The following is a 72089-nucleotide window of genomic DNA, read 5'->3' on the forward strand; positions in this document are numbered from 1 at the left end:
CATTCCTATCAGACTTCAGCGTTTTGTAGTCGCGGTCCCTAGACCGTTTAGGAGATTTTTGCGTAAGGTAGCCCGCGCAGTGGTGTCATACAGAGAGCACCACCAGTGATTGACTAGTCACTTTTGTAGTCACATGTGACATTTTGACTTTTTGTACTATCATTTTGCCGATCATAAGGTGTTTTCAACCTATGATCGAAGACGATGTATATATTTTTTGACACACTTCTATCTATATATATCACTATTACCGGCTTATCTTGTTTAACATATGTGATGAAATGTTTTTAAATTTACTTGCATGATTATCGTAAATGTCTGTCCAACATTCGAGAAGCAATTGCATCTGCTAATGTATTCAAAGACCTTGGAATATGTTGATATTCAATGTAATCAAATTCACGTTCCAAGAGACGCACTCTCAAAAACAACCTTAATAACACAGGATTCCTAATGGCATAAACTCTATTAAGCTGTAATACAACAAGTTCAGAATCTAACCTCACTGTCAAACGTCGAATCCCAAATGAAATAGATTCGGATAATAATTCAATCACTGCACTGTATTCTGCAATGTTGTTCGTTGTTTGACCGAGGCTTACCCCATGTATAGAAACTAACTCGTCAGAGGGCGAATAGATAACCCAAGCTGCGGAAGAGATGTTCCGTGTACTACGACAAGCACCATCAGCAAATCCAATATATGTTTGGAGAGGCGTCGACATCTGCAATATCAAGAGTAAAACCAAGATAAGCCAGAATAACGACGAAAAACCACACTCTCTAAGCTAAGCACACTGAATAAACTAACACACTCGCTAGCTAGAAAGAAAATCTAACCTATCTAAAAATTTCTCCATTCCCATCATTTAAGCATAATACCTCTTTAAGTAAAGTCCATTTCTGGGTTTACCCAAAGAGTCCCCATCAAAGTCAACTAACTCATAAGCCCCTTTTGCTAGCTTTCGCTTTACAATGTAGGGCCCATGCCACATGGGAACGAATTTTCCGGCACCTAGCTTATCGTTAGCTTGATCATATAATAGTACTAGGTCTCCTTTCGAAAAACTTCGAGGGGTTACATTTCTATCATACTGAGCTTTCATTCGTTTCGCGTGAGTCTCGATTGCCAATGTAGCGTCACGTCGAGTCTCATCTAATTTAGCCAAGTACAATAAACGTGTCTCCTCTTCGGAAGTAGCTGGAAGTAATTCGACAGCCATTTGAAGTGATGGGATTTCGCATTCAATGGGTAACACAGCTTCTAAGCCATAAACTAGCTGGAAAGGAGTGAACCCTGTTGAATTTTTCACTGAGGTTCGGTATGCCCATAGTGCTGAAAATAACATGTTGTGCCAATTCGACCGATGAACACCAATGGTTCGTCGGATCATGGTAACTAGAACTTTGTTGATAGACTCAACCAAACCGTTGGCTTGCGGATAATAAGGAGTAGAGCTATCGTGGCGCAAACCAAGCTGGCTTGTAAGCTCAGTCATCATGACATTTCGAAAATGGCTCCCATGGTCAGTAATGATTGCTTGTGGGACACCAAACCTAGTTATGATATGATTGAATACGAAAACTGCAGCTGTTTTGCCGCTTGCGTCGAATGTAGGCATCGCCTCGGCCCACTTAGTAAAATAATCAACCGCAAGGATGATATACGCATGCCCCCCGGCCGAGTGAGGGTTACAAGTAATAAAGTCGATACCCCATTTGGCGAATGGACCAACGACAATTATAGGGTGGAGAGGAGCAGGTGGAGCGCGCATCTTGCGATCAAACACTTGACAGTTGTGGCACTTCCTGACTGCAATGATACAATCTTTAAACATAGACGGCCAGAAATAACCAGCGCGCAACACCTTCTGAGCTGTGGCATACCCAGACATATGACCGCCACATGCTCCAGAGTGACAATCATTCAAAACTCTCTCAGCCTCTTCGTGAGTTAAACAACGTCGAAAAACTAAGTCTGCCCCCCGGCGATAAAGTGTATCTCCAATAATTTTGTATGGCTGGGATTGAAACCGAATTTTTCGACGTTCCGCTTTGGAAGCTTCAGGCCGAAAGGTTTGGGTTTGGAGATAAATGATTATATCCCCGTACCACGGATCTACAGTACTGATAAGAAACAAAGATTCGTCCGCAATGGACTCCTCTGCCACAGTCTCTGTGTCAGCACTCGGGAAATCACACATCAATTCCGCAAAAACTAAGGATTTCTTAGACTTGGACTTCTCGAACTCCAAGTCGAACTCTTGCAGGATAACAATCCATTTAGAGTACTTGCCCCCTAGCAATTGTTTTGTCAAAATATAAATCATAGGGTTGCAATCCGAAATAACTGTAGTTTTGCGGAGAAGAATGTAGTGACGGAAACGCTGGACAGCTTGAACGGCTGCCAGGGCCAATTTCTCCACATGCGAATATTTTAGCTCAGTTGGATTCAAGGTCCTACTAAGATAATATATCACATGCTTTGCTCCGAATTCATCTTCTTGAACTAACACCATTCCAATGGTGGAATGCGAAGCTGCGAGGTATAAGAAGTAGTCTTAGTTGTAGTTGGGAGGATGCAATAACGGTGCATGGGTCAACGCGTGTTTAAGTGCATCAAAAGATTGTTGGGCAATCTCGTCCCAAAAGAATTGTGCGTTCTGTTTCAACAACCGTGTAAAACCTTTAGTGACCTCGGCGTAGTTTGGGATGAATCGGCGTAAAAAGTTCGCTTTCCCTTGCAAACTTTGGAGTTGGCGCAAACTCGAAGGAGAAGGCAATTTGATGATAGCCTCGACTTTCGAGGGATCGACGCGAATGCCGGCTTTTGAAACAACAAATCCCAGCAATCGACCTGTTTCTATACAGAAAACACACTTGTGGGGATTCAACCGAATTCGATAATGCCTACACCTCATAAAGATTGCTCGTAGGTGGACAAGGTGATCAGCTCGATGTAAAGAATGAGCAGGCAAATCATCGAGATAGGGTTGCACAATGTGCTTGATATCATGAAATGCATAAGACATCGCCCGTTGAAAAGTGGCCCCGGCATTCTTAAGCCCAAAAGGTAACTTGCAATAAGCAAATTTCCCCCATGGACAAATGAATGCCGTTTTTGGTTGGTCGGCAGGTAGAATATTGATTTGATTATAGCCCGAAAAACCATCCATGAAGGAAAACATTTCACTTCCGGCACAATCATCAATAATTTGATCGATATAAGGCGTAGGATAGTTGTCTTTTGGACAAGCTCGATTTATATCCCTATAGTCGATACAGATTCTTATTGTTCCTTGTTTCTTGTTGACCGAAACAATATTCGATACCCAATCCGTTAACGGGATCGGATAAATGAAACCTGCTTTCAACAGCTTTTCGACTTCTGCTTTAATCGCAGCCGCTTTTCGAGGGTGAATTTGACGCAACCGTTGCCGGACGGGTTTAGCATCCGGGTAGGTCTTTATTTCATGAATAACAATGGCAGGATCAATTCCCGACATTTCCTCGTAAGACTAGGCAAACACGTCGCGGAATTCTTGGAATAGGGCCTTGTAAGTTCGGATTTCTTCTTCAGTACATGCGGCACCTATATGAATGTTTTCCTCGATTTCGGGCTTCACTGAAATGTCAATGGGAATAGTACGAGAAATATTCCCTAAATTCAACTCTGAATCAGAATGTTTCGTTGGATCCTGAGCGTCTTTGACATATTCAGCGGTAAAGATAGATGAAAAATCATTTTCAAATGTATCATCCTTAGGACGCGCTGTTGCCGTTTGCACAGAGCGGGCCCGCACCTGTTGTAACGGGTTGCCTGCGTCTTCCTGTAAAATTTAGGAAAATTCCACTTTTTGCTTTAATTGCTTTTAGATTTTGATTTTTCTTAGTATTTTCTACCCAGATCCTTTAGTACCCTGTCAAGAATTTTCACCTGAACTTGTTTTGTGAGCTTTGAGTGTTTTAGTGGATTTCAACGAAGTTTAGGCCTAGGGTTTGATTTTTCAATAGGTCCTGTAGTGACTTTGACGGTAGAAAGTTGTCCAGCCTTAGATCTCTCTGGTTAGTCAGCCTTCTTAGAAGTCGGGCCTGTCGTAAAGTCTCCTTGTGTGAGCAGCTTTCCATTTAAGTTGTTTTGGGTCAAATTTCGAATTACTTGTTTATAAAGTGTTGATTTCCATTTTACAAAAGAACAAAAAGATTAGAGTTTTGTTTTGACTAGTTTTTGGTTCTGCAATAAGCTAGTCCTTGATTTGATTGTGATCAAGTAAAACACCTTAGAATAATCATTGTTGGTTTTGACCTCGTTAAGATTGCTTAGAGTAAATTTACCTTTTAGTTTGCTTATGAGTGCATTTTCATAGATTTTAATAGTTGTTAAGATTGATTTTAGGTTATATTAGATTTATTTGCTTTATTAAAAGAAAAATACAAAAACATCTTCTTTAAAAGTCTTGTTTCAAGTAGCTTTTTGTTTTTGAAAGAGAAAAAGAGTTTTTTCGTGCATGTAAAGAGCGGTCATGTTTTTTATGCTTGGAAAAGACAAACGAATTGTTTCTTTGATTGTCTTCAATTAAGAAGTTGCTTTTATAAAGATTGCATTCTCTCAACTTTTTAGTTAAGCAATTCATCGAAAAAGTAAAGTAGTGGGTAAATCATCCTAGGTGCATTTTGTAGTGGTTTCGAGTCGAGTCAACACACCACTGGTTTCACTTCCATCACCTTTTGACTTAAGAAACAACCTTAAAAGTAACGCTTAAATTAAAATCAATCTAGTAATTTTTATTTTTCTAGGGCTCTGAAACACCAACATAGCTTAGGCTAGGGTCTTGGAGTAGGTGAGTACTTAACTCTCCAAGACTACAAAACCAAACAGATAGTTTATCTTGAGTAGATTAAATCCAATTGTTTCAGTTATACTCTGGGAAAGCTCCTCTTAAAGGAGAAGCATGAGCTCGTGTCTGAACCAGTGAGGGGATCATTCCTCCCTCATTGGGAATGACGCCAGACAGTACGTATTACAAACGGTAAACCTCGGATTAACCATTGTCGAGGAGCCAGGGGTCACTTATCGGTAAACCTTGGATTGTTGTCAAGGAGCCGGTAAGGGGATTGGAGCTTGCTACTCTGCCCTTGCGTGGTGTCGGAGTTTAGACTGTTCCCCCAGGTGTAATTGTTGTGATTGGTAACTTTAGTGACCATAATCTTTAGGGTTCTACCGAGGTGACGGTGGAGGGAAGGTCCCACTGTACCTGGAGCAGACGTCGGTTATACTCACTTGGATTTTCCGGGGGGTTCACTTCACTTCGAGACGGTTAAAGTGGAGGAACTTGTGCCGGTCTATTCATTAAGCAGGTTGCCGGGTAACTGTTCCACCCGCCATTTCTGTACTGAATCCTGCGAGGTTGGGCCTAATCACCAACTAGCGCTTTTGGTCCGGAAGACTACTGTTTGTGTGTGGTTTGACGCTCTAGATTATTTAGGCGTGTGCTTCAAATTTGTTTGCTTCTTTAGAAGACTTTAGGTGGTTTGATTTGAAATTTTTACTTTGTTTTCGTGTGTTGTAGTTAAAAATCTTTAATTGTGGCGGAATTACCGAGACAGTCCCGTAGACTTCGGGGCCAGTCTCCTGAAGTTGTTTCTGTGGCCGAATTGTTGAGAAGATCCCGTAGACTTAGGGGATCCCCTCCTCGAGACGACCCGGGTAATTTAGAAGGGTTAAAGGTCCTTGTAACTCCTCCTAGTGACAGTAGAGTAGGTTCACCTGAAGAAGGAGAATCTTCCTTGGTAGTCCATCCAGATTACCAAAGTTTAGAAACAGGTTACAATACCGAAACTGTTACAGTTTCCGAGCTTGCTGGTAGTTTTTCATCTGCCAGTGAAACAGGCGAAGAACCTGAAATTTCTGAACCTGTTACTCCAACTTCTAGTGTCCTTGATTCACCGAGAATAGAAAGAATTATCACCGAAAATCTACCTTCTGGTTTGATTGCTATAGAAGAACTTGCTCCAGAAGAAGATATAGGTGTCTCTCACCTTGAAGGTCAACTTACTATTGATCTAAGGGAGCGTGAATCCATCTTTTACAGTCCTCCTAGAAGTACTTCTTGGTACCTTGCGTTAACCAATTTTTTAGACAACTCAGTCGGTTTTTCCACACCTCGTACTCCTTTTCCACCCGGAGGTATTCATACTCCTATAAATATGTCTGGTCAGTCGTCCGTGTTTACACAAAGTCCTGAATCGTTTTTACACGGCGGTCCTTCTGTCCCCACTGGGTATCAGTCACTTTCTGGTACCTTTGCGGGGGCATCTCCTCAACCCATTGATCATGGGTTATTTGCTGGAAACAGTGGTAATATACCATTGGGTGTAGGAGACATTTACATGATGTCAGGTTCAGTTCCCGTTTCCCAACCTCAAGGTGGCCAATTATCGCCTGGGGGGCAACCGCAGTTAATGCCTGGGGGGCAACCTCAAGGTACACAAATTGTGTCTGGGGGGCAACCTCAAAGTCAGTATGTACCTATGGTGCAATACTTACCTCAAGGTCAACCTCAGCCTCAATATGTACCCCAAGGTCAACCTCAGTATCAATATCAACCTCAAGGATGGCAACCTCAAGGATGGCAACCTCAAGGGTATCAACCCCAAAGTTATCAACCTCAAGGATACCAACCTCAAGGTCAAGGTCAACCCCAGTATCAGTATTTACCTCAGGGTTATCAACCTCAAGGTCAATACTCAAGTCAAGGTTATCAACCGCCTCAAGGTCAGTCATATGTTCCAAGTATGGGAACTGCACCTTACAATTATCAATCCTACCCTCAATCTGGTTATGGATCTCAGTACCCTCAACCTGTTATGGGTCAGTACCCTGGAATGTTAGTGTGGGATCCCTCACAGGGTCAACAGGTGTTGCAGCCAAGTGTACAGATGCTTCCTCAAGCTGGACAACCCGTAGTTTCTGGTCCAACCCAGCAACCGCAACCTGTCCAGCCCAATGTTCAAGCTTCTGTAGCTTCGGTAGTTACTCAGCCGGCAATTGCACCTAGTACTCCATCTCAAACGGCTGCTGTAACTACCGCTACATCTACCATACTTACTTCTGGAGTATCGACGGCTCCAGTTTCTACTGTCCCTGTTACCGCACCTCAGACATCTTTACCGTTGTCTGGATCTACGATTCAAACCACGGTCCAGATGCCTGTAGGTCAGCCTGGTATAAGTACGGTTGTGACTACTCAACCTCAATTTGTTCAACCTCAGTACCAGGGACAGTACCAACCTGGGCAAGCTGTCCAACAACCGGTTTACCAGTATCAACCGTATCCTGGGTACACTTATCAACAACCTCAACAACCCCAGTACAGTCCGGTTAATCCTGGTTTTCCAGGAGGATATAGTATCCCAAATGTGACTCCTGTTCCTAGTTATCCTGGATATCCTCCTCCTGGGGCTGGTATTGTGACCCAGAGTTTTAGAGATCCTAACCGGCAGTTACCGTTTATTGCAACTTTAGATTTACCCGACTTGACGCGCCTAACGAACGATCCAATTCAATATCTTCAGTTCTGGCCGCCAATGCCAAATAAGTTGCCCAGTGATATACCCAAGTTCGAAGGTAAGTCTGGAGAGGATCCGTCCAATCATGTGATGACTTACCACCTCTGGTGTGCTTCGAATTCTATCTCAGATGATTCCATCCGCTTACGTCTTTTCCAGCGTACACTCATTGGTCTCGCGGCCAAGTGGTACATTGAGTTACCACGGGCCTCTTTTTACAACTTTAGCCAGTTAGCTACCTCGTTCTTAACTCACTTTCAGTTGCCGGTCAGATACGATAACGGCACAGAGTTATTAACTTCACTAAAACAATCGACGTCCACGTATATTTCTGATCACATCCATGAGTGGAGACGTCGAAGGCGATTAGTGAAAGTTTTTATCCCGGACCAAATCTTAGCTGAATGGTTTGTCAAATCATTATTACCGAAGATTACTGAAGATGTCGCTAAGGCCGGAGTAGTTACTGAGGAGCAAGTCATTGCTCAGGCACAATACCTTGACTTAGTTTACACTCAGTCGGGTACGTTACACGAGAAGATTCCGGATCTTCCAAAGTCGAATCAAATCGCTGCTGCTCCTTCGGGATCTCATGCCGCTGATGGTATGATTGGTATCGTGACTACGAAGAGTAAGAAGAAGTCTTCCAAGGCCTCCAATACTCCAATTATCACTTTGCCTGATTCTCCGACAGGAGAGTCTTCTCCTCCTGAACTTACCGCCAACATTCACGATGTAGAGTCATCTACGGCCAAATCAAAAAACGGTGGAAAGAAGAAAGGAAAGAAGAAGGCTAAAGCAGACAAGGCTCCAAAGGAGAAAACTGAAAAGTCAGAAACCAATGACGAAAAATGCAAACCTCGATATCCTTGTCTTATTTGTGAAGAGGATCATTTTACGAGAGATTGCCCTCATCGGGCCGAGGTTGTAAAAATAGTCAAAGGTTCTCCCACTCCTGCTGTGTTAAAGAATCCATTTCCAGAGCAGGAGAATAAGATGATAGGTTCTTCTTCGAATGCCAGTGAAGAACCCATTTTGATGATGTCTCATGTGAGGATTGCGACTCGATCGCAAGATTACAGTAGTAAGGCTCCTGTTGATGGCAAGGAAGCAGAATCTTCTCACTCTAACCCATCAACCTTAGCTCCTGGTTCCGATCCACTACAGATCGAAAAACCTAACCCAGACTTAGTGATTAAGCCGCCCGCCAAGGGTGTACTTCGAAGGTCTGCTTTCAATCCACATGCGAGAGCAGCCCAGAATTACAACATTGTTGAGGACTTAGCTGTTTCACCTTCAGCAATGTCGGCACTCGAAGTGCTGCAATCATGTCCAGCACAAAGGAAATTGCTTTTGTCGGCTATCGGAGCTGTCGATGTTCAGGACCCGAACCTAATGATCTTTGATCTAGAAAATAGTACACCACGTCTCCCCCATCAAATGGCTTTCCAAATTCCAGTGATAGTCAAAAACAGGCCTATTCATCGGACTGTGATTGATGAGGGAGCTTCTACGTGTATTATGTCGATTCAATGTTGGAGATCGCTTGGTTCTCCTTCGTTGAACCAATCCCCCACCATCCTTAAGGCCTTTGATGGCCGTGGGTTCCGTCCGTTTGGTATTCTACAAGAATTGCCTATAGGGGTTGAAGGTAAAACCGTTAGTCTGGATGTGGAAGTGGTTGATGCCCCTCTAGACTACAACCTTCTTTTGGGTCGAAGTTGGTCATATGCTATGACTGCGGTCGTTTCATCGGTCTTCAGAGTAATTAAATTTCCACATAACGGTAAGATCGTGACTATTGATCAGCTGACATACTTTTCATCCGATCCAGCCTCTTCAGAGAGTATCCAGCATGTTGGTAAAATGACAATCCCTTATAGGGATGTTGGTGTAGGTTTAGTTAAGGATTCCGGTTTACTGGGAACTTTTCCTCTCCCTCCACTCAGCGCAGATCCTTTGTTTGCAACCATTCATATGATTACATCAAAAAACATTATTTATGACGATCCTTGGTTCGTCCCATCTGACTCTGAGATAGACTCACTCGGTGATGTTATGCCTTTGAGTCCATATGAAATTGCTTATGAAGCTCTCATGTCTTTTACTGACTTTCATTCAACCGAAGTCGACCAAATGAATGTGGTCAGTGAAGAGTCACTTTTCACCTCACCCTTAGAACGGATAACGTTTCCCGAAGTCGTGTCATCTGACGAACAACTTCGCGAAATCCTAAGTGTAGACGATCTACCATGGGAAGATCTCCATCACAGCCCCAAAGAACCCCCTGCAAAAAATGTGTCCAATCCTCGCACCCAAAATTGCCTTTCCCCGATTTTCCACCAAAATCCCAAAAATCTCAAATCAAACCTTTTATCAGTTTACTAGCCTAAAATCAGTGTTCTTTATTGGTTATCTCCGCCCTTTGAAGATCTTTGCTGAGATATACCGGAGAGAGCCCTCTCTTGTCCCGTAGGGCTAGCTACGAGGCTAAGTGGTTTGATGTTGCCTTGGAGTTTGCCTTTCTCAGCCTGAGGTGAAATTTCAAGCACTAACAACCTCAACCTTAGAGGGGTCGATCTTCATCTCACCTCCTCCAACAATGTGTCCCAAATACACTATAGAAGTCTTGCCAAATTCACATTTCGACATATTTAAAAACAATTGTTCTTTTCTAAATACATCAAGTACTTTTTTTACATGCATGACATGTTCATCTCTTGACTTGCTGAATATGAGATTATCATCTAAGTAGACAATGAAAAAATAATCTAAAAATGGTCTCAATACATTATTCATTACCCTCATGAAATTATCTGGAGCATTTGTAAGAATGAAAGGCATAACAAGCCACTCAAACAATCCTTGTTTAGTTTTAAAGGTGGTTTTCCAAATGTCTTCTTCAGCTATCCTAACTTGATGATAACCACTTTGTAAGTCTAACTTAGTGAAATACTTTTCATACCTCATCTGATCAAGAAAATAGTCAATTCTTGGAAGTGGATACCGATTCTTTACCGTGATTTTGTTTAGTGCATGGAAATGCACACACATGCACCAAGTTCCATCTTTCTTTGGCACCAAGATAATGGGCGAACCATATGGCGAAGTAGATGGGCATATGATACCTTTTTTCAACAATTATTGAATTTTATTTTTTAATTTTCATGCCCTCCATAATAAACATGTGATACATGCTAATGTTTGGAAGTGTAACATCCTATTGCAACTGAATCTCATGCTGAATTCCCCTCATGGGAGGTAACCCCTTTGGTTTATGAAACATCTTGCCATGCTTGCTTACCACATCAAACAAATTAGATTTCAATTTATCATCACAACCTTCAAAATATTCATAATCAATATCATTCCTTTTCTTGATCATGAGAAGCACAAAAATTTTACTTGCATTTACTAGTCGATTTATTTGCCCTACATTAACCAAAGAAATGTTCAGTTTTTTGCAATGGGCTCTCACAATGTACTCCACCCCATTCTTGAACAATGTGTATTTGTTGTCATGGAAATAAAATACTAATTTCCTATCATACAAATAAGGACTACCCAAAATGATTCCTGAGATGTCAAGTGGAACTACATCTAACTCAACTTCATCAATGAACTTTTCAGTAATGGCGAACTTGAATAAACACTTCCTTGTAACCTTTAAGTTTACATTGTTAACTATCAAACCCAATGGATATGGATTATGATGAGGTACAGTTTCAAGGTTTGGTTTTTTAACCAAGTATTCTGAAATCAAGTTTTATTGTGACCCACTATCAAATAATGCATCAATATTTGTATGATTTGAAATCACTCTTAAATGAAAGAACTCTATTCTTGACTCTTCATTTGGAATGGTGTTTTGACTATGTGAGGAACTAGTTCTTGCAAGAGTTTCTTTCCCTTTTGTGACCATGGCTGAAATCTTGGTCTTATCACTAGAGTTTGAGCCAAGGTCATGTTGTGTGGTAGTGGTCGTGTTTTGTTTTCCCTTATTGTTTTGTTTCTTAGGCCTTGATTTGGGATGCAATTTCCAATAGTGGGCTTCATCATGCCCATCTTTGTAACAATGTTTACATGTGATTTTCTCCCCTTCTTTCTTCACACTTGGATTCAGGTTTCGCTTCCATTTTCCACCATTCTCTTTCTCCTTTCCCTTGAATGGCTTCCTCTTACTACCCTCTTCCTGAATGTTCTTTCCTCTAGACTCAAGGTGTGTGGCTTGCACACATACCTCATCTATTTTTTTTGGATTGAACCTAATAATAGTATGCCTCAAATAGGAATGTAAACCCCCAATATGTTTCAGCTCTGTATCTTAGGAATTAAAATTTACTCCTAACAACAAAGCCCTTTTCCTAAACTCCTATCTATAACCTTGGACTGTTTAGCCTTTAAGCTGCCTAAAATTATGCCAACTCATAATGGATTTTTGCATATAGGATAAAGGATAAAACTGTCTTTTAAGTGCAGAAACAAATTCAACCCAACTAATGGATATCTTACCATGGATTCACATTTCCTCTTGATTATTTGCTTCCCACCAGACTAATGTTGCTCCGTCTAACCTCAATGAAGCCAACTAGATCTTTATGTCATCTTCTTGAAGGCTTTGAATTCTACTGTGTACCTCCAACTATCAAATCCAATTGTCCAACTTTTCTACATTCACCTCTCCATTCTACATGGGAAGTTCAAACTTAATGTCCAATTTAAGTAAGGGAGTCTTTCCTTTTGGGGTTTTTTAATGAGTATGGGAAGTTTCAGTGGTGGTAGTGGAAGATGATGCTGTGTGAGATGATGAAGATCATGAGGTAGGTGACGAAGATGGTGGAGATGGAGGTGGCTTTCCACCATTCCCTTTTGAATCCTTCTTATCATCTTTTTTATCCTCTGAGATTCCTTCTCCATGTGAACGTTTAAAACCCTCTCCAACCATTCTAGTGTTCCTCTCTTCATAGACGACTTTATCCATCGCATTTAAAGTGAAGAAAGATTTCTTGAATTCTTCCTCTTCTGAATAAGGACCTTTAGGCTCTCTTTCTCCAGACATAATGGCTATGGATTCATCCTCAGAATCTAGTACTGCTTGTACCTCTTTAATCTCAATTGAAGGAAAAACTTGAGGATTTTCAAGTGTATCTAGAATTGGAACTTTGGGTGGTGGAGATTGTGGCCTTGTGGCTCTCCTTCTTCTGGGAATTACCTCAAGAGTTGCTGACAATATCTTCCCTTCTCTTTTCTACAACTTTAATCTTGCAAGCATCACAATTTTGCAATCATTAAAACCCCACTTACAGAAACTCAAGAAATCAAGCAATTCAAACTTTCTTTGATAACAACTTGATATCTTTTTTAATGTTAGTATTTGTTTTGATAATATCAATTATAGATTTATAAACATGTGCTTTCTTATTGCTTCTTGTACTGAGTTTTCATTAGTTGTTTGTGTATGTAAACAGGTAAATTTCCTTAAGTTTAATATGACATTTATGAGAAAAATAGCTTCAAAAACAAGTACTAAACAACAGACATTAAAAGTACAACAAACCATCAAAGAGACACTTTAACACAGTGTTTTGATGAAGGAGTTCACCCCTCCTGGGCTACATCTCCTTGGTCGAGCTTCCATGGCTTGGGCCTATGTATAAGCTTAATATGGAAAATTGTTATTTTACAAAACCCTATGGCTCTTGCTACCTCCACCAATGTGTTTAGAATGTCCAAATTAGCCAAGAACACCTCTTCTTGAGCTCAATTTGGTCGAAAATTGCCTTCTCTATGACTCAAACAGTCTTTTCCTGGAAAAGCTCCCCTAAATATGTATTAAATCTAGTTAGGGCCATTAAAATTGGGGATGGTGCCAAATTTGTTGGATTCTGCTAAACCACCGCCAGTTTAAACTTGAAGTTAATTAATTGTTAAGAGGTTTTAGCAGAGGTGATTAGTGCTTAATTATGTAGATAACCCTGAAATGTTAATGAAGTTGTTGGCAATTTCTACGGAGAGGTCACATGCTACGGTTGGTGTCACATTTCTCCATTAGGTTAGCTGACCGTAGCATTAACCGCATCCCCACTGCTCACATATGGATAGAATTAACTGTCATAAGTTTGTTTGGATAGCTGTTAACATAACCATTGTGTGTACTATCAATTGCATTCACATGGGTTGTAACAACAAACGTTAACGTTTTTTTGGAACTGTCCATCAAGGTTAACGTAACCGTGACTGCATTGTTTATGGGTTGGTGTTCACATGCGGAGGGCTGGTCTACATTCGAGCCCTCCTAATGCCAACATCAACAACTTTAAACTTTAAATACATGCGAAGAACCTATGGGGTAAGCAACACGGTCTAGTGGAGGTGGTTAAGACTTGCGGATGGTGTGCGAGAGGTCGCAGGTTCGACCCCGACCTCCACCCAAAAATTTTGTTCCACTACCGAGCCCTACCGAGGCCTTTAGGAGGTGCCACCAAGTAGCCTCCAAGCTTTCCACATGTCATTCTTTCATTGGCCCAAAAACAAACTAATCACACTGTGCCGCATCACCAACTGTGTAATCCAATAACAAGCTGACACTTGGCAAACTCTAATTCGATGCTTACCACCTTTGACCCTACCTAGTCACTTGCCATGTCAGTAGTACGGAATGATGACTGTGTAGTGAGTGGGCATTTTTTTTTCAAATTTTTCCTGTTTAGAAAAGTGATCAGAACAAAATAAATTTCTCATACGAACTTGGTTTTCGGCGAAACGCGTTGCGTTACAATTGTTTTTTTGAGATGGACACAGTCATTCAAGTTTCAAACCATTTTGAGAACTTTGATTTTTGAGCTAAATACTAAGTGCCTGATCAATGTCATTATCAATTTCATGGAGGAAAGATTATCGAGTCAGTGGCTGATGGTATAGATGGAGTCGATTCCCATTGGCAAGGAACGAAATACCAGAATTATCAATTGTGGTAAGGCATATCGTTCCATTGTCATAAACCTTGGTAATTTATCAAGGGCCAAGCCATCATGCTTGAATTTTACCTGGAAAGTCTTGAACTTTGGAGTCATATAAAAACCCCCAATCTCATATCTGAAATTTTTTCTTTCTAATCAACTGATCATTCCATTTATCTCTTTGTTGGTATATTATGACATTACGTTGTAAAGCAAGAACATGAATTTCATCCATATCATTGAGTTGTTGTGAGCATTGTTTCTATGCTGCTGTAAAATCCAATTTGACTTCATTGGTAGTTATGAGAGTCTTAACTTCAAAATCAATTGGAAAACTGGGATCCTTACCAAAAACAAGTTGATTAGTATAATATCTAGTGGTATTGTGTCAGGTTGTCTGATAGTCCCGTGTTGGGACGAGATCCCCTAGGGTCAAATTTGTAAAAGTTTTGTTAATACTGTAAAGTCTTTACATTTTGAGGAGCGGAGCGTGAGTACTACAGGTTGATAAGGGCCAAAAGGGGTTTAGGAAGGTCAAATCCCCTTATTTTTTGAAGATTCAAGTTGTTTTGTGACCCGCCCATGGTCCACAGACCATGGTATTGCAATGAAGAAAGATATAAAAAGGATTCATAGAAGAGTTATAGGAATCAATCAATGATATAAGTAAGAAGTGAAAGATCTAGGTTTATTTTCTATACTTAGGTGAAGGGGAAGGCTCCTGGAACTGTGTGCACATAGGCCTTGGTAAGTTCGTAGCTCAGTGCGTAGGCCCCTGTAGCTATGTGCGCAAGGTTGGAAGACTCTGGAATTGAAGATATAAGCATAATAAAGGTTGTTTTGAAGAGTTATTTGCAAATCTGCGTATTTTTTCTATCTCTGAATTTATTGTATTTCTGATATGATTGAATGCAATTAATATAAAAAAATTCTTAATAGATGCACGAAGAAGTATATCTACTTATTTATATGATGTTATGAATGTTTAGTGCAATCAGCAAAGGGGTTAGATATTTTAACTATTAGTTGCAGTAATTTCTGGGTTTTAAGGGTTAGGGTTCACGAAGGTTGGGAGAAAGGCCTAAGTTTAACAGAAACACCTCACATAGTCCTATGGATGCAAAAATTTGGTTCTAGCATCCCCCAATACTACCTCGCATGAGACTATAGCCTGTGCTATGTGGGTTGTTTCCGAAAGGGCTAGTAGTGTAGGGTTTTGTTGGTTAGCCCAACTAACTTTGAACCTGGGGCCAAGCCACCTCAAGCCAACAAATGGTTCTATTTCCACGACTTGAATCTATCTGAGGAATGTGTGATGTGGCATAAGTGGATACATACTAAGAAGGAGATTGAAAAGTGGATAGATTGGAAGTTGCACAAGTTTGCAGCTCAAGAAAATAGGAATTTACGTCTGTCGAAAGAAGAGTGGTTGAATAGATACCTGTATACAAAAGAACACAATTCTAGTGTTCTCCAATTGGAAGAAATAATTCCATGTACATGTAGATGTGTCCTGCATAGTGTTAGGAGAAGTGTTAATCCAACTGGGCATAGGGAATATCAACCATTTGATTTCATTCGCGAGATGGAAGTTTTCTAAGGCCAAGAAGAATTATTCAACCATAGAGCATGAAGGGCTTGCAATGGTGTATGTGCTCCAAAAGTTTGGGAATTATTTGTTGGGTGCTCACTTCAAAATGTACACAAACCATTCAAATTTGAAATACCTAGTCAACAAGCCTGTGTTGGGGGGGGGGGGATTTGTAGATGGTTGCTGCTATTTTAGGAATATGAATTTGAAGTAGTTGTGAAGATAGGGAGATTAAATGTTGGACCAGATCACCTTTCACAGATTGAGAATGGTGACACACCTACAAGTCTAGATGAAGGATTGCCTGAAGCATAGCTCTTTGCTATGCACGTTGCAGATGAACATTTTGCAAACATAATCCAATTTTTGTCTACGAGCACAGCTCCTGAAGGGTATACGACACAAAAGAAGAAAGAATTGATGGTTAGGGTTGAAGATTTTTCTGTCATTGTAGGACATTTGTATAAAATGGGATCGGATGAAGTTCTGCGTAGGTATGTAATGGATTACGAAAGACAAAGTATCCTCACTAAAGCACATGGAGGAGTTTCAGAAGGACATTATGCTAGAAGAGCGACTGCAATGAAGATCCTATGAGCTAGGCTATGGTGGCCAACTGTGCACAAGGATTCCAAGGAATATTGCAGGGAGTGTGATGTTTATCAGAGAATGGGGAGGTCGTTGCTAAGGGATGAATTTCCTATGAACCCGTAAGTGTCGTTACAGGCATTTGATAAATGGGCAATAGAATTTGTGGGACTGATTCAGCCACCAAGAAAGAAGACAAGAGCATGATACATCATTACAACAACTAAATACTTGACCAGGTGGGCTGAGGTGTAGCTCGTGAAGGATTGAAGCGCGACTACAACTGCGAATTTCATATTTGAATACATTTTGTCTAGGTTTGGTTGTCCTAAGATTTTGATGAGTGACAGGGGTTCACACTTCCTGAATGAAAGTATTGTTTCTATGCTTGAATAATTCTAGATGTATCATCAGAAAATCACGCTGTATCATCCTCAAGAAAATGGTATAGTGGAAGCCTTAAATAAAATCCTAGAAAGTTCTTTGAGGAAGATTTGTAATGCAAATAGAAATGATTGGGATGTGCACATAGGAGCTATTCTTTGGGAATATAGAACTACCTGTAAGAAATTGACTCGATAGAAACCATTTAGGTTGGTTTATGGATAAGAGGCAGTGATGCCAATGGAGTATATCATGCCTAGTTTGAGGATTGTTTCAATCACAAAGATGGCAGATTGGGATACCATGGAAGAATGCCTCGTGCAAATACTTGAGTTAGAAGAAGGTCGCCTCTTGGTAGGATTTCATTAGTAGGTGTAAAAGGCTTGAGAACAGGTGTGGCATGGTTGCCACATTAAGCAATGCACCTTTAAAATTAGAGATTTAGTGCTACTATATGATAGCAAGTTTAATGATGTTTCCAAGAAAATTTCAAACGAATTGGCTAGGGCCATACATCATCAAGGAGATTATGGATGGAGGTTCAGTTCAGCTCTTGAAGTTGAATGGGGGAGCTATTTCCAGGTAGAATCAATGGGAACTGGTTAAAGTTGTATAAGGGTGATCCCACCCCTACGCAATGACTATATGGAAGCTAGACAGTACATCAGGTAGTTACAAGGAAGTACAAGACTCTAAACTATACTGCCAGAAGGATAGTTTGGCGAAGTGAAGGGGTTGCATGATGATTAGGAGAAGGGTGTAGAAGAGAGTTGCGACAAAGCAGTTGCACTAACAGAGTGGGTCCCATGTAGCATAGCTAAAAAGTGACCTTTGGAAGCATTGTAGATGATTGTATGGCTATTTTTCTATTAAAAGGAGCAGGGGGAGAGAATTTAAGGAGAATATATTTCGAAATCTACCGTGAAAACATAATTAATGACAAATATATGGAGGGAACGGATGGATTTGAATTCAAACTGGGCTATAAATATAGAATCACGCTGCATATCTGAACACTTTTCTTCTAGAGAAATTTCTTTGAGATTTTATGCCTTAGTTTGCACCAAGACACTTGCTGCATGTATGGAGGGGATTGGAAAGAGATTCGAGAGAGGTTTTTGCTGCAAGTATTTGGGTGGGAGGCGAATTTACTTGAGTGGCAGAGGGAAATATTTTGGGAGGGAATGAGTGCAACACAACCCGTACCTACCACAGGGCTTAGGTCACCAAGGCCTAAACCCTTTACGTCTGTGGAAGGAGAGAAGAAGCAAAAGAAGCCCCAACAAGCATTAGTGTAGCAATGTTCACGCAAGAATCCAAAAGAGGTAAGACAGAAGGGTTGGATCGATAAGAGTAAGTAGCCAATGGAACCCTTGGAATTATATGAGGAAGAGTTAGATATGGGGGTTGAAGAGATTGATTCCCATGAAGCAGTGTCGATTACTCGGCTACCACCTTATGTACCCCCAAGGAAATCCATAGAAAAATTTAATAAGGACCTAGATTCAGCGAAGTTCCAAGTCTCCACACCATTGTTGCCGAAGGAGGTTCCTTCTGACGGAAAATTGTTGGCCAAGATACCATTTTTGAAGATGAAGGGCTGGGACCTGGGTGATCACATGAAGTTTCCATAGTTGTAACCGAGAAAATATCTGAAGAAAGTTTACTATGAGGAGTCGGATGTTACATGACTTCAGCCAATAAAGTGGGCGACCGAAATTGAGTGCACAATTTTTCTTAACATGTTGTGGGTGCCACATTTTAGCCATATCATCATTAACACTTTCTATTTGAATCAATTATTGACGTTGGTTCATGATGGGTGCCTTTGGTTAGGAGGGCCCATTTCCATTACGAATATGTTGATCCACCAAATAACCTTATTTCCTTATCAAGGCATGAACCCTACATATGCTTTTGTGGGGAAATCATATGAAAATAATCTGGCGGACCATATGAAGAGTGACTTCGAGTTGGTGAAGAAGTCGTGCGGCTATGTGATTAGCTCCATATCGAATGATGTTGTGCAATTTTATGCACAAATATTTTCTAAAAAGATAATGAGGAAGTGTCGCACTAATGAAGTGCCAACGCCAGTAATATTTTTGGCTGCAAAATGCACCAAAAGAGTCCAGTATAACTAGGCCAAGTGTCTGTGTCACAATTTCTTGGAAGGTTTCCATGAATCCCATGACGATATCGAGGAATTCCACTGCGCGTGGTTACTTCTGTTGATTGTGCTAGTAGCATGGAGGATACTTGAGGAGAGCCAGTTCCCACAACATGATTCAGACTTAAGCGAGGCTACGGAATTCGCCTCACTGTGGGTGACAAAGGATCCTGAACATATCATGGAGACAAATATATTATGGGCCCTGTTCGATTCTGAGTTGTGGATGATGATAAACCAATGACCATTTTTAACACGAAGCTTACATGCGTAGTATGTTAACATTGTAGACTTCAAGGAAATTTTTCATAATCTGTCTATCCATGCAAAGAAGGATGCCATGGGCTATTGGCATAAGCTACCATACTTAGTTACCAAGGATGATATTATGGGGATCATCAATAAATGGGTGAGAAAATGGCTCACACCATCTGACACAGGCGCAGGAACTAGTAAGGTTTTCAAAGGCGAAACGGGGAAAACCAAAACTGCGATAGTAGTAGAGAAATATAAGAAGAAAGAAGCACAAAAGGCTTCCGCGAAAGAAAAGGTTTCATAGAAAGAAAATGTACCATAGTAGAAAGAGGCCTCTACAATGGAGAAAGAAGCACCGAAAGAAAAATTCTTTGTAAAAGAGACAGAAGATCTAGAGGAGAAAGTTGCAACCACATCACAGGCCATTATTGACCTCGATGAACCTGAAATGGGGTGCATTAGTGTGGAGGTAAAAACTTACGATGAAGAGGAAGAGAGCACAAACTTGGATTACCCCTTCATACTCAAGAAGAGAAGAAAGCAAAGTTCCATGGGACCTCTCAAGAAACAAAAGTCCGACAAGTCTGCGAGCATGATACCATTGGTCATCATGGAGGGGGAATTGGATGAGATCAGTGATGTGGTCTGTAATGCCACAAAAACTATTTGGGAAAATATCGAGCACTAGTACCATCAGGCATTGGGCAAGGTAGAATAAGGCCTAAGGGAATTGCAAGTCTAGACAGGGGTAATTCAAGCGAGCTTGGTACAAGTGAGCCTGAGGAAAGTGAGCCTGAATCAAGAGAGTCGGACAACCTCAATAGTAGAGATCACCACAAACCTCTACATAGTGTAGTTAATAGAGGGATCCTTGCACCCTGCAGCACTCCCCATCCAGTCATTGCATGAGCTGCATCAAGGAGTATCATATGAGCTCAGGGTCTAGGGGCAATGGGCATTACTGGTTATCAATGAATGTTATAGACATTTTTGTGCCTTACAGAATTGAGCATGAAATGTCCATAATCTAAAGGGATCCAAAGTCCCTAAACATGTTGTTCCTACCCCTAGAGGAACAAGGCTAACAAACCACAGCAATTCACAGAAGTTCTCCACCTGAAACTGCTCAAAAACAAGTCAATTCAGGATCATGTCAACTGCTCCATTGACCATCTGCACTAAATGTCAGTGGCTCCACTATCTACCTGCGTTGAATGTCAACTCCAACACTAGCTACCTGCGCTGAGCGAGTTTGGACATGTGGCAGACTCATTCCTCAAGGTGTCAGAAGCCAGGAAGCTTCCAAAATGACACTTGCCTCAGGGAATTCGACTGGTGATGAGTAAGAGGTTCCAAATCTCCAAGTGGAAGCAAGAACCTCCAAGTGGACTCAAGAACTGATAGAGGGAGAGGACACTAGTCAGATCTCAAGCTGACTCATCCTCTCTCCAAACATCTATATATGGATCTCTCCTCCATGAGATCTGGAGGCTGGAATTTTGTGAATGCAAAGAATTGCTGTTGGTTTGAGACTGGAATCATTGGGTGCTTAATGCTTTGAAGGGGCTGAAGATAGGAATTCCATTTGCTGGGAAGGAGATGCTGGATTGGAGCCCTCTGGGTTGTATCTCTTCCTGAACCTTGTTATTCATCAATAAAGCTATCTTGGTTTCTCCTATATGCTGATGTCTTCTTGATGTATGATTGCATTAGTGTATTTGATTTGTTTCTAATCCTGAATCATTTATGAATATGTACATTTTCCTTTGTGTTGTGTTCTTCTCTTGTTGCAAGTAGTTGTTCTCTTGTGATCTCGCAGGAATCAAGTAGCTGTTCTCTTGGACGAGCGAGGAGGCAAGTAGCTGTGAACACCCAAAGGGAAGAGGATCTGGATCGAGGGACAAACGGAAGACACCGGTAAGTCTATTGATCTCTCTTCTTTCACATTTCATAAAGGAAGAAACCAGTATAGCTGTACTCGTTTGTTGCTAAGGCACTGTCACACCTTAGGTGGATAGGATCGTCCTGCGTAGGCATTTTTCCCCACAACAAATTGGCGACCATACTGGGGAAATTTGTTTAATAATTTTATTTGTGTTTCTATCATTGTTTGCATCATAGACTTGACAGCAACAGTCGAACTGCATCTTTCTCGGATGCAAAGTAGAAAGTTGTTGCTTTGATCCAATTGCTGGACTTGTCTATGATCTAAACAATGGATCCACAAATGATTTGATGATCCTTGTGATAGATCTTAGTAGCTTTCAAAGCATCCCTTTGATTATACCTTGCTTGTGTTTCTGATTTGGCCTGAAACTGTTGATTTTTGAGCAATTTGTGACCCAGAACCTAGGAGAAACGAGAGTTTCTCCTTCAGCGCAACTGCTGTGAAGGCAGTCTGCATTTCAACGCAGGTCCCGTGAGGGCTACCTGCGCTGAATGTCAAATCCTCAGTGTTGAGGTTGCGCTGAACCAGTTTGGCCTTGTGTAGCTGGGGTTCTCTGCTCTCTGTTGCCCTGTTTTGATCTCTGTTTTTTGCAGCCTTTAACCAGCATAGGTACCAGTCAGATAACTCCTTTTCTTTGCTTAGATTCCGCCTCCTTTTGTACAAAAAGACTGTGAGTGTTTTTATGTTTTTGTGGCGTCATTTACAGTTTTCCTTTGCATGAGTAAAATAGTCATCCTGTAGCCTTTGATTCAGATCTGATTGATTGTGATCTTAGAAGAGAGTTCATTGGTTGTTTGCAGATTGATTATAGATTTACTTTTGCTTATTGGTTTGAATTTGTCTCTTTTAAGTGTCAAAACAAGTCTTTATTTCGAAAATCGTTAAGTGTTGTAATCTCTTCTATCTTCTTTGATTTCGAGAAAGTGAACTTGTTTGTATTGATCATTTAAAAGCGAATTCAAAATTGTACAAAAAGCTTTCTTTGTAGGCATCAATACTGAGAAAGTGGAAAACAAACACCTGCATTGTGCATTTTCATTTGATAGTTTGCATGTTGGATTTAGGAAAAGTGCATTAGAGTGTGATGATTGCTCTTTGAGAAAAGATGGTGTCTTTCTTTTCCCTTAGTAGCTAGGATTTTCAAAGTTGAAAAGATATAAAGATTGCTTATCATCTTTAGACTGCATTTAGGAATTTGTATCATACATCTCGTGGTGAACCTTGAAAGGAAAACTTTAAAAAGATCAACCTAAAATAAACTGAATGAACTTAACAACACTTTGTAACATAACGCACAACATAGAGGTCTAGGCTAGAGACGTGTTCCGGCGTTGTTAAGCCTAGTGACTGTCGATCTCGTGGAAGGTGGGTGATTCCTCCTGAGGGACGATAGCGCTAGTACGGATTGTGCTCCCACGTACCGTCACGTATATATTGGGAGACCCCTATAGGCATATATCCTTTATCCTTAGGAAGCCGTGTCGGCCGCCCTACTGATCGCAATGCAGTGAACACAGCATTCACGAAAATCGACCGCCCGTACCCTAAAAAGTATTATGCGGTTTTGCGAAAAGTTTGGCACCCCTCTGCCTAGAACTCCAGAGCAGTTCCTTTTGGCCTTTTTCAGACTCTATAACAGAAAAAGTCCATCCGAGCATTTGTCACTTCGGGCTCGTTAAAACATCGAAGGAGACTAGAGTCATCTTTAGCTTTTTCTCGACTCTTTAAAAGTGAAAAAGCAAGTTGTGTCTAAAGCGTCTAATAAAATTCATTCAATTCGGAAACACCAACTTCCCTTTTTGTATTTTGGTTGATCGAGTAATCCGTAATCGTGGAAGAAAGTTAATTGAAACCCTGTTGTTCGCAGAGGCTTACGAGTCAACCGTCTTTGTCTCCGGAATCGAAAACAGTACGGACAAAGCGAACTCGTTTAACCGGTTCGAAATCTCCCATCAAAGTTAGAACGAGTGTTCCGACAACATCTGAGATTCCGGTTACTCCAAACATTTCTGGAAACCCTACCTCTATTGAGGAAGTTCAACAGCCATAGAGGGACAATAACACTGATCCTGGTCTGGGGGCAAATACTTGTGTTACTGAACCAGTTCCATCTGTAACCGGTTCAGAGAGTCTTGCTCATCAAACAACTTTCGTTGTCGATTCAACCCTTTCTTCGGCACCAAAAATATTTTATGGACCTGATAGTCTCCCTCTTCCACCTGGTTTGATTGCGATAGAGGAAATTGCAGAGGATCCGCAAGCAAGTACTCCAACCCATTTTGGAGTCAGGGTCACTCTATTTCCTTCATCAAAAGTTAATCCACCATGAGTAAAAGTTCCTGTAGAACCGCTAGGCAATCTATTGGATAGACTCAAAATGTCTGAACAACAGTCAACATCTAGGACTGTGTCGAATGACACAGCGACAGCAGAAGCCCCTGCCGTCACTCCGACAATGTTTGCCGGCATACCATCTGTCCCGACTAGCTCGCAACAGCTAGAAGGAGTCCACCAAGGGACTATTTCGACAGTATGGTCTGTTCCACTTTGTTCATCCGGAATAATATCCGGAAACTCTTATGTTGAGACTCGCCAGATTGATCCATTTGGAGGTCAATTTGGGCAATCCAATCCCCAAGGACAAACAATCCCCTTGAGTTCTGGATTGCTACCGTATGGGGGGCAGTATGCCCTTTCATTACCCCCTCCGGGAGGGTACCCATATGGGAGTTCACAACAGTATTCAGGTTATACTGGAATTACATCAAGTGGTTGGGTACCTATGCTACCTCAACAACCAAGGGTTGTATATTCTATGCAACAGTGTGTACCCGTGACAAACATCCCGACCACACCGGCTATTGTGACAGTGTCACAAGTTCAAGCGATGCCTGTTGTATGTCAACCTCAGATTTCTCAGGTTGTAATGCAACAGCCCCTTGACCCTGGGACACAACCACAATCACCAACTGGTGAGGTGACAGAGGTCCAAACGGGTACAATTACCCCACACCTTGGTCCAACAGTTAGTATAGCACAACAGAACATGGCTTCACAACCGTGGCTGGTGCAATACCAACAACCACAATTCCAGCAAGTGTACCAAGGTTATGAGCAGCAGATCTTTGCGAACAGTGGACAACCGTACATTCAAAACAGTCAAAACCAACCACTTTACAGTGGTCAAGTCCACCAACCGTATCAGTCATACCAACATCAATTACATTATGCTGGTATGCAAAGGCCCACTGCTCAGGCAATTCCATCGTACCCCGGGTATGCTTCGCCTACCCTGAATCAACAGTTACCATTTGTGGCAACTTTAGAGTTACCCGATTTACACTGGTTAACCAATGATCCGATTGCTTACGCCCCTTGGTGGCCAGCAATTCCTCACAAACTTCCATCTGACATTCCTAAATTCAATGGAAAACCAGGTGAAGACCCATCGAATCACGTGATGACTTTTCATCTGTGGTGTTCATCAAACACCCTGAACGATGATTCGATAAGGCTTCGCCTTTTCCAGAGGATGTTAACGGGTCCAGCAGAAAAATGGTATATTGAGTTACCTTGAGCCTCATTCGACAATTTTAGCTCCCTAGCCACGACTTTCTTAACCCATTTTCAATTACCGATAAGGTATGAAAGAGGAACAAAAATATTAAACAACTTCAAGCAAACAACTGCCACTGATATATCCGATCATATACATGAGTGGCGTCGTCGTCGTAGGATGGTGAAAACATACGTTCCTGATCAGCTGTTAGCTGAATGGTTTATAAAGTCTTTACTTCCTGCTATAACAGAAGATGTGGCAAAGGGGGGAGTCGTAACGGAGGAGCAAGTTATTGCTCGTGCACAATATCTAGACTTAGTTTATACTCAGTCTGGCACGCTCTATGACAAAATACCTGACCCCCCTAGACCAGAATTCTCAATTCCTCCTCCTCCTAAATCAAATAGTGACTCTCATGCCGGCGATGGCGTGATTGGCACGACAAACACGAAATCGACAAAGGATTCGTCTAAGAAAGCCCGTAAGAATTCAGATCAAAATGAAAAAGAAGAAATTCTTGCTTCGGAAGTAAATGCCGTATCAGCAGATAAAGGCAAAGAAACCAAACAACCAGGGAGCAAGAAGAAGCAAAACAAAGGGAAGAAGAAGAAACAGGGTGAGTCATCCCCTGAAAAAACTTCTTCAAACCCTCCTGGAAATAGGAAATATCCATGTCAAATATGTGATGAGGAGGATCACCGGACAGGAAATTTCCCATACAAAGTTGAGCTTAGAAGATTCTTCAAAAGTTCGCAAACCTCAGCTGTGTTAACTGATCCCTTTCCTAATCCAGGTCAAAATCTGGTTGATAGTGGAAATGCTTCCCCGTCGCAAGTACTTATGTTGTTGGTTTCAAAACAGCATAATGATGCTTTGATTTCGACAAGGAACAAAGATTACGGGAATCCACAGCTGTCGAACGACAAAGGTAAAAATCAACCAAGTAGTTCGACAACAACTTCAACAGAAGTTGTACCACCCATCATTCCTGAATTAACAATAAAACCGCGAGAGGGAGTCATACACAAGTCGACATTTAATCCTCGCGCCAGAGCGGCGCAGCATTATAACATAGTGGAAGATTTGGCTCAATCGCCATCCGCTATGTCGACTCTTGAAGTACTACAGAATTGCCCGTCCCAAAGGCAGGCTTTGTTATCGGCTATTGGTGGGGTTGATCCTAAGGATTCCAATCTTGTATCTTTTGATCACAAAGGATACGATCCTCAGTTACCAGCTCAACTAGCTTTCCTTATTCAAGTGAAAGCCGTCAACAAAACTGTTCACCGAACAATTATTGATGAGGGGGCATCTACATGTATTATGTCGATGAGTTGCTGGAAAACTCTAGGATCTCCAAACTTGTCGCGATCTTCGACGACATTAAAAGCTTTCGACGGAAGGACTTATACCCCGTACGGTATCCTTAATAACTTGAAGGTTGAACTGGGAGGAAAAACAGTAGAAATAGATGTTGAAGTCATCGATGGGAATCTTGACTACAACATCCTACTGGGAAGACCATGGATCTATGCCATGGCAGCTGTTGTATCTACTTATTTTAGGAAGATCGCATTCCCATTTGAAGGAGGGATTACGATCGTCGACCAACAAAACTTCCTCCCTAATGGTTCACAAGTTACAGGAAGCATTCCCATGATCCATGGAAGCAACCATTCGCTTCAAGACATCGGAGTAGGCCTACTGAAAGACCCCACATTAATGGGAACTTTCGTACTTCCACCTCCATTCTATATAGGGGAAGTAGCATTAGTAAAAGCCTGCAACATGATATCTTCCACGAAGGTCTCAGAAGACGATGTCGACATGGATCATGCAATGGTTTTGCCCCCAAGCCCTATAGAAATATTGTAGCAATCAATGTTTCGGGCATGGGAGGCAAACCCAAATCAACGCTCATCAAGCGTTTGGGTAGATAGGTCTAGAGAGTATGGTACCCCATTAGATCCTTGGTCAAAGGTACATGGGATTGACGAAGGAATTCTACAATCAATGTTGATTGAGGGGGCATCATGGAATGATTGCCACCATCGTTCCCTTCTTCAAGAATATGAAGAAGATACTCAACAAGACCTTTATCACCCTTCAGTTTTTGAATTTCTATCAAATACTGTAAACACGGTGGATTCCGAGCGAAACTTATCCAATATTGAAGAGACTATAACCATAAATATCTCGACTAAAACAAATGTTGTAGATAATATTTATGTCGGCAAAGGTTGTTCCCCTTCAGAACTAGAAATATATAACGCTCTTTTTCGCGAGTTCAGAGATGTCTTTGCTTGGTCATATGATGAAATGCCAGGCATTGACTCGAGTATCGTTGAACATGAGATTAAAATGTATCCTGATGTCAAACCAGTAAGACAACGGCTTCGGCAGGTGCACCCCAAGAAAGTCGCTGCCATTAAGGCAGAAGTTGAAAAACTTCTCCATGCTGGATTCATCTACCCAGTTCCTCTAACCGATTGGGTATCGAATATTGTCCCTGTCATGAAGAAACAAGGGACGATTAGAGTGTGTGTCGACTATAGGGATGTAAACCAAGCTTGTCCAAAGGACAACTACCCTACACCCTTCATCGACCAGATAATTGATGAATGCGCCGAATGTGAAATCTTTTCATTTATGGATGGATTTTCCGGGTATAATCAAATAAATATCCGCCCACAGGACCAGTCAAAGACTGCATTCATCTATCCGTGGGGCACATTCGCTTATCGAAAATTACCCTTTGGTTTAAAGAACATAGGGGCGACGTTTCAGAGGGCAATGAATTATGCCTTCCATGACATCAAGAACATAGTTCAACCATATCTCGACGACCTTCCGGCTCATTCGCGAAAGCGGACTGATCATCCGCAGCATTTAAGAGCGATATTTCTACGTTGCCGACACTACAAGATAAGACTCAATCCGCACAAATGTGTATTTTGCGTCGGTTCTGGTCGTTTACTTGGCTTTGTAGTCTCTAAGGATGGGATTCGTCTCGACCCTTGTAAGGTTCAGGCAATCATCAATTTGCCTCCACCTTCAAATTTGCTTCAGATTCAGAAACTCCGAGGGAAAGCAAACTTTCTGAGGAGGTTCATTCCAAATTACGCAGAACTTGCTAAAGGTTATACTCGTCTTTTGAAAAAGGATGTACCTTTTTTTTGGGATCATGTGGCGCAAGCTTCCTTTGATGCTCTGAAAGATTCTCTAGTAAAAGCATCATTAATGTATGCCCCAGACTATCAAAGAGATTTTAACCTGTATCTGGCTGCAGGGGATACGACCATTGCGATGGTTTTAGTTCAAGAAGTCGATGGAATTGAACATCCTATATATTATTTAAGTAAAAACTTAAATGATACAGAAAGTAAATATTCTTATGTTGAAAAACTAGCGCTTGCAGCTGTTCAAGTGATTCAAAGGTTTCGACATTATGTCCTCTTTCGGAAAACTACCATTTTATCAGATTGCAACCCCATGACTTATATACTGTCGTGACAGTTGCTGGGAGGCAAATATTCAAAATGGATAGCGATCCTTCAAGAGTTTGATCTGGAATTTGTAAAATCCAAATCAAAGAAAGCCCTAGTTTTCGCAGAATTATTGTGCGATCTCCCATCATCGTCCAACGATGAAACATCAGAAGAGTCAATCGTGGACGAAAGTTTGTTTCTGATATCTGCAAGCGATGAGTGGTATGGAGATATAATAATATATCTCCAAACCCAAAAATTCAGGCCTGACACCACTCACTCAGAACAGAAACGTATACGATACCAAGCTAAAGACTACATGATCGTCGGTGATACGCTTTACCGTCGTGGTATCGATACAGTCCTGAGGAGGTGCCTTACCCATGAGGAGGCCGAAAAGACCCTGAATGAGTGTCATTCAGGCGCGTGTGGGGGGCATCAATCTGGATATGCAACAGCACAAAAAATCTTACGAGCAGGATACTTCTGGCCAACCATGTTCAAAGATTGCATAATTGCAGTCAGACGTTGCCATGCTTGTCAAATTTTTGATAGCAAAACCAGAAGACCACCCGCACCTTTACAGCCAATAGTTGCTGTTGGGCCTTTCGCCAAATGGGGCATCGATTTCATGCAATGTAACCCCACCTCGACCGGGGGGCATGGGTATATTATAGTCGCTGTTGACTATTTTACCAAATGGGCCGAGGCGATGCCTACATTGGATAACACTGGTGAAACAGCTGCCCTTTTCTTTTTCAATCATGTAGTCGCCAGGTTCGGTGTACCACAGGCTATAGTGACAGATCATGGATCGCATTTTCACAATCACATGATGGTTGAATTAGCTGCCAAACTAGGGCTATCTCACGACAGCTCTACCCCATATTATTCGCAAGCCAACGGACAAGTTGAAGCAATCAACAATGTCCTGAAGCGTATGTTGCAAAGGATGATCGGGGTTCACAAAAGAAGGTGGCACCTAATCCTGTACTCAGCTTTTTGGGCTTACCGAACATCGGTAAAGAACGCGACCGGGTTCACACCTTTCCAACTGGTGTATGGCCTGGAAGCAGTCTTGCCAATCCAGTGCGAAATTTCGTCGCTTAAACTCGCAATTGATCTCCTCCCCGGAACTTCAGAAGAAGAGGCACGTTTCTTGGAATTAATCCAATTGGATGAAACCCGTCATGATGCCGCTTTGGCTAACGAAGCCCATAAGAAACGAGTCAAGGCGCAGTTCGACAAAAATTTCAAACCCCGTGTCTTCTCAGAAGGTGACTTGGTCTTGCTTTATGACCAAGAATCCGATAAATTGGGAGCAGGTAAATTTAATTCTTTATGGATGGGCCCCTATATTGTTAAACGAGTGTTAGCAAAAGGAGCCTACGAGTTAATGTATTATGATGGAATCCCACTGGCGCAACCCCGTAATGGGTTGTACCTCAAGCGTTACTATGCTTAATAGTAACCTATATGATTTTGTTGTATTTTGTTTTCGCTGAGGTGTTTGTTTGGTCGAGTGATCCACCTTTTTACACTTATTGCAGATGTCAAACCTTCTGGAGACATATGTTGGATATGCCGACGGAGCGAGTCGTAGTTCGCGGAACTTGTCCTCCGCAGCCTGGGCCATTTTTGATCCAAGCGGCGAGTTAGTAAGTTTCAGAGGTGTGTGTATTGGGAAATCAACGAATAACATCACTGAGTATAGCGCGTTGATAGAACTACTCTCTGATGCCATCACCCATGGTATACGCTGACTAATCATCAGGCTAGACTCACAGCTCGTAATACTACAACTCAATGGTATATATTCCGTTCGCAATCCAGCTATTTATCGCATGTTCCTAAGGGTTAAGATTTTGGAAAGACAATTTGATTCAATTCAATACCAGCATATTTCCAGAAACTTAAACACATTAACCGACTCATTAGCAAACTATGTGTTAGATAGACATTTGCGACATTTATAAAAAAGAGACACATCATCAATGATTGTACATATGGATCATATAACTCAACCAGAATAAAACTCGAAAATCAAAATATATATAAGCTGTTTATCGTTCATACATAATGTTCTGTAACCAAGACAAAAATCGGTCATATAACCCAAAAACTCAAAAATGCTAAGGGGCACCCTAGCCTAGTGATGCTCATGATAACACGTCACGGCCTGTGCAATCATGCGCAAGAGACGAGTCCATCGTCTAGGCACACCAGTAGTATGTCGCTGCAACTGTAAAGGTAACTCATCAATCCTCACATCGGGAATGCCGAGAGTAAGGCTCTCAACCTGCTCCTGCACAGCTGTAAGAGTCTCTGCCACATCAAGGTCGCGGAGAATAACCCTCCGAGCAGTCTCCCCTGCTGGGGCAGCAACTGGCGCTTTCGAGCGAACTGCTGGACGAACTGGACCAACATCTGCATGCACACACGAGTTTGATTAAAGTCTTGATAGAGTAAAGCATAAGGACATTATAATTAAGAACAGTAAACAGTAATATGGTCAAAGTTTTTACCCATAGCGCCCCACTGTTCGCCATCCGGCAGTACCAAGTCCGGATCACCTCGAAAATCCATACCAACATATGGATACTCGGAGTAGACCATCTCCTGACGCTCGAACCACCTGAAGAAGGTATCAGTGAAAGTAATCTGAGATTGACCAGCATGCCTAGACATGTGGTCAACCCATCTCTGCATGCGTGGCTCGGTAGGAGAAGGCAGGTCGAGTGCAATATACTGAGGCTGCATCAGTGGTATTTTCTCCAAGTCAAAGGCAGTCAAAACAGAACCAAATCCAGAGTTCTTCAGCTTCCCGTCCTTTACCTTGGTCAATTGAATTTTCATCTGAACAAGTACTGCATCACACCAGTTGAATACTTTCGGTTGGAGACACTCCAAGGTGTGCTGTACATAAGATCTGTTGGCAACATGTAGAGATGCGCTACCGGCCATCCTACCAATAGTATACAGAATGGACCTGAGAGACCTGTCAGTAATCTCACGGATAACAACCTTGCCGTCTCTGCTCAGCTGGGAACCTTCCCTGCAATACTGGCGGACATAATCTCTCACGGAGTCATTCCCCCGGGCCGAACCTGACAAAGAAATGGGGGCACCCCGCCTTGACAACCCAGTCAAGAAGTAAATGTCCACTATGGTCAATAGGATGGATTTTCCCCTAATCTGGAATACTTGGTTGATGGGATCCCAAGCATCAAGCATATACTGCAGTAAAGAGATCTGTGCTCTCATGCTAGAGATACAGAAAAACTTCAGCAAGCCACAGTTCCGCAGCGCGTTCACCGTGGCAGGGTCATGGAGAGCGATCATATCTTCTTCTTCATGTTCTCGTTCTCACCATGTAAGGGACATTTTGCTCAAAGATCCCTGCAAAACAAACGAGAGAAAGAGTAAGTTCCTGGATTTGATGAGAAACTGGCAAAATTTCATCAAACAACTATGCTAGAAGACCCGTTTTTGTGTCCAACGCAGGTAACCAGTGTCCCACCTGCGTTGAAGGTCAAACTGCCTTAAGGCAGATTGACATTCAACGCAGGTTTCGAATGGACCACCTGCGCTGATGGCAGGGCGCCCTGGCAAAACCCCAGGTGCTCAGAAAGATAGGGAAACATGCACAGAATGGAAAAATGAAACCATGAAAAGAAAGAGCTAGGGTTTAGCGCCTACCTGGTCCAGACGGCGCCGAGAATCGTCCACAGAATCTCCCGAAATCAGCTGGTGAAAATCAAGGGGAAGAGGCACCTCCAAAGCTCCAACAAACCAAGTTCAAATGAAATGGTAAAATGAGAGGTAAAAACACTTTTTAATTGCTTTTTACATAGTTCAAAGCGAAATATTAGGGTTTTAATCTCATTTTCAAGCAAATGTTATTCATTTCTAACTAAGTTTGATACATCAATTGAGAATGCAGTACTATCCTTGAAACGAGAAAAGCTAGTTATGGTAAAAAATCAAAATTTGACTATATAATCGAGCAGTTTTAGCATAAAGTTCATGCTCGTTAAAAAATAAACGCAAGATCCGAGCAGTTTTAGCACATAGTTCATGCTCATTAAAAAATAAACATAAGATTGAGCAGTGTTTTGGCGCATTCAAGCTCATTAAAAAATGAACCTATTCTGGTAAATAACCATTGTGTATGTAACCTTGTGTGCCATAAAAGCCTTGGTCGTGTTTGCACCATCACCTCCACTTTTCATTTGGCCGATCGTTCACCTCCATATGATTGTTTGCCCATTTTGAGGAACAGCTGCGAAGAGTGATTTCACCTAGCCATCCTTGTGACACTGCCGTGATTGGAAAATTCCAACCTGTACCTGGAATCAGATGCTAACCCTGTTCATCACTCGTTCCTCAAAAGACGAGTCTTCTTTAAGCTCTTTTCAACTGACTCGTAAAATATGAAAAGATTTCCGAGTTTTGGCCTTCCAGCTCGTTAAAGCGACCGGAAGAGCTATCCCTCCTCTAGATTTTAATCTTTTTGGACCTGAGGGATTATTGCACAAAAAGATCGAGCGCTTGTTTTGTTCGGCTCGTTAAAACTATCGAAAATTCATCCCTTCTGTATTGTTTTATACTTTTTCGGACTTAAGGGATTAGATGACAAAAAAGGAATTTTGGAGTTGACTTTATGTATCTTTTCAGACTCTCTAAAAATGAAAAGAACCCAGTTATCCTTGTCGTTAGACTCGTTAAAATCATTAAATAGCGACAAACTTGTCTTTAGACGAGAACGAGTTTCCCTATCGCTAGGCTCGTTAAAACATAGCGATGGGCTTGCCCGAAGGGAAGGTTATAGAACAAGCATATGTTATCCTCCTCAAGCTTGACAAAAATAAAGAGGTACTGGTCAGCAATGACTGGGGAAAAATTGGGAGAAACTAAAGAAAACTTTGATGGTAGCAAGTCGCTCTTGAACATGACACTTTTCCTCCGTATCACATTCGGGTTGGGTTGTCTCATTCACCGGGCACATCCATGGTCTCGCCATACCATCCATATTTGGGGTAATGCTACCGATCCATCGTATCAGTGTCGCCATATGTTCAAGAGAAGTCGTTCAGAAAGAGTCAACCGTGTCCCATCCACTGCCATACATTATCCTTCATCCTTCCATGACCGCCACCCTGAATCATATGTCACAGATCGTTTTCACCTCCATTAAAATCATTAGCTCCGTTCCGTGTCACTGATGTGGGATTCATTAAAGCCCTCCTTTGACGGATTGCTTCTTGTCGACATCAGCTCATTATCCGAGAAGTTGATCTAGGAACAACCCCTTCAGTACTTTGAAGCTTGCATGCCTCAATGGCAAGTTTCTCACTTCCGGTGACAGGTATACATCAATGACCTTCGACCGAAAGATTTTGCGTGGTGTTCGACGCCAAGTCCTTTATTCACACCACGTGAATTGTACTGCAGTACCTTGAGGGTCATTATCATTATCAGTGATTCCTCTCACGCTTGTTAACGGTTTACATCATTGACCGGTAATCAAGCGATGTCTTTCCATGTTCGACTTCAGAACAATTCTCACATGGATCGACTTGTACTTAGAGTGAAGATCGAACGAGTTTGAAGACCCCGGATCTAGTTTCATCCATCCGGGCTGTGATATATATTCAGGAAAGATAAAGACATTGACATGTACATCATTGCAGCAGATAATCATCCTACTCAAAGGATGATAATTTCATCAAAATTATCAGTCTATCATCAGACGATTGTCTGTTCTATGTACAGAAAAATGTATTTATAAAGCTGAGCATGGGAATGCCCGCCTCAGCTAGATCATGAAAGCAGTATGAAAAATAATGTATTGTATTGTATTGTATTACAGGTCTCCCTCCCAGCATTGGATGAACTTCGGATCCCCCTGATAAAGCATTTCGCCCGATAAACAACCTCATACTTTAGGGGGCAACTGTTATAGCCATTTTTGTGCCTTATAGCATTGAGCATGAAATGTCCATAATCTAAAGGGATCCAAAGTCCCTAAACATGTTGTTCCTACCCCTAGAGGAACAAGGCTAACAAACCACAGCAATTCACAGAAGTTCTCCACCTGAAACTGCTCAAAAACAAGTCAATTCAAGATCATGTCAACTACTCCATTGACCATCTGCGCTGAATGTCAGTGGCTCCACTGTCTACCTGTGTTGAATGTCAACTCCAACACTAGCTACCTGCGCTGAGCGAGTTTGGACATGTGGCAGACTCATTCCTCAAGGTGTCAGAAGCCAGGAAGCTTCCAAAATGACACTTGCCTCAGGGAATTCGACTGGTGATGAGTAAGAGGTTCCAAATCTCCAAGTGGAAGCAAGAATCTCCAAGTGGACTCAAGAACAGATAGAGGGAGAGGACACTAGTCAGATCTCAAGCTGACTCATCCTCTCTCCAAAAATTTATATATGGATCTCTCCTCCATGAGATCTGGAGGCTGGAATTTTGTGAATGCAAAGAATTGCTGTTGGTTTGAGACTGGAATCATTGGGTGCTTAATGCTTTGAAGGGGCTGAAGATAGGAATTCCATTTGCTGGGAAGGAGATGCTGGATTGGAGCCCTCTGGGTTGTATCTCTTCATGAACCTTGTTATTCATCAATAAAGCTATCTTGGTTTCTCCTATATGCTGATGTCTTCTTGATGTATGATTGCATTAGTGTATTTGATTTGTTTCTAATCCTGAATCATTTATGAATATGTACATTTGCCTTTGTGTTGTGTTCTTCTCTTGTTGCAAGTAGTTGTTCTCTTGTGATCTCGCAGGAATCAAGTAGTTGTTCTCTTGGACAAGCGAGGAGGCAAGTAGCTGTGAACACCCAAAGGGAAGAGGATCTAGATCGAGGGACAAACGGAAGACACCGGTAAGTCTATTGATCTCTCTCTTTCACATTTCATAAAGGAAGAAACCAGTATAGATGTACTCGTTTGTTGCTAAGGCACTATCACACCTTAGGTGGATAGGATCGTCCTGCGTAGGCATTTTTCCCCACAACAGTGAAGTCAAGACTAACAACCAATAAATGTTCAAGGAAAAGGCACATGTACTCAAATAATGAGAAGAGGTTGTTTTGTGTAGTCAGCAGCAGGAAGCAGCGATAGCACAAGTCTGCAGTAACTTTCCCAAGCTCCAAATTCCAGCAGAAGCAGCCTCCACAGAGAAAATCAAGAAGTTACCTGTTGCAGTAAAGGAGTCAAAGGAGGAAATTGGCAAGGCCCGCTTTGAGCTGTAGCTGCAGATTCGAGCTTTAACTTAAGTTGTGGCCAAGCACTCCTTCAAAAACTATAGAGCAACGCAAGGCTTCTATTAAAGAAGATGTGACTACTCTAGAGGATGCAATCAATGATTGCAACCAATTGTTTGAGAAAATCATGGAGATGTGGACCTCACTACCGGAGGATCCACACATACAGAAAATATAAGCAGATATTCGAGAAAAATAGGTGTAGTTCGATGATATTAGGGCTATAATGCAGACCTTAGCACCAGTGCAAAGGTTAACCATACTATAGGAGGGAAAGTTCATCGAGACCTAGATTGATGAGTTGCGTCGAAAGGCCTCCATCATATCCTCAAGTACGTAGCCTTGGGCTAATGAGGCAATCCAGTTGACACAGATAGTGCAGAGCAAGTTGAAGGCTATGTGGCAGACACAAAGAACCATGGGCCTTGTAGTCAAAGGTCCAACGACAGAGAAACTGGTTGAAGAGGGTCATCAGGTCACTGCACAAGAGAAACAAATATTCCAGCAATGAAGAGAGAGTTTAACGATTTGTAGGCAAAGGTCAAGGCAACAATAGCAAAGTGACTTAGTATGAGTCACAACTTTGTGTTGGGGGCATGTTGGGATGGGGTCCCCTATGGTCAAATTTTCTAAAGGTTTTGTTAATATTGTAAAGTCTACATAGTTTTGAGGAGCGGAGCGTGAGTAGCATAGGTCAATAGGGGTCAAAGGGGATTTAGGAAGGTCAAAGCCCCTTAGTTTGATAAGAGTCAAGTTGTTTTGTTACCCATCCATGGTCCAGAGACCATGGAATTGTAATAAATAGAGATATAAAAACGAGTCATAGAAGAGTTATAGGAATCAATCGATGATCTATGTAAGAAGTGAAAGATCTAGGTCTATTTTCTATACCTATGTGAAGGAAGAGACTCATGTAGCTGTGTGCACAAAGACCTTGGTAAGTCTGTAACTGAGTGTGCAGGGCCCTTAGTTGTGTGCACAGTGTTGGAAGAGTCTGTAATTGAAGGTCTAAGCATAATAAAGGTTGTTTTGAAGAGTTATTTGCATATCTATGTATTTTTTTTCCATCTCTGAATTTACTGTATTTCTGATTTGATTGAATAAAATTAGTCTGAAAAAGTAGCTAATAGAAATTAGTCTCAAAAATTACTTAATAGATGCATGAAGAAGTAGATATTCTTATTTATATGATGTTATGCATGTTTAGTGCAATCAACGAAGGGTTTAGAACTGTTAACTATTAGTTGCTATAATTTTTGGGTTTTAAGGGTTAGTGTCGTGAAGGTTGGGATAGAGCCCTAAGTTTAACAGGAAGACATTACATAGTCCTCTAGATGTAGAAACCTGGTTCTAGCATTCCCTAATACTGCCTCAGGTGAGACTGCAGCCTGCACTATGCGGGTTGTTGCCGAAAGGGTCGGTAGTGTAGGGTTTTCTGGTTAGCATAGCTAACTCTGATCCTAGGTCCAAGCTCCCTCATGGAAACATCTCATAAGGCTTCCAAAAGCTTGGAATGCCAATCTCGGTGATTTGTAGATACTGTTTTAGTTAAAATCGCCTATAAGACTTTATTGGTGCTTTCCACTTGCCCATTCTCTTGTGAATGGTAAGGATAAGTGGTTCTGTGTTTAATATGGTACTTTTGTAGTGCGTTTGAAATTTTATGAGTAGTGAAATGTGATCCCCCATCTATTAAAAGCTCCTGAGGGAGCCCATATTGAACAAACAATTGGAACATAAAATTGATGACTGCTTCTTCTGTGGCCCTTGGGAGTGCTACCGCTTCCACCCATTTAATCACATAATCTGTACAAACTAGAATACATGTTTTTTGATATGAAGTTGGATTAAAGGGGCCTGCAACGTCCATCTCCCATATTTCAAATGGTTCCAATACAATTTGTGATTAGAGGGGAATTTCGTCAACCTAACTGGGATGACCCATCTTTTGGCAAATATCGCAATTATGGACATATTTACTTGCATCTTTAAATACTGTGGGCCAAAAATAGCCCATCTGTAATACCTTGTGTCCAATTCTCCGATTAGAAAAATGTCCTCCACAGGGCTCATCATGACAAGCCTTAAGAATATCATAAACGTTTCCTTCTCTCACACATCTTTGAATTTGACGATGAACCCTTGTATGGAAAAGGTAACCGTCCATCCGTGAAAAGTGTGCGTTGCGCTGGATGATAAAATTATTTTCTCGGGATGATAGGTGTGGTGGTAATTTCCTTGCTTCTAGATAATTCACAACATCAACGTGCCAGGACATTTTGATAGTTACAACAAACAGATGTTCATCCAATAATTGGACCTCAATTAGGGAAGAATCGACTGCAACTAGAACTCTTGATAAGAAGTCTGCAACAAGGCTATCTTTTATGGATGATCCTTTATAGTAATGTCAAGCTCCTACAATAATAGTAACCAATGAGTTATTATACCATTGGTAATAGGTTTTTTAGCTAAATAACAAATGGCAGAATGATCAATATACAGAAAAACTGGATATCTTATTATGTAATGGAGAAATTTATTTATGGCATAAAAAATGGCCAAAAAATATTTTATTGTCACGGAATAATGTACCTTTGCTGACGTAAGGTTTTTTATGATGTAATAGGTCGCAAAACGTTTTTTATCCTCTTCTTGTCCAAGGACTACTCCTATTGTTGTATCTGATGCATATGAGGATATATGGAATAGTAGATTCTAGTTTGGTCCTTGCAACCTAATAGCTGTTGAGACAAAAAATTTAGATCTGCAAAATCAATGTCACGTTTATCAGTCCACTCAAATTCCACATGTCGAGTTAATACATACAGTGGTGCTGCAATTTTTGAAAATTTTGCTTAAAACCGACAATAATAACCATAATAACCAAGGAAACTATGTACCTTTGTCAGTGTTTGTGGGGTAGGGAGTTTAAGAATTGCCTTGAGCTTAGTTGGGTCTACTAGAATGCTTGTAGCAAAAATAAAATTGCCCAAACTTATGCCCGTTGTCATCATCATATGAAATTTTTCATGACTGAGGCATAGCCTAGTAGCTATACATCATGCAAGAACCTTCTCAATATTATGCAAGGCTTGGTCAAAATAATTACCAGAAGGAGTAAACTCATCCATATATAGTTCAATTCCTTCATTAATTAAATCAAAGAAAATATTGAGAATTTCCCTTTAAAAAGTGGCTTGTGCATTGCATAGCCCAAATGATAAGACTCTATATGAAAACGTTCCCCATGGACAGGTGAACATAGTTTTATCTTTGTCTTCAGGGGAAATCTAGATTTGATTATATCCGCTAAACCCATCCAAGAAAGAAAAATATTTCTTTCCAGCAAGAGTGTCAATCAAGGACTTGGTCTACAAATGGAAGGGGAAAATGATCCTTATGCATAACTTTATTTAGTTCTCTATAGTTGACACAAATTCTCCATTTTCCATTATTTTTAGGGACTACCACCAGTCGTGAAAGCCACTTAGTATAAAAAATAGGATATGTGAAATTAACATCAAGAATTTTTTGAAGTTCTTGTTTTACTATGTCCCTCAAATGTGGATTTAATATTCTTTGAGATAGAAATAGCTCATACATCTTTCTTGACATAAATATGATGTGTGCAGAGTTGTGGATCGATTTCCTTTATATCATAATATTCCTAGGAAAAATCATGTTTATATTTTTGAAGAATTTGATTAACCTTTCCCACTAATGGTCATTAACATTGGCGTTAATATTCAGGGTCTTGTCATGCTCAATTTCAATGGGAATTCTATTGTGAACTACAGTCGTGGGTATATGTTCAATGTTCAAGTCCTCTAGCAGATCTCCTTGGGCTTTGTTGTCAAGCACAACTTTCAGCATTTGACAGGTTGGGTTCCCAATAGTGGAAGTTTGATTAATAAACCCATTATTGATATCATCCTCTGTCAATCTTTTAAAGATAAGAGCTTTATCGATAGTAAGAGGAGAGCATAAATTGCCTTCCTAATATTCAGGTGGGGAACATCTAAAATTTTCAGCCGAGATGTTGGGTCTAGTGAGAGGGTATAAGATAAGATTATTGATATCCGCTTCTTTAGTGATTTTAATACTTTCGGTTTGACAACCGATACATGCATATGAAGTGGAAATCCATGGTATGCCTAATATCAAAGGCTGTCCTTCTAACTTGTTTTTAGGATTGAGGATGATCAGGTGCTCATGTCCTAAGTGTCGTAAAATGCTCAAAATTTAAAGTGCTTATAACTGGTTCAAAGTTGAATGACTGTAAAGTGCTCATCTTCCCGATTACGGCACTACAAACGATTCAAAAAATGGTCGCCGTATGAGGAAGTTATGACAAAAAGAAGAATTTGTCCATAACATTAGAAATTTTAATTTTTCAAAAAAGAAAATTTATTAAAAAAGGAATATTCTGCCGGGCATGAAATCCGAGGCAACCACCAAACATTAAATGTAACTGCAGTTAAGTTGGAGGAATTTTGGCAGGAGCGCCAAATTTGGCGGACCTGCCATAATTGGCGAAGCTATCTGGAGTTAACTAAAGTTAGCTGGAGTTTTTCTAGGGAAAAACTGGAGAAACTTTAAATGGCCATAACTTTGGCTAGGAAAGTCAGTTTTGGACGATTATTTTTTTTGATTTTGGGTATTTTCGACCTTCTGAAGCCATTGGTGCAAGTCTTATAGCCATCTAAGGTCATTTGTAGAGGTTTTGGAGCCGTGAAAGTTCTAGGAGCCACCAGGGCCCAGTTTTGTGAAGACTGTATAGGGTTGCAGGTATCCATTGGAGGTGATCCAATAGTCAATCCTGAAGGATTCAAGTTTTATAAATCCATTTTTACCATCTATTTCTCCTGTAGATGCTTCTATTCAGCTGTATTTTCAATTTGAGCATTTAATAAAAACAAGGACAAGCCCGGTTGGGAGCTTTGGACCCAGCAGACGTAGCCCTGGAGGGGGTGAACTACTTTATCAACTTCTTTTGCATTTGTGGTTGATTTATTTTGTAGATCAAATTTGTTTTAATGTGTTAAACAGTAAAAGGAAATAACTCTGCTATGCTTAAATGGGTCATGAACAGTTGAAAATTTCATGTGTTTTCTTTCTGCAAGACATGGAAATCTTTTAAACATGTTTAATTCTGAATTGAATACCTTGCAAAGAAATTTCAAGTAGTTTCAAATTCAGATCAAGTTGGTATCAGAGCTCAGGGTTTTGTGCAAAGTTCTTCTAACTGTCTTGCAAAGTATTGATGCTTATCAGGTTGAAACTTAGAAGAGGGGAAGGACAGTTGACTAGAGAATGAGAGAATCCTCAGTCAAGGAAGGCCAGAGAGCCATCACCTCCACCTTCAATTTCACCCTCAAGAGTCTTAGCAAAAGCTTCAAGGATGTCTAAACATGAAGGAGAAATTCCTGCAGAGACAGATCCAAGAGAAGAAGAAAGAGTCTTCAGAAAGGCTTTCTTGGACCTCACTGAAATGGTGAGGATATTGTACCAAGAAGGAAATGAGAAATTGGTTGGAGAAGGGTCCAAACATCCACATGAAGGAGAGGGCTCTTCAGGAGGTAAGAAGGATGATGATCATTCCAAGAAAGGACATGGAGGAAATGGTGATCCACCACCCCCATCTTCACCTTCTTCCCCTTCATCTTTGTCTTCTTCTGTTCATAAGCATAGATCCTCTGGAAAAAGTCCTTTTTTGAAGCTTGATGTAAAATTCGAATTACCTATGTTTAATGGTGAAGTGAATGCAGAAAAGCTTGACAACTAGATTAGGTAGTTGGAAGTTTACTTGAGGATCCAAAATATGCATGATGATGCCACAAAGATTCAGTTGGCTTCTTTGAGAATGGATGGAGCAGCACTGGTCTGGTGGGAGGCCAAGACTAAAGAGGAGATCAAAAAATTTGGTAAGGTTACCTTAACATTGCCTAAATTTCTGTTAGCCATTAAAAAACAATTTTATCCTCTTGCTCACATGCAGAAGGCCATTATGAATTGGCAAAATTTCAGACAACTTAAGGGTCAGAGTGTCCAAGACTACACCCAAGAATTCAGGAGAAGAGCTCTCTTGTTAGGGGTAGATTTACAGACACAAGAAACCTTGCTGAAATACATCGGTGGCTTGCATAGCTACCTTAGACACACCATCTTGATGTTTAACCCTACTAGCCTGGACGAGGTTTGTGTCCAAGCTACCCATTTAGAGGCAAGGGGAAAAAACACATTCGAAGAGGGTAGAAACAAGCCCCCCAAGGGGAAAAACAAAGAGAAAACCTCCAAGCGAAAGGGCAAAAAGAATGCATCTGTCAAACAAGAGAGTGAGAAAGTGATCTGTAAACACTATTCTAAACCAGGCCATGAGGAGAAAAACTATTCGAAATTATATCCTGAAAAAAGACCTCAATTTAACAAATCCAAAGGGAAACAGAAAACTGCTGCTACTACATCTACACCAAAAGATTTAGGGGAAGATTCAGGTGATGAAACCAAAATTGCAGCCATGGGTTTGAAAAACTTGAAGGGAAAAGAAATTGAAACTCAAGCCAGCACTAGTACCTCAAACTTCCATGTACAAGCTCCTAATGAGGAAGAAAGAATTGAACTGTTTCATGTAAGGGTGATTTCAAAACATACTAAAATTGACACACTTTTTGATAGTGGGTCACAAGAAAACCTTATATCAGAGGACTTGGTCAAGCAACTTAAACTTGAGACCGTTCCACATTCGAAGCCATATCCACTTGGATGGATTTGCAAGGATGCAAATTTACAAGTTTCAAGAAAGTGCACATTGCGCTTTGCAATTGCTGCACATTTTATTGACACAGTTGAACTTGATGTGGTACCTTTTGATATAGCAGGAATTGTTTTGGGAAGTCCTTACTTGTTTGACAAGACAGCTATCTTTCATCGCCATGAAAACAAATATCATCTTTTCAAAGATGGCAAGGAGTTCATTGTTAGAGCTCATCGCAAGAAGACAAATATAGCGATGGTGAATGCAGGAGAGTAAAAAGGCTGGTCAATTCAAGTAAGAATTTTGTTCTTCTTATGATTAAGCCCAAGGTTGATGTGAATCATGAGTCATTTGACAATTGTGATCCAAAACTTAAATCAGATTTGTATGATGTAATTGATGCATATCATGAGATGTTTCAGGAGCCAACAGGTTTGCCTCCTAAGAGGGAGATTCAGCATGAAATCCATTTGCATCCAGATTGTCCTCTTCCAAACATAGGCATGTACCGCGTGTTTATTATGGATAATGCTGAAATAAAGAAGCAAATCAAGGACTTGTTGGACAAGGGTTTCATAAGGCCAAGTACTTCGCCATGTGGGTCACCGATTGTATTGATTCCAAAGAAAGATGGCACTTGGCGTATGTTTGTTGATTTCAGGGCCTTGAACAAGATAACAGTAAAGAATCGTTACCCACTCCCAGGGATAGATGATTTGCTAGACCAGCTGAAAGATGCTCAATATTTCACTAAGCTAGACTTGCGCAGTGGATATCATCAAGTAAGAATTAAAGAAAGTGACATTTGGAAGACAGCCTTTAAAACCAAACAAGGACTCTTTGAGTGGCTTGTGATGCCATTTGGTTTGTGCAATGCACCTGCAACTTTTATGCGGGTAATGGATGATGTCTTGCGTCCTCTTCTTGATGATTTCGTTATTGTCTACTTAGATGACATCTTAATTTTCAGCAAGTCTAGAGAATATCATGTCATGCATGTTAGAAAAGTACTTGATGTTTTGAAGAAGAATTAGTTATTTCTTAAAATGTCAAAGTGTGAATTTGGAAAGACTTCTTTGGTTTATTTGGGACACATAGTAGGAGGAGGTGCTTTGAGAATTGATCCTGCTAAGATTGAGGCTATTGTGAAGTGGCCTACTCCCAAATCCATAACAGAGGTAAGAAGTTTTTTGGGTGCAGCTCCATATTGGAGGAAGTTTATCTCTAACTTCTCTTCTATAGCAGCTCCTATGCATGTAGTGACAAGTGTGAAGCATGCTTTCCAATGGGGAGGCAACCAGCAAAAAGCTTTCGAATCTTTGAAAGAGAAGATTAGTTTAGCTCCAGTCCTTGCATTACCAGATTTGAGACAGCCATTTGAGATACAAACTGATGCTAGTGATTATGCTATGGGTGCAGTTCTTCTACAGCATGGTAAGCCTATTGCTTTTCATTCTGAAACTTTTAATGGTGCTGTTGTAAATTATCCTACATATGATAAGGAGTTGTATGTGTTGGTACAAAGCGTCAAAAAGTGGAAACACTACTTGATGGGCGAAGAAACTGTTATACATACCGACCATCAGCCCTTACAGTACTTACAATCACAAAGCAAGTTACAACAGTCACGACACTTCAGATGGATGGGCTTCTTGCAACAATTCCATTTGGTAATAAGGTATAAGAAAGGTATTTTGAATAAGGTTGCTGATATGCTTTCAAGGCCTATTATTGGTGCTATTACTTTACTTAAGAATGATTCCATTGTACATGATAGTTACATAGAACAATATGCATCTGATGATGACTTTAAAGATGTGTATGCTAACTTGAATAAAGGAAATCATGTAGAGGAAAATGACTATCACATGCATAACAATTTGTTGTTTCATTTGGGCAAGTTGTGTATACCACAGGGGGAGAGGATAAATGTCATAAGAGAAGCTCATTCTTCTCTTATTGCTGGCCATTTTGGTGTGAGCAAAACAGTTGTACATCTACAGAGGTATTGCTATTGGCCTTGCATGGTAGATTATGTTTCAAGGTTCATAAGAGATTGTTAATTATGTGCTACAAGCAAGCCTAGCAATAGGAAGCTTGGTTTGTATACTCCTTTGCCGGTACCTTCTAAGCCATGGGAGAGCATCTCTATGGATTTTGTAGGAGGTTTGCCAAAATCTAGAAAGTAGCATGATTATTTATATGTAGTAGTTGATCGTTTCAGCAAAATGTGTATACTTATGCGTTGTAAGAAAACTATAACTGCTGAACAAACTGCTGAATTATTTTTTCATCATGTATGGATTCACTTTGGTTTGCCTACTTCCATTATTAGTGACAGGGATTCCAGATTTTTGGGGAATTTTTGGTCCAACCTATGGGAGATGATGGACACAAAGTTGAAGAAAAGTACTGCTTTCCATCCACAAACAGATGGACAAACCGAAGTTGTGAACAGAACCATTGTGCACCTCTTGAGAGGTTATTGCAGCAAGCATCCCAAGCTTTGGGATGAACATTTGCACTACATACAGCATGCTTACAATCGTGCCAAGCACTCTTCCACAAACACCTCACCGTTTGAAGCTTGTTTTGGTTATTTGCCAAAATCACCTCTTGATTTCATTCTTGAGAAAGATGTTGCCATTGAGGGACATAGTGACATTGACAAAGCTCGTTCATTCATTGAAAGGATTCAGCAAATACATCAGCAAATTCAAGAACAGCTTGAGAAGAGTCAAGGCAAGTACAAAGAAAGACACGACAAGCATAGAGTCAATCACAAGTTTCAAGAAGGAGATGAGGTATGGCTGTACATTAGTAAGGAAAGGATGCAAGGAGAAGGTAAAAAGCTGAAGCCTATTCGTTATGGTCCATTCAAAATCCTCAAGAAGGTTGGAAATAATGCTTTTCAATTAGATTTGCCTTCCTACATGCAAATGTATTCTGTTGTCAATGTGGAGAACTTACGTTTGTATGAACCTCCTTTGATTGTTGATCATGAAAATGTTGTTTAGCTGCCATCTATAGAAGATTTCTCGCCAGAATTCTTAGATGAGCTGAAAGAAGATACAATCCTTGACAGAAGGACACGCACTTCAAGAAGGGGCAGTGTAGATTATGTTCAGGTTGGTTTCAAAGGCAGCAAACCGAACAAGGCAAAGTGGATGGAGGTGGACAGAGTGAGGGAGCTGTACCCTCACCTCTTTAATAGGTAGTTGAAGGCTTTTGGGGTCCAAAAGCTTCCCAATGGGGAGGCGTGATCAGGTGCTCATGTCCTAAGTGTCATAAAATGCTCAAAATTTAAAGTGTTTAGAACTAGTTCAAAGTTGAATGACTGGAAATTTCTCATCTTCCCGATTCCGGCGCCACAAACGGTTCGAAAAACAGTCGCCGTATGAGGAAGTTATGGCAAAAAGAAGAATTTGTCCATAATATTAGAAATTTTAATTTTTCAAAAAAAATTAAAAAAGGAATATTCCGCCGGGCACGAAATCCGAGGAAACCACCAAACATTAAATGTAACTGCAGTTAATTTGGCGGAATTTTGGCAGGAGCGCCAAATTTGGCGGACCCGCCATAATTGGTGGAGCTATCTGGAGTTAACTAAAGTTAGCTAGAGTTTTTCTAGGGAAAAACTGGAGAAACTTTAAATGGCCATAACTTTGGCTAGGAAAGTCGGTTTTGGACGAATGTTTTTTTGATTTTGGGTATTTTCGACCTTTTGAAGCCATTGGTGTAGGTCTTAAATCCATCTGAGGTCATTTGCAGAGGTTTTGGAGCTGTGAAATTTATAGGAGCCACTAGAGCCGAGTTTTGTGAAGACTGTATAGGGTTGCAGGTATCCATTGGAGGTGATCCAATAGTCAATCCTAAAGGATTCAAGTGTTCTGAATCCATTTTTACCATTTGTTTCTCCTGTATATGCTTCTGTTCAGCTGTATTTTCAATTTGAGCATTTAATAAAAACAAGGACAAGCCCGATTGGGAGCTTTGGACCCAGCAGACGTAGCCCTGGAGGGGGTGAACTGTTTTATCAGCTTCTTTTGCATTTGTGGTTGATTTATTTTGCAGATCAAATTCGTTTTAATGTGTTAAACAGTAAAAGGAAATAACTCTGCTATGCTTAAATGGGTCATGAACAGCTGAAATTTCATGTGTTTTCTTTCTACAAGACATGGAAATCTTTTAAACATGTTTAATTCTGAATTGAATACCTTGCAAAGAAATTTCCAGTAGTTTCAAATTCAGATCAGAGGACCATAAAATCCACTAGGTATTCCCAAGAATCTATATAAATAATGACATCGTTTAAAGTCCCCTGCAATTTTACTACGGATCTGTTAGCTAGTTCTAGCATGGTTAGAGTAAATTTAAATCTAGTCATTCCAAGGAGTCCACAAGTTTCAAGTGTTATAATATTTATGGTCTCTCCCAAGTCCACTAAAGTGTTTGGGAAATTATATGTCTAAATTTGGACAATGACTACAGGGTTTCCAAGGCCATCATATTTCATGTGTATTTGTTTTCACGAGATGAGATTATAGATTTTCCATAAAACATGGACTATAAAAGATTCTTTTGGCTTATTACCATGCTTCTTAGCACATAATTATTTAATGGTTTTAGCGTAAATGGGTATTTCTCTAATAACCTATAGGAGAGGGATTTTGACAAGGAAAATTTTAAGAACCACCCTAAATTTATATGTATAATAAATGCGATAACCCCCATGATACATAGGAAAAATGGGAGGCAACTTTATCAATAATATAATATGTATATATAATTTTTCTGGCGAATCTCTCACCAGATTATATTATCTTGTACAGTGATGGAGAATATTTCACTGAATTATAAAATATTGTAAGATCTTGGCAAATATTTTACTGAATAATAAAACATTGTGAAGTCTTGGCGAATGTTTTGTTAAGGTATGAAACCATATATAATAATAAGAAAACATATTCATTAAACTGTAATATACTAACATACATGTTTGGAAAAAGAAACATAATTTTCTCTTCCTACAAAAAATGTTCCAAGTTTCATTGGCCGTGTTTGTCAAGGTTCTTATAATACACTCTTTCATATCCTTCTATTAGTTTTGATAATATTCTACAACAAAGTTCTTGTAGGTGTTGATATTGACAACGAGTTCTATCAAGGTAGGAGAGATTAATCTTTTCTCTACAACTTTTGTCAAGCTACCACTTTTTTCAAGTTATCAAATTTCTTTCTTATTCCATAGACTCGAACTACGAGATTAAAAAAAACACATCAAGTTTGTTTACCCCAACATGCCAACAAGTAGCGAGCCCCAACTATATAATATAAGAAAGTATTAGGTATCCCAAGGGCTTGAAATGGATCTAATTGAAAGAAGTGACCATTGCGAAAATCCTTCCATAATATATAAATGTAGATTTATTATTATTTTAATTGGAAATCTTCAATTAAATAATAAAATTTAATTACGTCTCTCCCAATCTAAATTGCTTATTAGCATAATTCACTACCCTCATAGGTCTCGCATTTTTTAACATCCTTGTAACATGTATATTAATTTCCTTTTTGGTGAACAATCTCCACCATTTAGGAAAATATGGTGCAATGGCTCCAACCCCTACAGATCATTAGGACAAACTAAGAATAGCACAGAAGATGAAAGGTTATACAAACCAACTTATTTTTCAAACAACTAATCCAACATTAGTACCTAAACTTTTTCATGAAGATATCATATTGAGAATGTTTGAAAAATGGTGAGAAATCTTTTGCGAGGGTGATGCGGAAAGAGTGATAATGTTTCATTGTTTTTGAACTTTTTTTGTTAAATTAGAAAAAGTTAAAAACCAATATTATTGGAGATATTGGTGTTTTTTACTAAATTTTGTGAAGTGACGAAATGTAGCTTTAACTATTCACCTTAAGATGTTTTTACAATATAATTTCCTAAGTCTATTTAATATCTTCATTATCATAAAAACCAACCTATATCCATCTTAACTCCACATCTACCACTCTTAGGGGGATGAAATCTATTTATCCCTCTGAGCACTTGGTAGACCCAGAATTAAGATGGATCTAAGATGATAGAATTTCCCCTTTAAATAGTCTATGCTCACATGAATAACATGGAGGGATCAAATATTTTTTCACTCTATCCTAGTTTGCATATCACGATATTTGATACCTCTCGGGGCTTAGTAGATCCAAACTAAAGATAGATCTATGCTGGTTTAATTCCCCCATTCAAATAGGCTACATTCCACGTGAATACCATGGGTCAATATCATGTGCCATTTTTATTTTTATTAATATTAGGGTTAATAATGTTTTTTTGCATGGTATTAATAATAATCTAGCCCATGGTATTTGGCCCATAGTATTTTTCCCATAGGTTTCACCTAAATATAACTCATTTTTTGAGTGTTCCTAAATATAAGGTGACTTATGGAGTAAATATAAAGAAAAAAATTATTTATTTACCATACCTCTTGTTTATTTATATTTTTATTAATTTACCATACCTCTTTTACAAATATCGTATTTGGCCCATAAGATTCACTTAAATAAAACCTCTTTTTTGAGCTTCATAAATAGAAAGAGGGTTATGGACTAAATATAAAAAGAGATTTTATTTATTTACCATATGTCTAAATATCGTATTTGGCCCATAAGATTCACTTAAATAAAACCTCTTTTTTGAGCTTCATAAATAGAAAGAGGGTTACGGACTAAATATAAAAAGAGATTTTATTTATTTACCATATGTCTAGTTTATTTATATTTTTATTTATTTACCATACCTCCACTTTATTTATATTTTTATTTATTTACACCCTTGCATGTATATAAGGTGACTTATGGAGTAAATATAAAAAATGTTTTATTTATTTACCATAGCTCTCATTTATTTATATTTTTATTAATTTACCATACCTCTTTTATAAATATGGTATCTAGCCCATAGGATTCACTTAAATAAAACCTATTCTTGAAAATTAGGGCCAATGGAAGGTTGTAGCTCCTAATTTCAAGGGCTAAATTTACCTTTTTTACCCTCTCCCTTAAAATAAGGTGGGATATTTGAGGCCATTTGTAAAAATGTACTATGATACCAAATATTCGCCCACTAAAAATTTAAAACCCCTTAATTTCGCCAAAGGGCGAACATCTGCCCCTAAAATTTTCCATGGATTTTGATACATAAATTTTGTAATTGCCCTTAAGAGATCAAATTTAGGGTAGACAAGTGATTTTACTATGGCTAATATCTTAGAGAATGGAAGAGAAGTATAAGTAATCTCAATTGGTTCATGTTTTTCTGTTGGTTTACTAGATTATTGTCCTTCAGTAATGATTACGGTAGGATGAGAATGTGCTATCGAGGAATTCTCCTTAGCGGGTTTGCCATTTTCTGGTTTCTCTTGATTTTTTTAGTTTTCTTCTGGAAAGATGGTTCTCCCAAATATCAGACATAGTTTTTTACATTCCAAAGAGGAAGGGATGGAATATGAAGTTTACAAAATTTAGAAAAATTGGACAGGTTTTTTTTTAGATTTAGAATTGGCTGTGCAAGTAACTGAGGTCGTAGTGGAGGTGGACCGTTTGGAGGTATTTGAAGTGGAGGTTGTAATGGTGGTTGATTTTATGACTGAGGCATCACTCCCATTGATTGATCAATCAATATAGTGGGGATTTGTTAATTCGGGGACCACATCAACCCTTGAGTAGGTTTATTTTCCCATTGCAGAGGGTATGGATTATTTGGTGTACTCTTCCATGAAGTCATGGGATATTGTTTCAGCCAAGAGGGACTACGGAATGACTAATTTTTCTAGGGTAACAAACTATATGGCTGAGGCTTCTAGGTATTAGGATAATGTTGTTGGCCCTTCCAATTTAATCCAGGAAACTATTGTTGAGCAAATTGTCAAGAAAAAACAAACATAGAAGGGTCCTACAACATACCTGATGGGCGATTCTGCCATTATCGTCGTTGTGCCACAAAAAATGCTAGTTTGGGTTCTTCTTCAACTATTTTAAATATAGCATTCAATCCAAGAAGTGAAGTAAATCAATTGTTTGAGTGATCTTTGGTATAAATAACACATATCTCGACTGTATCCAACAAACAATATTTGCGTCTGTGCTTCTTTCGACAATGAGGAAAAAAAATAGGTAATATTCTTCTTCAATCTACTTCGGTTTTACTTGTAAAACATCCAACTGTGTTGTTAGTTTATTTAGGATATTAGTTTTAAAATATTTTAAGAGATTACCAATTTGTGCTCGTGTAACTCCTCCTCCTGGAATTATGTTGGATCTGCTGATAGGATCGCGAGTCCCAGGATTGGTTCACGTACTAACACATAATACACAACTTTACAATTTCATCTTATTATTCTTTAGAAATGTCACCCTACCCCTATTAAATTAAAAATTTCTATCCATTCATCTTCCATACCTCTAATCAAAGTAGTTTTCAACACATCTTTGGGTAGAGTAGTATATGGTGATATTTGTAAATTATATTGAAATATTTCAACATACTCTTCCAAGATTTCATATTCTTATGACATCATTTTAAATATTTCCTTTATTATATCACTAGATGGACAATAATCCTGGTATTTAGTAGGGAAATCCTCTTTCATTTGATCCCATGAAGTTATAGTACCACTCCCCAATCTCGTGAACCATAGTAATGCTTCTCCCTTTAAGGTATAAGGAAACAACTTTAATTTTGGTGGGTCAGTAGTATAATCATATCCTCCACATAAGACATCAAACTCAAACTCAAACAAAAATGCATCGGGGTATTCAGAGGCCATCCCATGAAAATTTGGAAGGTTTTGCAGCGGGATAGCCTTTATCAATTTATTAACCTATGGATCAATAATAGGATATTCTATGGTCAAGGTTTTCTTCCTGTTACTTCATTTTCCACTTGGTCAAATATCTTCTAGTAACCTTCAAGGATCGCGTGGTCAGGAGGTACTATCTGAAAAAGAGTAATATGTTGATAGGGTTTTGGACCTTGACCAGGTCTCACAGCACTTCTTAGGTCAGGAACTTTAGTTTCTCGTCTCACAATGGGTTTTACAAGAGATTCCTACTCAGAAGGTTGAGGATATGGTTTTCTTGTCTCACCTCTCCCTTCACTTAAATTACAAGAGTGCCCCTCACTCTTACCAAAAGGACTGAGATGGTTAACAGGTATGCCTTGAAATATTTGCTTAGATCCTAAAGTTGTATCATGAATCTCATTGTTAGTTGTAGCATATGACCCTTCTACTCAAAGGGAATTAACAGTAGAACCCTTCTGAGATACTTCTCAGAGACCTACCGACGCTTGAGATTCTCATTCATGAATGATTTCGTCTATAAAGGTTATTCTTCCTAGGCCAACTTGACCTTGGGTTTTGGTAATTTTCGGGGTGGATTTCAAATCTATCTTTATTTGGTTCCTAGTCCTAGGCTTCCTTCTAGTCATACACACTAGAAAACCTAAACGTATCAGCCAAGGGAAGGCACTAGCACAAGATTTTTACTTGGGTGTATGTGAAGATTCTTAATTTTTGTCTTTAATACCCATTCCCCGCGGATATAACTAGCACTCTCTTTGACAACCTCCTTGGGAATGACACCAAAATTTTGAGCTAACTAATTGTTTCTAAAAGGACCAAATAACTTCTACACATTAATTTATCAACTCGAGGTTTCATTTTTCTATTTCAAGGTTATCAACACAATTTATGCAAGAAAAATGTTGGTATGATTAGTTAGTGCTATTCTATTGAAAATAAAAGTTGCAATATCAAAGATATAAACTCATAATGCAATTTCTAATTATAGTAAACCATTCAAAACATTAACTTATAAATTCTTCTTAAGGAAACAACAAAATAAAACCTACTGAACATCAACTTGTTTCTTAGGGAAGAACAACTATAAAATAGGAAAACAATACAAAAGAATCATAACATAAAAAGTGATTAAGAAAGAAAGATAACGATCTACGATGATTTACAAGAAATGGCAAGAAATGACAATGCTCTTAACAAATTAACTATAGCAATTCTATTATGTAACGATATGGATAAATCTAATTCAAAATAGAGCATTCGATTTAATAAACTAGAAATGAGAAATTAAGAACAATTGCGTAAAGGGAAAATAGCTGGAAGAAGAGAATCAAACATCAATTTAATGATACAAGTGAATAGAGTGTTGCTTCCAGGATCAGACCCAAATCACCAGAATTGAATTTCGTTATGAAAAGAATCAGCACATCATATTAAATTTGAGTAATAAATGCTTCCATTCATTGAATTAAAAATAACAAATTACAATCAATGTCTTTGCAAGTCTGAGCTTATGTCAAAACAACATTACAACTAAACAACACCTTTCAAGGCTTAATACAAGTTTTTATATCGTTGATAAAAGATAAGAATAGAGAATCTATTTCTGATAATGAGCAATCGCGAAAATCTAAAGATTCTCAAGATTCTCATTTAAGCTACAAAGATGTTAATGCATCAGAAGGACTAGATCAGAAGCTCATATTTAAATAATTTGATCCAAACAAAGTAAATACCCTGAGGCTATCCAATTTCCTATGATCATTCAAGGAAGCAACATCAACTGTCAATGCATCAATAAATTCCTGTCCAAAATAAGGATCCATTCGTAAGTAAATAACACTTTTAAAGGTCAAATTCATTCATAAAATTAATAAAACAATAAATACATATGAAACACTATTATACTCCATACTACATAAGTTTTCATATCCTATTTACAAAAAAGACATTAAATAACATGAAAACTAAGAAGTAAGGCAAGGAATTTATGACAATTATGAGGCCCAACAACGGGTCAAATGCAAAACATGGAAAAGGTAAAATGATCTCAAATAAAAATTTCTAGGGCTTGAAGAACCAGGTTTAAGGGTCCTCCTAAAATTGTTCCTTTGGTGGATTTGGAAAATAGTCATGAACCACCTCTAAAAAGAAATAAGTCATGTTCTCAGGATCCTTTTCCAAGTCATGACAATATTGTCAATTGTGGTGATGGTTCCTTTGGAAACTCTCGCTTGGATTATTTAATTGCAAATATATATTGGATACAACAATATTTTCTCACTAATCCTCTCTTGTAACATAAAATTATCCAACTATTTTATGAAAATGACCAGTTAACAGCTATGTTCCAGAGAAAGGATAAGTCAAATGAACAAAAAGCATGTTCTGTTGAAGGTAAAACGTGTCTAAATATACTGACATTGTGATAAATTATCTGAACCTCAAGGTTACAATCTCCTCAGAATTAGAGGGACCTAGTGCCAAAAAATAGTCAATTTCTTTAAACAGAGATGCATGTAATGTTTGTTTATTTGGTTTGTTATTTTAATAAAAGGATCGCTGCATAATAATAGATTCTGTAGCAATGCAATTCCAGCTTTATTGTTATGTTATCTAAACTTAAGCATATTTTCTTAACAATTTTTCAATGATAGTAGGGCAACTATCTTGGACAGTGTGATTCGGGATGCTTTCACCCACCACGTGTTCACTCGTAACCTAGTATGGGAATATTATATGTCATATATCTTATGTTAATTTGCTCAAAGGCCGGGAAGGCCTAAATATGAAATATTTTTTCTTTATTTTCTATAACTGAATAATGCAAAAACAATTTTATTTTTATTCTTTTACTGTAATTCTCGTGGCCTTTAAATATATAAACTCGTCAATTCAATTATAAAAAGGGGGGAGGAGGAGATATATAGGGTTCTATTGATAGTTTCTTTTGGGCAAAGAATTTGCTATTATTTTGATCGTGGGAATGCATTAATATAAGCCCATAGATTTTACTGTGTTCAATTTGGTTTCTCCAACTTCAATGTTCCATGGTCAATGCATATATCTCTTTATTTTCTTGTAATTATTTCTTGAAATTTTGAGGATAAAAATTATTTGTTTTATGGTTTTATTTTTAATCAAACAATTTTATTTATTTATTTCCCATTTCAACATTTATTTGATTTGCAATTATTATAGATTAATATTTTTTTAGTGACTTATGTTCTAAGAATAAGTATTAATTCAGACATTGTTTTGATTTGTACTTATATGAATGATTTTCAAGTTTTCAAAATTTTCAAATCTCTATAGTAAGTTACTTCTCATAAAGAGAAACATATAATTTACATTTTTATCTTCAATTAAGTCTTGGCCCGATCATTATTCCAATAAAAAATTTATTATATTTTATGAATCTATTTCTTAATGCAAAACTATAACACTGAGAAATTATAACGCTGAGTATATCAATCTGTGTTTGCCTTCACGATAAGGAGTTTGTTTACGTTGAGAAACAATTTAATTTAATATATTATTTCATTTTACAAATATTGCTTTCAAAAGTTTATTTAAGGTTCATCTATTTTAAGTCAATTGCGTAATGTTCTGACCTTCTTTATTTGTTGTAATATAATGCTATACATTTCTGTATTATATTTGGATTCTCTAACACTCGTTATTGTATTATATATATATATATATTTTCTAATTTTAATTTTTAAATGGAATTTAAAAATTATAATTACTTGCTATATTATAGCTCATTAACATTGAAATAGTTAGTTTTTGTATTTTTATGATTACATTTCATATAGGCTAGTTGATTTTATCTGATTTATAGAGCTTATTCAATACCTTAGTCATAGTTTGTTTCAATAATAATTTAGTATAATAAGTAGTTTAGTTTAGTGTAGGAAAACCATAGTTCAATATAGTTTAGATTAGGAATTACTTTTTGAAGACTCAATCCTTCACAAGAAGAAAAGATTCTAGGCTAACAGAGCCTATAAAATTGTCAAGGGTGACTACTCCAAATGGATCAAGAGGCTCTATCCCTGTCACTTCCTCCTTGCTGATTTAGGTGTATATCGCCTGCGTCAACACTACCCTCACTCTAAGCAAAAAAGTATATACAAAAAATTACAAACCAATTAGTTCTCTAAGGTTTGAACCTTAGATTGCCATAGCTAAGTTATAAAATAAAGAAAATAATGAGACTACAATGCCCCAATAGACGAACAATTAAATAAATGATAGTTTTCCTATTAATATTGAACATTATGATACCTAAATGAATAAGTGAAGGCATATCGTAAACTAAATGTTCCTCATTAATTATGCTTTAAGTGTTATTTGATATACTTAAAAAAACTTAATCATTCTTATAATATGAATTGTTAATTCATAATGAATAGGACTTTTTTATACAATAATTAAATATTGTGAAAGAGCACTATTTGACCCTTCATTATAGAATTTTAGTTAAATAAAATGAACTTATTGAGGTTTGAAATTATGCCTACAAGTTCCACAATTGGTGACTTTCCATTAAAACACTTACAAAACATATGTTATTATCTCTTTAATCTTATACTTTAATTGTTACACATGTATTCAATTCATTTTATGAAAATGAAACCTTAATTCATTATGCAAAATGTATAATTATATTATTTAATGAATACTATTTTTCTTTTCAAAACAATCAAATATTAAAAAACATGTAACGAGTAAAAGGAAGCCATTAAAATTAAACATAAATCAAATATGTACAAAAGTAAAACAATTTAAAGGAACACAACTAACTAAATGAACTAAAAATTAGGATATTAGTAAACATATTATTTACAGAGAATAAGGTTAGTGTAAGAAATAGTAAAACGTGGTAAAAAGTTAAGAGTTTATAGAACATGAAAAATAAAGTATGTAAATTCTATAACTTTACAATTGTAAAAAATAAATTAAAACATCTATACCGATGACAATAAAGTTAAAGTTAATTGAAATAAATAAGAAAATGTAAGCCCAAGAGAGTGATTTGATCAGCAAGAGAAATTCTTTATTTTATTGAATTATCATCCAAGTACAATTCTATAAGGTGGAATATACGAGGAAATGGAAGGTGATACATAGTCATTTTAAACTGGTCAATAATGAGCATGAAAATTTGATCTTGCATAACAACCACAAAGTCATACTTAAATTGTAAAATAATGAAATAAACACAATGACAGTTCTTAACCTTTTCCCAATTATAAACCACTAGAGCTATGAAGTCACTTCCTAGGAGGCACTCGAAAGATCCTACAAAGTCGTACTTAAATTGTAAAATAATGAAATAAACACAATGACAGTTCTTAACCTTTTCCCAATTATAAACCACTAGAGCTATGAAGTCACTTCCTAGGAGGCACTCGAAGGATCCTACAAACCTCGAAATGGCATCACAGAAATATAAGTTAGTTGCAAAAGGAAGGAAAGTAGGAATAAAAAAGGGAAAATCTTACTATTGGTTGTCCTCACTCACACATGTGCAACATCTGGGTGTGCAAAGAGAGAACCCATGTTCAATGTTGTTGCTTGTTTCTTATAGTTTCTTGAGATAAGTGAATGGTCTCCATTCTCCTTAATTGGCCATCAAATTAAAGTTTGATGGTTGCATTTGTTTTGTTCATTTGGAAACTACTTCATGCTTAATTTAAAAGTCCTCACTCACACATGTGCAACATCTAGGTGTGCAAAGAGAGAATCCATGTTCAATGTTGTTGCTTGTTTCTTATAGTTTCTTGAGATAAGTGAATGGTCTCCATTCTCCTTAATTGGCTCTCAAATTAAACTTTGATGGTTGCATTTGTTTTGTTCATTTGGAAACTACTTCATGCTTAATTTAAAAGTCTTCACTCACACATGTGCAACATCTGGGATTCTGGGTGTGCAAAGAGAGAATCCATGTTCAATTGTGTTGCTTGTTTCTTATAGTTTCTTGAGATAAGTGAATGGTCTCCATTCTCCTTAATTGGACATCAAATTAAAGTTTGATGGTTACATTTGTTTTGTTCATTTGGAAACTACTTCATACTTAATTTAAAACTTTTGTTTAGAAATTTATTATTTAAATACATAAACATTATACTCATATACTTTTGTACATAAATTTTCTCAATTTATGTCTTGAAATATGTAAATCTCTTTTTTAATTTATGCAAGGTAGCAAAATTTTTAGAAATTTAAACTACAATTGCTAATTCAATGTAAAGAATAAAAAGTAACCATTTTGAAGAAGCACATACCCAAAGCATAAATATCAATTAACTCACTGTACTCTTTCGCTTTAATGGATTTACACCTTTGATCTTTTTTGCAACTTGTATTTAGTAAGCTCTTCTTCTTCTTATCTTTTATCCCTTTTTGGTTTAAGCTCTTCTTCTTCTTATCTTTTATCCCTTTTTGGTTTATTACATTGAGCTTATATATTAAATAATCGTTTATTACTCCTTTTACATGACAACCCAGCATGATTTTAAATCCACATATACATATATATCTCTAAGCACGAATAGTGGAGAAATGGCTTCCCATACGCACATAGTTCACTTGAACATAGTTCTAAACCTTATATGCAATAAAAAAATAAACCACAACGACATCCTCCCATTATAATGCCTGCTTCTTGTAAAGTGCATGAAAGGTTTTATTATATTTTTAAAAAAGAAATTATCTTTGTTCCTCCAACTGCATCATGGGTATCTCCAATAGATTTTTTTTTTTTCCAAGAGAAATATGCCCATGTGGGAAAGTGCACTTTGGAAAAAATCAATACATCATAATTTTTAAAGAAAATCAACACGTGGCCACACAAGTATGGATTCAAGAGCTCTTACTCTTTGCAAAATTGATTTTTTATATATTGAAATAAAAATTTATATCCCACATGGATAATGAAAGAACATAACATATGATATATAAAAAAAAATTGTTGCAATCGTTATTTGATGATGTAATAACCTTTGTGAAACCTTTGGAGATCTAAGTAGGGCATGGGTCTTTAAAAATATAGTTAGCATAGATGTCACAATCTTCTTTTATTTAAAAATGAACAGGTTATATCCCGTATGCATCATGAAAAAATGAACTGCATGGTGCCTACACTGCATCCATTCTCCATCTCATTTGACAATATGGGGTATCCTTTAGTAGTACGTAGTCCTCGACTTTGGAGCTTTTTTTATAAAATGAACATGTTATATCCCACATGTATCATGAGAAATGAACTGCATGGTCCATTAAATGCTTCCATGCCCCCTATCGTTCAACAGTATGGGTCATCTTTTGGTGGTATGTGCTCGTCGACTTTGGAGCTTACCTTTACGCATGAATTTGCAGGCCCCGTGAGTGCGAGTGCATATAATTGTAACATTTTTCAAAATGAAAAGAGCCACTTGAAGTCATTTATCCCACATGGATGGAGGGAAGGTGTAATGTGCCATATATACACCAGTGTCATTATACATTTCGGTGACACGGGGACCTTTGATGTTGCAAGGTCTTAGAATGAATCTTTCATTATACGTTTCGGTGACATGGGGACCTTTGATGTTACAAGGTCTTAGAATGAATCCTCACAGGATGATACTCTTAGGGCATGTCCCCACGGATCCTCATACGATGATAGGCTCAATTGTGTGGAGACTTTTCTTCTTTAAAGATAGGAAGGTAGACTTTTCTTCTTTAAAGATAGGAAGGTAGTCTTTCTCTCTCTTTCTTTCGATTCTTGTGAAGGTTCATGATGGATCATTCATATGAGGAATATAGTGCCTGAGATGGGAAGAGAAACCCACAATGACTTGTACAACATTTAAAATTAAAATCATTGATGAGCATCAACATTTGGTGAACATTTGGTGACTCCACAGGGTGGTTTGCATATTGCAAACTAGAACTAAAAGAGATAGTATGAAATTGAGAAGGGGGAAGTTAAGAGGGTAAAGGGAGTGTAGGAAGTGGGACTATATAGGAATTATCAAAGGTAAGAATATGAAGTCACTAGTGTAGAAAAAGATGAATATTTAGGTGGTTTCATAGAGTAGACCAATGCACTCAAAAGAAAATAGGGTGGACAAAAAAAATCCCCTATCATGATTTAAATTTCCTTCACGTGGGAGCCTTCACATGAGCGAGTTGAGGTCAATTCCTGCAAGCATCCGGATGAGCATGGGGTGTGTCTAAATATTAGTGATGTTTCATGTTTTCACCAAGAAAATTGCTATGTTAGTGATAAGTTATGTATAAACACATATTGTTTGTCACCATTGACTAATTCAAATTCACTGAAGATCAACTTTCTTTGTAACAACAATAGGGAATGCAGATGAGGGGAGGGGAAAAGTTGATCAATGATTATCAAAAAAAGAAAAAAGAAATGAAAAAAAATAGAAGTGGAACTAAACTAGAAGAAGGCAAAAAGTTTGTAATGAAAAACAATTAACATGACATGATGTTAAGAGCAAGAGAAAGCATAAAAAGAAAGTGAAAGATTTTTTTTTTGTATTATTATTTTTTTTATTATTATTATTATTTATTTATTTTGAGGGTGTTTATTTATGTGTATGTTTGGGATTCAATACTCCCTAACAATAATACATGATCACATTTTTCATATATGAATGCATCTTAAATCTTACACCCAAGATTTGTAACTTTGTAGATGAGAATCAAATAGAGATGACCACCATATCAACAAATCAATGTGTGTGGCAGTGAGAGTGGCTTAGAAAGAAGCCAAAAGTACCATTGGCTATATCGTATAATTTGGCAGTCAACAACTATTTGTCTACATGTGCAAACCATACTATAAAAATAATAGGATTCATGCACAACAAGATTAAGGTGCATGTCAAGAGAAGTATCAATGTAGTTTTGGTCATACTTTTCCTCATATATAGAAGGGAGCATGGATGCATGACATGTTTCAACCGATGGAACTAAAGAAGTGTCTCCAAAGTCAAGAACAAAATATTCCTTCTCAATTTCATTAAAGAATATTTTGTCATCTATATCATGAGAGTAGGAAGCATTTTCAAGATTTAAAGAGGAGATTTCTCCTTCAAGCTCATTAAAGAACACTTCATTGTCCTCCATGTCATGGTAGGGTCTTTCATAATTGAGACTCAACTCTTCATAAGCAAGGAATCATCAAGGAGGGATTCATTCAAGGATGTATCATCCTTCATCTCATGGAAACACTCTTGAGAATTAGAGTTTGACTCATCTTCATCATACTCATCATACATAACACTACAACTAGGATAAAGAAGGTCAAAACTAACCTTAGGACCAAGGTCATCATCATATATGGGAGATTCATTAAGGAATGTATCTTCATCCATATCATGAAAACATTCTTGATGACTAAGGTTAGACCTATCTTCATCAGAATCGTCAAAAATAACATTATCATTAGGATGAAGAGGGGTGAGATCAACCTTAAGGTCATGATTATCATCACATATGCAAGATTCAATATCTATATTATCATATTTTATGTGAGGCTCAATATCTTCTTAAAAGACCAGGTTGTCGAATGGATAGACATGACATAGGATTTTAGGTTCAATCAGGCAGGGATCAGTAACAACCTACAAACAAGGATCAAGAGTGAAAAGTTGAAACCCTATATACTCCCATCCATGGGAATAGATCTCAATTTCCTTCTCTACCATGTACTTCCTCTTGGCTTCAAAGAGTATTACACAAGTTGTAGAGTCATGCATACTCTCATAAAAACTACACTATTATTCAAAATGTGGAAAGAAAGGAAAATCACTAATTAATTTCTCAGAAAGAGTAGAACATGCAGTACTAGGGTTCCAATCTTCTACCGATCCAAAAAGCATAAAGTCAAACAAACGAGAGGAAATATGAAGGTCATAAACTCCTGTTGACCGAAAAAATCATGGAATTTGTTAGCATGCTCTTGGGAAGACTATGAAGGAAGACCGACAAACATGGGGAAAATATTCCAAGGCAAGCATTCAACCAAGACTTGGAAAGGGTAATGCATGATTTATGACAATAAAGCAAGGGAGAGAGAATCTGATCATTTCCTAATATGGTCACCAAAAATATGTTGATGTTTTGGAATAAAAGTGTTTCTACGAAAACACACCCACATTAACATCTTATATTTCTCGACAGCTGACGAAAAGTAATGGGAAATTTATCCTAACATTTAAGTTCGTTTGAGTAGGAGTTGTAGCTAACAAGGAAAAGTCCTGTAGCTAACAACATTGATGGAAAAAAAGAAAACGGAAACAAAAAACTTAGCTACCCTAACTCTGACATAAAATTATATTGAAAAATCAATAAACCAATCCCTTCTCTAAGGTTTGTACCTTAGATTACTATAGGGACTCAACTACATCTATGTTATAAAGTAAAGAAAATGAATTGCCTACAACGCCCTTATACATGAACAATTAAATAAATAATAGCCTTTCCTGACGATGAACCACACTAGTTGGTTCGAAACGCGTCGACATATATTTTTGCATGTGATTTACGCCGAAATATTTCTTATAAATAGCCTTCCTATTAATGTCAAACATTAAATACATAAATGAACAAGTGAATAAGTGAAGGAATATTGTATACTTAATGTTCCTCATTAATGATGCTTTAATTGTTGTTTGATATACTTAAAAAATATTAATCATTCATATGATATGCATTGTTAATTCATAATGAATAAGACTTCTATATATAACAATTGAATATTGTGAAAGAACATTAATTGACCCCTTTATTATATAATTTTAGTTAAACAAAATGAACTTATTATGGTTTGGAATTATGACATCCAAGTTGCACAACTAGTGACTTTGCCATTATACTACTTACTCAACTTGTGTAATTAACTCTTTAATCATATACTTCAAGTGTTGCATACATATTCATTTTATGAAGTTGAAACCTTAATTCATTATGAAAAATGTATAATTATATTATTGAATGAACAAGAATTTTCTTTTCCCAACAATCAAATATTAAATAACATGTAGCCAATAAAAAGGATTCATTAGAATTAAACATAAATCAAGTATGTACAAAAGTAAAGCAATCTGAAAGAAGACGACTAACTAAAAGTGAATTTTAAATAAACTAAAAGCTAGGAGATTAGTAAACATATTATTTAAAGAGATTAGGGTTAGTGTAAAACACAATAAAACATGGTAAAAAGTGAAGAATTTACACAACAAGAAAGAAAAAGCACTCCAAAACTTTATTATTGTAAAAAAGAAATTAAAATATTTATACGAAGGACAATAAAGTTAAAGTTTGGAAATAAATAAGAAAATGTAAGCCTATATGCCAAAGACCATCGAAGAGTGATTTGATAACAAGGGAAATTCTTTATTTTATTGCATTCTCATCCAGGTATACTTCTACAAGATGGAATATGGGAGGAAATGGAAGACGATACAAAGTCATTTTAAACTGATCAACACTAAGCAAGAGGATATGATCCTACATAACAAATCACAAATTCAGTAAAACAGTGAAATAAATGAACTAATAGTTCTTAACCTTTACCCATATATAAACCAATAGAGCTATTCAACCACTTTCCATGAGGAACTCAAAAGAGGCATATTACAAATCTGACAATGGGATCACACAAATAGAAGTTAGTTACATGATGAAGGAAACTAGGAATAAAAGAAAGAAACCCTTACTATTGGCCACCCTCACTCACACATGGGATGTTTAAAGAGGGCATCCATGTTCAATGTTGTTTCCTGCTTCTTATAGTTCTTCTCAGATAACTAAATAATCTCGACTCTCCTCGATTGGGTGTTGGATGAAGGCTTGGTGGTTGCATTCATTCTATTTGTTTTCCAATTGCTTCGTCTTTAATATAAAACTTTGTTTAAACTTCATTATTTGAATGCATAATTATAATATTCATATACTTTGTACAAAAAAAATCCCAATTTATCTCTTGAAATATGTAAATATCCTTTATACTTTATCTAAGGTGGTGGTCTTTTTACTGGAGTCACTTTCTTATTAATCTAGGCTGCATTTGCTCATTCAATTTATGGATAGTAAAAAATAACCATTTTTAATAAGTACATATGCAAAGCATAAATATCTATTAACTCATTGGTCTCTTTCGTTTTAATGCATTTTCACATTTGATCCTTTTTTTTTCAACTTGTCTGAAGTAAGTTCTTCTTCTTCTTATATTGTATCCCTTTCTTTTTATATTACATTGGGTTTATAAATTAAATAATTTCTCTAAGGTTTTTATTTGGTAAAAATTGTTAGAAAAATACTAAGAGGGGGATGAATTAGTATTTTAAACTACTTAAACTTTTTTTTCTTATTCAGATTTTTGTACGTGAGTTTTATGAAGCAATTCTGTGTATGTACGTGACTATGATGAAGACAAGCAGCGTATATCCATCTCACTAACTATTTTAGTTAGCTCATAATTTGTTTAACTTGGACCAGTATATCAGTACTTCAATAATCATTAGTAATCATGTGCAGTAAGAACAAAATAAATCATCTCACACAAGAAACACATAAACATAGGAGTTTTAGGTGGAAACCCAATGTGGGAACAAAACCATTGTTGTTGTTGTCTTTGTATTTAAATTTTATTATAAAGGAAAAAATTTACAATCTTGTACTAGCACAAACTCATACTAGCACGAAGGCACCCACCGACAGAAGGCGACAACCTTCTCTCATTTTCCAATTTCTACTGGAAGGGAGATACAACCCCTTTATCCTTTGTCCTTTGTGGATCACTTTTAAGAATATTTAAAACTTGATCGATTCCAAATATCAAAAAACAATATTGAAATCAACACTTATATCAAATCACTAAACTAACTTAATCACAAAACCATTGAATAAACTAAATACTAAATATCAATCAAGCAACGCAGCTAGATCATTTCAATTCAATTTATACCCTTCATAAGAATGTCAAACCATCTACTGTTCATCACATAAACCTGATTATCTCACTACAAACACTGGTCAACCTCATGTCAAAATATATACGTTATTATTATGATACATATCTATGTATATATGCACTTTCACTTTAGAAAACTCGCATACATATCTCAAAATACTGAAATTTGAAACTGAATCACTACAATACTGAAAACAATCATTGAAACACATATTGAACTTGTCACAAATCTCTGAGTCAAATACAAAGCATCATATTTTCATAACATAATCATATCAACCTCAATCAACACCATAAAACATAGAACATCATGGAAGAATTCTTTGACAGACATAGGAAAACACAACAGGACTGATCAAACATCATATATGGAAAACCCTAGCATATGTACGCGACTCTTATAAGAAAAATCCACATATGTACACGCCTTTCAAGAGGAATACCTATCTGCATATTTTTCCATTATACACAATCTATACGCTACCACCCAAAATCAAATCCACGTACATGCACTCTATTCCTAAAGAAAAATTGCATATAGAACTATAACTACTGAGTAATTTTGTCGTTGCACAACAAATCCCAAATCTCAACACACACTGTAAATACACGCATCATAACATAATCATCAAAAATATATGAACCCATAAGTAGGTTATTCAGTGTGTACTCATTTCAGATCTATAATATCTAATCCATCATCATACTCCCAAGTGCACACTTATTTTAGATCAAACAATTCATCAATAACCCATTGCACGTACACGTAGCACTTTTATTTCCATCTCCTTATATAGCTTAGGCCTTAGCCAATACGTTAGGTCAATTCCTTGGTTAATGGTGATGGTATTCTTTGACGTGATAAAATATATGTTGTCACGTTCATTAATATGGGTCAATACCATGGTAAAGACCACTAGTATTTAGAATACCATTGTGCAGAAAGTGTACACTACTTTGCTTCACCATACTCATGTATGTACGTAGATTTAATTCACATAACCTACGTATATTTCTTCAAACTTTACTTTTATTATTCCTTTATCTATGAATTAATATTATTTTGTCTAGTATTTCCTTCACATCTGTACTAGTCTGAATGCTCATCCTTTTGTCATGTTGCTATCTTTATTAAGTAGGTTTCCATCAACGAAAACATATTTGTCATAATGCCAAATATCTCCCCCTTTGGAGTTGATGTCAACCACCACTTTGGTATTTGGTCACCACCACCTATAGATACTTGTAAACATATCTGTAGATATACCAAGTCATCAAGCATTCTACAAACACCAAGCTTCTCTCCCCCTTTTAAATCTAGGGCAAAGGGCTGACCAATGTTGAGTGAATGCTTCCGTCCTTTGCAGACATGAGCACTATAGATATGATCTATTGAGGGCGAGCACTAAATAATGACCATGCTCCCCCTGAGCACGTGTTGAATTTTCTAAAGATATACAAACAAGTACATGACTCTAGACATGACCTTTCCTATCACCAAGGAATCATTCATACATCAATTACCCAACACAGTGGGGTTACATTGTTGACTCATTATTACATTAAATTCCCAAAATAATGGGGTTACATACATAATGAACTTCAATTCAATATTTCAGTCATGACTAAATATAACATTTTTACATCATAGATATTTACATGACCTTTACATCAAGATACAAATATTATATTTATAACAAAAAACAAAGACCTCAATAGTGAGGTAGCAGGACTATGATAGTCATCAGTAACCACCATTGGTCAGTAGAAATATTATGCAACAAGGAATACTCAAGAAATCAAATGCCAAAAATGTGCATTATGAGAGTTATAGAAAACTCTCCCCCTGAACCTATGCCATCTATTCACTGTTAGGACAGATCATGTTCATTATTAAGGTCATCAAAGAAACTTCATCAATCAATAAAGTCATCAAAGAAACAATGTCATTTAGCAATCATCATAATCCAATATCACTTCAAAGTATCATCTGTGTAATAAAATACTGTAACCAATCAACATCAAGACCAAAATGCCAAATAATAATTGTCTGAAACATATTAGAGTCTTTCCTTGGGTCTATCCCACTATTTATTCATCATAGAGAAACATACACGATTGTCTAGATAGAAAATTGAGTATACATGATTGTACTTCAGGAAATCAAAAAGTAAATTGTAGAGGCTTAGCTCCCCGTGAACATGAAAAGATTTTTCAGAATAATTAACAAAGTGATGAAGCAAATATCACTCCTAGTTTATGTCTAAGATATTCAAAGGAATCGCATGGAAGTGGTTTAGTAAATATGTCAGCTACTTGTTCCTTTGAGGGAACATATTCAAGTTTGAACTTTTGTTCAAGGACTTGTTCTCTCATAAAGTAACATTTTATTCGAATGTGCTTGGTCTTTGAGTGCATGATAGGATTTTTAGAAATAGTTATGGAACTAGTGTTATCACAAAAAATAGGTATAGGTTGACGATAAGTGATTTGAATATCTTGTAATGTTTTCATAATCCATAGAAGTTGAGTACAACAAGATGCAGTAGCAACATATTCTACTTCAGCAGTAGATAAAGCATTGGAGATTTTGGTTTTGTTGAACCATGATACCAAGAGGGGTCCTAAATAGAATGTTCCTCGACTAGTACTTTCTTGATCATCAACACTAACCAATTTGCATTTGTGTAAGCATGAAGAGAAAAAATTGAATTTTTGGGATACCATAGACCATAATCTTGAGTTCCTTGTAGGTATTTAAATATTATCTTGATTGCATGGAGATGAGATTCTTTAGGAATTTCTTGAAATCATCCAACAATCCCAATTTCATGCACTATGTATGGCCTTGTTCCTGTATGGTAGAGAAAGCTTCCAATCATATATATGCATTTTGGTTGATTTACTGAGGGAGAATCATGTTATAAACTGAGGTTACAATCTGTTACCATTGATGTGCATATAGGTTTGTAGTCTTCCATTCCAGACCTCTTCAAAATCTACTTGAGGTATTTAGTCTATGAGAGAAAGATACCATTCTTTGCTTGTTGAACTTGAAGACCAAGAAAGTATGTTATCTCACCAAGTAATGACATTTCAAACTCTTGTTGTGTGATTGAGGAAAAAATTCTATTCATAGAATCTTCATTGCTTCCAAATATGATATCATCTTGTAAACAAAAACTATTAAAATTTTACCATTATTCATCTTTATATATAGATTTCTATCTAGAGATTCCTCAATGAAAACTTATTGTTGAAGATACTTGTCAAGGCAAATATAACATGCACCAGGAGATTGTTTTAGTCCATATAATGCCCTCTTGAGTTTGGAAAAAAGGCTTTTATCATTTCCTAGAACAAACCCTTCAAGTTGATCAATATGAACTTCTTCTTCTAGATTCCCATTCAGAAATGCAAATTTAGCATCCATTTGATAGACTTTAAAGTTATGAAAGCTTGAAAATGTTATGCAACCAGCTCACAAATAGATAGATCAATGACTTAAAAATTATCCTCTTCGAGGGGAAACCTCCTTTAAACTACATAAATGAACAATTCTTGGATGATTCAAATGAAAAAGAACTCCTTTCTATATGTAGGAGTCTAAATAGTCACAATATAATCAGAGTCGGCATAATAATAATAATGTAAGGGCACAATAATAACAATAGTGGTATTCTATGGGGCACAATAATAAAAATATGGGGACTACATGGGCACAACAATAACAATAAGGGGGCTACAATGAAAATAAAAATGAGGGAATACACTAGTATTATAGGGACCTAACATGCCCCTCTCCTTCAAAAAAGTATTTTCCTCAACGCTTGAGTAGTTCTAGATGCTTCTATATAAAATTATCATCCTCCCTGTTGATCTCCCATTTTGTTCCCATCACTACCATTTTCCATCCCTATTTAGACCTTTTTGGCACTCCTGAACCTACTTACTTGCTATTCTACTATCCTAATCACTGTCCTAATCTCCATTTTTGAGGTAAAGGCTTTTATGATTACATTTTTCTATTTGTTGGTGAAATTAAGTAGATATGAGTAGTTAATCTTTAAAATAATTAATTATTATAATCGAAGTGTAAACCTTCCAGCAGATGTGCAGGATGGCAGCAGGAAGAAGCAGGTAGTGAACCAAGAGCTATCTTGAGTTCGGTACCTAACAGCACAGGAGATAAGCGGCCACATGTTTCTAGATGGCCAGATTGCCTCCAGCCACACTTGAATGCATTCGATTCCAGCTACACCAAGGATCCTTGATTATCCTCTCTGACTAGAGAAAACACTAAGATTAGAATCGGTTGGAGGTTGTTGAACCAATTTGGACCAGTGGTTCAAACCATCCAATCTAAAGGACTAGTTTAGTTAGGCTGTTACGATTTACCATATTTAGTTCAATTGTTTAAACTTAATTAAACGCCTATAAAAGGATGGATGTAATATGTTAAAGCTAGGAACAAACATTGAAGTGGTTATTGTGTATTGCATGACTTATTTTTAATCAAAATTTTTACAATGGTTCTGCCTTGAATTCAAATTAAATGCTTGGTGATTTGTTGGTGATGACAAGTTTATCGCGATCGAAATATTTCCCTTACTGTAAGTTAGTTAGCTCCCAAGTGTGGCCAAGCCCACCCATCTGGGTTAGCTTTGTACATTGCATAGCAGTAACTCTATGTGTTAGTTAAAGTGGGTTTTGCATTCTCTGTGATTTATTATCACTTTGGTTTGTTGCATGAAGAATTATCTTAGTTTCGTTTGATTATAATATGTTGATGTGTTGATGCTCTTACAACCCTTTGTTTAAACAATCCAAAACCAAAATCTATGGGGTGATTCTCGTTTTTACTCTCGGGACAAAGTTATACTCTACCATAAACCTCGCCATCGCATTGATTTGCAATTGATATAGATGTGCATGAACTACATGGTTATTTAATGATTGAGAAGAGTTTGTTTATCCATTTGACCTTGCTGAAATCACTTTTAAATACTTAAATCAAATAACCTATTCTAAGATCAGGGATGAATGGGACTCGAGTTAGTTTAGGGTGAGATCAGTTCATTCCCAAATTGTTTCTTTGTTTCCTCTAATAGTTGGATCGGTTGACTCTCTATTGGATTGTTTTATAGGTGATGCGACATACGGAAATATTTGTCAATTGTTTGAACACTGTGATTCACATAAACTTGCTTTTATTTTTAGTTGATTGGATTAATGCTAGGTTATCTCATAAATGTATATACAAATAGAACACCGCTTCAGAATATCGGTTTGAATGATTTGTTATAGTTAAGTTTCGCACATAGATTTCTTCATTGATAAGTGTGTGAATCAAACTCAAAATGAAAAATGGTGTTTAGTGTGATTATTTGGTAAAGCAATTTCATTAGTTTTGTTTTGATTATTGATTCCCCTATTTTGTTTATTAGCGTTAAAACAATTTCTTTAGTTTTGTTGGATTATTGATTCCTATGTCTCGAGTGATAGTTGATTTCATCATTTTCATTTGGATTATTTATTTCCCTTGTTTCGTGCTTGATTATATTTCTCATAATTTAGATGCTTGATTGAATGTCAATAGCAATACCTTGATTCTAAATAGGGTTACTTATGATTGAGGATTGGTGTGATTGTAGGGTGATTTAAGTACAGTTTCTCAGAATTGTTTGTTGGATTGCCATGTATTGAGTAGACTTAATGTTTGAAGTCATTTTGACCACTATGATTAATTAGGACCTGGATGCAGTTGAATGAGAACAAAAAATAAAGCTGGTAAATCAAAGAGTGAAACAGAGTGTTCAGTTCAATACTTAACTTCAAAATCTTTGGTAGGGAATGAGTCAATTAAGTACAGATTGCTTGTTTAAGCTAGAATTGGAAGTGCTATCACAAATAGTGAATATTTATTCCTTTTTGAGTGTGGACTAAAACCAAAACTCGAGTGTTTTTGATTGACTAAGTCTGGTGTGACTAGGTATTCACTTGGAATCACTAGTAAAGAATTCGGTAGCTTGTTAGTTTGGATTTCAATCCTAGGTTAAGTTCGCAAAGATTTTTGAAGTCTCTAAATTAAATTTGATTGTTGGGTCTGCTCATATCAGCTAGATGTTTGATTTATTTTAAGTTTGAAAGAATTTGTGTGTTCATTACCTCACCAATCATTACAAGGAATTGTTAAAACTCTAATCGAGTAATGAAAAAAGAAACCGCAAGGCAACTCGTGCTTACTAACCCAGATTGACAATTAATATTAAGAGGTTTAATTTGCCAATTTAATCTCTCAACATTTTGGCATTGTTGCCAGGGAAGTTGTCATTTATTATTTAGGTAACAATTATCATTTGAGTTTCAGGATCTTGAAGGACTGTTAGAGGGTGGAGAGTGTACGGCAAGACGTGACTGAAGATCCACGCATCCACTTTTGTGTGGTTGCTCCAAAGTCTAACCTATCATTGCTTGTTCTTGAATTTCTATTTCCTTTATCTTTATGCGTAGGATTACAAGTAGACCTAGGGATAGCAAGGGTAAATTTATTTCCAGTGCTAAATTTCCTACAACTTTTGGATCAATTAATATACCAATTCTTATCGCTACTAATCGATATGCAGGACTAAGATAAGAAGGAGAAAGTGTTTCCCTCAACATGGTTTCGGATCAGGAATTATTAGATCAAGGGGAAAGGACCATTTAACAGGTTGTCTTTGACAACCATCTAGAAGAACCAGTAGAACAACAAGACCTCTTGGACGAGCAATCAACCAACATCAATCGTGTCTCACTACCCCCTATTCATACCATAATCAGCAAACCCTAGCAGGTGCCAATTGCATAAATGGATCATCAAGATGGGGAGGATAGACACAACAAAGAATGCCAGGAAGAGGGAGAAGGTCCTCGACGCAATGGGAACCTCTTTAGAGGGGGAAACGAGAAAGACGAAGAGGAGGCTACCTTCAAATTCCCTATCCTAGATGTGACTCGTGACATCACAATGAAAAGCATTCCAATGGCATCTCTCCCATTGTTCTACGGTAATCATATGAAGATCTAGATTCCTTTCTTTTGAATTCGATATTTTATGTCACAGTTATAATTATTATGACAATGCTCATAAACTTAAATTATTTCCCACCACATTAAAAGATGCAGCCCTTAGGTGGTTCATGATTCTAGGGCAACACACTATATACACATGGGATGACATGAGATCAATTTTTCTTAAAAAGTGTCAAGATTTTTGTAAAAGTAGGGACATCAATGATATCGTTAGGATGTAGAAAAATGAAGATGAAAACCTAGAAGAGTATCTTGAACGTTTCCTATACAACTTCCACAAATCTCGTGGGTCCAACCTAGATGAAAATATTATCAGAACTGTGTTCCTAAAATGGCTGAGAGACGGTTGCATTGAAACATTAAACATGCTTAGTGGTGGAGACATTTATCAAAAGTAATTTGATGAAGTCATTGAGCTGTGTTGCACCTATTCTATAAGCCAAGCCAAAATAGGTAAAAAGCTTCAGGAACTTAGAGACAATTCTAGAGACTATGTGCAAAAGAAAACTGCAGCTAATTTTGTTACAAGAGTCGAGCTTGGGAACCTATTAGAAAAATTCAAAAATGATATCTTGAACACAATCAGTGACCACCTAGACACCAT

This window comes from Pinus tabuliformis, chromosome Q, assembly GCF_031772625.1.
Source record: "Pinus tabuliformis cultivar Carrire ecotype Pingquan chromosome Q, CPIR1, whole genome shotgun sequence".
Lineage (NCBI taxonomy): Eukaryota > Viridiplantae > Streptophyta > Pinopsida > Pinales > Pinaceae > Pinus > Pinus tabuliformis.